Here is a 72089-nt window from a genome sequence, read left to right on the forward strand (position 1 = left end):
TATTATTATTATTATTATTATTTCAGTAGATGAAACCTATTCACATGGAACAAGGACGCAGGAGCCACTGACTTGAAATTCAAGCTTCCAAAGAATGATAAGGATCAGTTGTAATGTGATTTAAAAATAAATTCCATTCACGTTCACGAAAGTGTGCTTACTTTGAGTGGTTGCAAATGCTTTCTACGGCTCTAGACACTCAGAATGTTAATCTGAATATATGGGTATTTATAAAGTCTTACTTTACATTTCTATCTGTTGTCAGAATAATTTTGCTTTCAAACCCCCATCTGGCTAGACCTCCTCCACGTTTGATATATATTAATCATTACTCTGAAAATAAAAATGATGAAAATTACGGAATTCCGTAATAGAACGATCATAATGAAAGAGTGCACGAAACAAAATCTAATAACAGTACAGGAAAAATACATAAAATAATGACAACTGCTAAAAAAAATAAAACCAAGAATCTTGCGGAACTGCGACAGAGAATCGCGTAAAAGGCAGATGGCGTGGTGAAATCCCTAAAGTTATCACTTGAAGTATCCGAGGGACAACTGTAAACTTTATAACGACACTTATGACAATTCGTAATGCTCCTCTCTGGCGAAGATGACACCTTCAGATTTCAGTTAACGCTTAAAATGTCTGTGGTCTTCCTGTCAAGCAAAAATACAACTTATAGAGGATTTCTTACCACTTGATGTATCGAAGGAAAACCGACTAATTTTCCACGAAAATTTTCATTTCATAATATATTTCCATTGCGTAAAAACCCGAATTAAGTTATTGGGACATTTTAGCGCAAGATACGTGACGGTATAATGTATGTATCTGCTGCACTAGCGGATCAAGGGGAGGTGGGCGGGCACCTGGGCACGTGCCCCCCCTTTGAAAAATAACAAATTAAAAACTATTGAAGAATTAGATAACATGAAGGAGAAATATAAAAATGGGAAAAAATAATAAATCTATTATAGAAATATATATATATATATATATATATATATATATATATATATATATATATATATATACACATATATATATATATTATGTATATATATTATATAAATTGTATATATATATTAGTGATCTGCTGGAACAGAAAACGAACATTTTGGTAAAATCTGCAGTTAAAAGAACGACAGTAAGGTAAATTCAATAGTTTTCGCATCACCAAAACTCCCTTTACTACTTTGTCGAAATGTTCTCATCAACAATTTTATACAAAGTTGGGCGTTTCCTCAGAAATTGAAACAAGAAACAAAATATTCATCAAACCTAAAGTGTAACATCATATTAAAACAATAAACAGAAACAGAAAGCATGTATAATATGGTTCGCTAAAAAAAAAAAAAAGTATCCTATGAGTCAGGCTCCGTATGACTTAAGAGAAGCGTGGCTGGTAAGTGTTTGAGGCTTTACACAAACTTCTTTTCCTGAAATTGATGGCTCGGTTTTGAAGTGAATAAGGACAGAATATAACAGAATATAGAATTTAGGCCAAAGGCCAAGCGCTGGGACCTATGAAGTCATTCAGCGCTGAAAAGGAAATTTACGGTAAAAAAGTTTGAAAGTTGTAACAGGAGGAAAACCTCGCAGTTGCACAATGAAACCATATAATTGTTAGGAGAGGGTGGAAAGTAAGAGGGAAGAAAGAGAATATGAACAGAGGTACAGTAAAATGAATGAAAGGGGTGGCAGCAAAGAACCTCAAGTAATACCTACAGTACACCGCATGAGGTGCACTGACGGCGTTATCGCCCTACGGTGAATAAGAGACCTGGTGTGAACGCCTGGACGCCTGCAGCCAACCGAAACGTCCCTGTACAGTTCTGCTCTCTTAGGACTATATAGACAGGCTCTCCACAAAGCATTTTCCTTAACTTTTAAAATGGATGTGTCCCGTGGCATCTCCTAAGTCTCCGTTTTTAAAGACTGTGGCCTGTTAGTATCTCGAGAAGAAAAGCCAGGCTCGGTCTCTTAAATAGTATTTGCATTACACATATAATATATTTACTTGTTAACCGGCTCCCAGTTAACAACAAACACAACATCGATGATAATAATAATAATAATAATAATAATAATAATAATAATAATAATAATAATTGCAACAGGATTAAACGAGTGCTTCCGTAGGCAGGATAAAGTTGCCAAATTTTTATATTCCGTAATCTAGCCTTTTCAACAGATAAAAATACGTAAATTATTTTTTTTTATATTCAGCGGTTTAGTACCTACACTCTGCTTATTCATTTGTATGGAGAAGAGGAAAAAACTAACCAATGCTGGCGAATCAGTTTTTTTTATGATAGCCATGTGCATGAAATGTTTATATTTAAATGAGTTCTTTATATAAATGGATACATTTCTATTGACATCTAGCAAATGCCAAACGTAATTTATGAAACAATAAGACCAACAACCAACCTAAAAAAAAGCTGGCGACATAAAGTATTCGTTTAGTTTAACATGTATGTATATACTGCATGTATATATATATATATATATATATATATATATATATATATATATATATATATATATATGTGTGTGATACAATTAACGGATCGTTTAAGTTTAAAAGTATGCCTGTTTCCAATGGGGATGATGGATAATTTCCTAAAGCGATGTAGCGTTTTATTTTCACTAAGTATTTACAACTATTTACCCAGGCAATTAACAGCAACCTGCTTTGAGACAATCTAAGCGGAAATAGCAATATCATTGTAACCCATTATGGTTTTACAGGAGGTCACGGCCGTGCAAGTGTGAGTCACGAAGGGTTAATTTTACATTGTCACTTGAAATATCTTCACTCCAGTCACAAGTGTAAAAATATATATATATATATATATATATATATATATATATATATATATATATATATATATATATATATATATATATATATATATGTGTGTGTGTGTGTGTGTGTGTGTGTGTGTATGTAACTATAATATACAGTGCCTTCTTAACTTCTCAGATTCTTCGCTTTTTTTTGATACGCGTGTCACTACACAAAGCGTATCAAAAAAAACCGTGAAATTCGAGAAATTAGAAGAAGCATTGTGGCTATTACAATTACGTATGTATCTGGTAAAGGTGACCAGTAGATTCTACATATATATATGTGTGTGTGTGTGTATGTAATATACACACACACACCTATATATAATATATATATATATATATATATATATATATATATATATATATATTTATATATATACATATATATATATAGATATATAATATAATATATATATATATATATATATATATATATATATATATAATATATATATATATATATATATATATATATATATATATATATATATATATAATATAATAAATATATATATATATATATATATATATATATATATATATATAATATATAATATGCACATGAAATACTTTGAAAAAGCACGCAGCACTAAAAGAATCGAGTTATCTGCCATAACAGTACTGAATGTGATTCATGCAACTGAACTCCATATATACACGGTACTATGCATCGAGTTCTGTTCCACTGTATGGAAAGGTCGTCCTATAACATTCTTACTTATAGAGTTAAAGGGAAGTTTCCCTTCTAAACAATGACCCAAATCTTCCCCTCTTTTTGTTCGACGGTCCATAGGTCCGCCTTTGACTTCTTTCAAGCTATCACTAAAACCACTTATGGAGTTATGGGCTGCAGTCAGTCTCGGGACCGTCCTAACCCATACCAGCCAACCATTCAGGGTTATTTCAGCCCTGTCTTAACGTCTCTATAACCTGGCCATGTCACAAGATGGGCTTTACTCATGAAGCTTCTTGGTTTAAATTAACAATAATAATTAAATCATGTGAACTGTTAACTGCTTCGTGCCAGAAATAACTTGCCTACAGAATTACCAGAACTACTTTTTTCCCGTTTCATAACACCTAAGCTAAATAGCAGGTCAGTGTTATTAAGAGTATAAAATTTACATTTCACCAAATATCTAAAACAAATAAAGCAGCTACAAATTTAAAATAAAAATGTCAACCACACATCATGAACATATAACCTTACTTTTCATACTGTAAGGCTAGGTATACACGATCAGGTTTACCTGTCAGTTCTTCTGTCAGTTCATCGAATCTGCCATTAGAACTTGCGTGGAGACGACAGTTTATGGGGGGAGTCAGTCCATTCACGAGAAAGGATGAACTCACGGAATTACCTAAAGTTCTTCCGACCGACTGACAGTTGATTGCATGTGTGGACTCAAGGGCAAGCAACAATTTTGTGACTGCTGGATTCCGCCCGGGAGAGATCTCAGCCTCTCTAACCAGAATATGAATATACTATGTATTAGCTTAATCCAATTAATTGCTAGGCCCCGCAGCGGTATTTATAGGCCGTTTTGAGTCCAAATCATATAATAAAAATTTTTAAAAATATTTCCATGTGATACAGACAATTTGGTATGGGCCTAAGCACGTGTCCTGCCTTTTAATGGAAGGTGTCACGGTCCATTTCATAAATAATAACTAAACCAACCCCAAGGTTCTAATTTAATCTCATTCAAGAATATTGTATAACAGACAACGCTCTTTAATGAACAATATATTCATACCATACTTTTACGGCTTTTTGTTTCTATCTTATAATAAGTGAATTACCGTAGCAGCTAGTCTATATCTCTAACTCATTAGCCAGGGGAGTTTCCATCGCTGCGATATGTTATTGCCCCGATGAAGACAAGGCGAGAAATGAGGATGGTAACCTCAATTTGACGATCCGACTGACAGTTCTACGCTTTTCGTGTGGACGCTCATTTAACGGTGGCAGGTGAACTGACAGATAAATCTGAACGACCGTGAACAGCCGGTCTAACGGTGGCGTACAGGTCTAAGCATTCTCCAGTCGGTCTTCACTAAAACTGAACAGCAACAATTTTACAGTATGCTCATAACCAATTCAAACAGTGAATGCACTTGTTCAAATAACTTTATAAACTGATCAACAACACACTTATAACCATACATCATATTCTAGGTGACATACAGCCAGGTATGCACAACACAAGCCTACGCTTTCGCAACCCTGGTTTAATTAGACACACCTTCGTATCAAGTTATATACCTTCATTTCAAATACAGTGCTAGAGTCAAAACACTGGAAAATTTCGCTTGTTCGTAGCATACTACAGATAAAAGGAACAGAAAATAGGTTATGCTCGGACTAAAATTTGCTGCTGACGGTTGCCCAACAAAACAGCCAAAGCCCAATTGATCATAGTCACCAGGCCTACACCATACAAAGCTTAGGCCTAAACGTTCAAAATCTCCATGACAAATCAACAGAATACAAGCGAACAGGCCTCCCTTTTTAAAGATGTCTCATTGTCATAGGCCTATGGGGTTTGTTATGACCTCACACTTTGGTGTGTGTTACACGATATGACCAAAAAATAAATAAATAAATATTGGCTACGTTGCAACTCGTTGGACTTACTGGAACGGGGAAGCGTCATGAATCACCTGCATATTTCTCGCCTTCACCACCGAATGAAACCGAATTGACACGCTCGTTGTGATCTTGTAATATCACGTCACTGTTTAAAAAAACTACCGAAGGGCAAAATGGCGTTGTAGCGACTTGGGAAACACTTAAAACGGAAGCAGGTTAAATGGACAGCTTTTAAGCCTTCGCATCAACCACTGGATGTGAGTAAACAAATAGTAACAAGCGACTGTTCAGTATTCTCTATAACTTTAATAATTAATTGTAATCATCAAAATTAGAGGTTAATTAAAATATAATCAATATTAAATTATTCATTATAATGCTTTGCTTACGTAACTACATTTATTTTCTTGAATTATTTTGTCTTTAGTAGAGAGTTTGATTTGACGACGACCTAAGTGCTTAGAAATGAAGGGAAATGACTCTTGACATCAAACATGATGTAAAATCTGTGAAATAGTCATATCTCATAACAAACAGAATGTTGCACTGAATAAACATAGAGTCTGCATGACCCCTTTGGGCACGAAAACCATATCACATCATGGTTACCCTAGTCTTCGCTGAATTATAGGGAAAAAATTGCATCAATGACTAGAGTATAGATACGCTCAAACCATAAGTATCTGAAACTTATTTCATGTCATTTACAATCACAGTGACAGATGATTTAGTAGCTTATTCTGTGTTACCCTGTACAAATAGAAAAGGCATATATATATATATATATATATATATATATATATATATATATATATATATATATATATATATATATATATATATATGGCATGTGAGGTATATATATAACTTTATGAAATCATACTCGGCTATACGGACAGGAAATTCGACAATAATATAAAATGTTTTGGGAAGTATTTTGTTCAAGACATATGTTACAGTCGATTTTTTTATAGCAATATTAGATGAGAAAATTACCTATCAATGTTTTTTTCCGGCTAACTAAATTAGGTCAAACTCTTCATTTTATCTTGGCTTTAATGGTAGTAAAGGAAAATATCTCTATGGTATGAATTTAGAATTTCAGCGTATAGTCCTATGAAGAATTTATTTTCTCTATAGTCAGCCCTATAATTTCAAAGAAACTGAACTCACACAGTTAGTAAAGAAAATGTGTAATTTTAATATGAAGAACTTTAAGCAAACGAAAAAATATAATTCCTAGAAACATTAAATTCATTAACACAATAACACTAATCTGTGTGTGTATATATATATATATATATATATATATATATATATATATATATATATATATATATATATATATATATATATATATATATATATATATATACATACATATACTATAAGTATGTATAAGTATGCATACGGCCTGGGAAGCGACGGAAGCGATTTAGGACCGTTTTCCCTAAAATCCTAAACTGCACTATAGCTTTGGTGAAATTCTAAGATGGTAGCAGCATCTGGAATCAATCACTCACCCACCATCTTCTTAAAAACTTGACTTCTCTGATACCTTTCCATCCACTCATTTCTGAGCCGTCTTTATTTCGTTTCAAATATATACAGGAAATAGAATATATTTGGCGTTTGTTCCCAAAGCTGTTGCGACGCCAGTCTTGTAGAAGTTTCTACATAGTCATCCCTTTTACACCAGATATTTCTGTCTTCAGTTCTCAGACTGCTATCCACCCCAGTGATTAGATAGAAGCTCTGCTTCTATATGATCATTAAATCATCTACAGTCTACTGCATAGCATTCTCCTTTGACCATTCACTTCCCATCATTATTCGGTAACGAATACTTCCAAATACATACCTTCCTTGTCATTTCCTCTCGTTGTATAAGAAGGAATCAAAGATTTCTACAGGCCCTGTTTTGTACCTTTTGAATTTCTTGATCAAGTACACAAAGCCAGAATATTTTTACTTTCCTACTTCATCTACGATAATTATTGTATAGTGCAGAAATTATCAGGTCAAGCCCATTACATTTGAATTGTCTTTCAAACACAGAGAACACGTTTAAATCTGCGCTTATTAACACTTAAGCCTAAGGATAAACAATGAATACTCTAACCTATAATACAAATGAATACAACCTAATTAAATGGATAGAGAAATTCTCTATAGGGACTTGAAAATTATATAATTATCGTACATAAACTTACACATTTGAAATCAAATATTAACAAGTTTAAGCAATCACGAAAGGAGGGTGGACACAAGTGCTTTCAAAAGGATAGAATAATAATTTTCAACGTTACATATGACAGTTCATATCGTCCGAAAAATCATAAAAAATATTTTTTTTTTTACTAGAAACTAAATTATCTAGGTTAACGCCGTGCTTGGACTCTCTTATCAGACACGTAACAATAAAATTGGTTTTTAGTCTAGCCTTGGTCACAATGAAAGATTTTCGCCTTTTTGAAGGAATCTGAATAAGAATGCTTAATCTCAAGGTTGTTCTTATATAATCAGTTCTTATATAATCAGTGTTCTTGATTAGCTTTTTAAGTTTATTCACTTTTATTGATAAGGATATCGGGCAACAGAATCAGTGTACGCCGAGAGTCAATGTAAGAGTATCCTCATCCTAACTGCCAAAGCCTGATCAGCTTGGCAGTTAGTAGGGAAGGCTGTCTGTTAGGCCAATCTGTGGGGCTGGGAAAAGGGGATCCTCCTTCTAACAGCGGAATAATGTTCATCCTGGCTGTTAGTCGAGGGGGCTTTCTGCTAGGCCATTAGTACTTTCTTCCTCTTGTTTTTGTCTCCGGGCCTAAAGTCTTCGAAGAGAGCCTCCTCCTGTTGTCTCTTCTTCTCCTCCTCCATCACAGTGGCCTGCACCATAGCGTCCACGTCCTCTGCGTTGTACATGCTCCCCTGCGGAGTACGGAAGTTAATTTAGTAGCTCCTCAGACACTAACTTTACAATGGTGTCATATTCAATAAGAAAGTTTTTGCTAGAAAGTATTTATGTTTTTATCAGGCATTAGACTTTTATTCAGTTGTTAGATTACCGCAAGGCATTATACACACACACACACACACACACACACACACACACACATATATATATATATATATATATATATATATATATATATATATATATATATATATATATAATTAATATATATATATACATAACTTGGATACTTGAAGATGCTAGTGAAGGGAAACCTTGACCATTGTACTCTGGTGGTTTCAAGCTTCATAAGAAATTGTAGTAAAATTCACTAGCACTAAATGACAATGAGCCAAAAATTATTTACTTAATTATTCATTCATTCGCCTATCTATCTATCTATCTATTTATTTCCTATTTAACAGTGTTCAAAATAACCATATAGCTATATACATATTCACCTCTTCTACGAATTACGCTGACTTGACGCCAAGCCAAGTGAAATGTTTTAAAGCCTACTATAAACAGTTTTCTTTTCCTTATGAGAGAGAGAGAGGAGAGAGAGAGAGAGAAGAGAGAGAGAGAGAGAGTAGCTATGTAATAATTCATTTTTTAGTATAACTCGCTGAATTATTTGTAACAATCCAAATTCAAATCTGAGCTTCAACAGAGAGAGAGAGAGAGAGAGAGAGAGAGAGAGAGAGAGAGAGAGGAGAGAGCACATTTGACCATGCATTGTGTTGAAAGGGCTAAATGGAACCCACCGCATTACCGAGGAAAACAGGCTTCCTTCAGAAGATTCCGAGACCTGCTATTTTGCAGATTTTTAGACTAAAGAAACAAAGTATAAACTAGAACTTAATCAGAACCTTAACTAACCCACAGTTTGGTTATCGTTATAGTAATGGCAAGGAACAACTCTTACAGCTTCAGGAGATTACATCAGTCTAGATGTGCTTCAGCGTCAATGTATCAATACTTAGATCATCGGGATGTTTTATTGGTTTAGGCATGATTGTAAGATAAGTGCGTAGTTGCGAAGAACAACTTATTATACATCAACAGGATGTTGCATCGTTGTCGGGGTGTCATTGCCATAAACAAAATGTATCCTGAGGATACTGCAACATCAGGAAGAACAGTGAACATCCTCAGGTATGTGGTACCGGTCAAGGGTGAGTTTATGTGGTTAGGACTAACGGTATAAATATGTTGCCAGCGTATCTGACCGGCTATGAGGGCCGTTACAGCAGTGTTGTCTCGTCACTAAGCGGAGTATCGATCATCCTTGGAAAACATTACAAGCACTCGTTGGTTGCTCAGGATCATTGGTACAAATTTTGTCGTGTGAAGTATATGCTAACAACCCTGGCAAACACGCATGTAAAGGCGCGTATATCGTTTTTGTATAAACTGTATACTGTATACTATATATATATATATATATATATATATATATATATATATATATATATATATATGTATATATATATATATACAGTTCTTCGCTGGACTGGTCGATATCGTTCTCGGCTAGCACTCTGCAGGGCCGGCGTTCGAATCTCCGGCCGGCCAGTGAAGAATTAAAGGAATATATTTCTGGTGATAGAAATTCATTTCTCGCTATAATGTGTTTCGGATCCCTACAATAAGCTGCAGGTCCGTTGCTAGGTAACCAATTGGTTCTTAGCCACGTAAAATAAATCTAATCCTTCAGGCCATCCCTAGAGAGCTGTTAATCAGCTTAGTGGTCTGGTTAAAACTAAAATATACTTTCTTTATATATATATATATATATATATATATATATATATATATATATATGTATATGTATAACATATATAAGCCTATATATACTGTATATATATACGTGTGTGTGTTGTACTTCCGTTTCTTTGCCCTTCTCGGTGCCAAAGTGTTAAAACATCGTTGTAGAGTGACACTAACCTTAGACGTGATGCAAAGAAGGGTACCATATAAGGCCATGATCCCTCCAATGGCGATGAAACTGGCTCCCACTGCCAATCCTACGTCCGTCATGGCGACAAGCTGGATGGGTGACCTCGAATTATCCGACGATTTATCCTGTGAGCAAAAAGTTATTATGAATAAAAGGATACCTTTGTTTACATAAACAAAACGGGAAAATAAATCACTCCGTGTCAAGTGAAATAAATTAAATTTACTTAGTGAAGCATAACGCGCAAGTCAGTGAGTAAAAAGTTAAATAAACAAATTAAAGAGTAAACAAGAAACATGTGAGTAATTTAAAAAAAAAAAAAAACTCAACAGGAATGTAAGCATTCGCTCAACAAATGAGTCAAGTTGTGAACACAGGGAAAACGATAATCGATTTTTTTAATTTGTTTCTTATTTCCCTTTGCTTTTAGCTATTCTAAATGTCTTTAACCTCTTCCGCGTTATCACATTCTCTAACAGGTTAAGAAGCAGGTTGGCTATGGTGTACGGAAAGAGTAAAATGCTACAAAGTGGGGGTAGCTAGGGGTCGAAAGGACACTACAAACACCCTTTTGCACCAGATATTTCTCCCTACAGTTCTACAGTGCAAGGCATGATGGCAGATTTCTTTCGCAACCGGAATAATTTATGTTCGTGAAGTTTCTGAATTTGTAATACAAGACAGTTTTTTCCGAATGCAAGAGTTTCTGATATCAAAGACTGAGTGGGGGGGTGTATGTGTGTGTGTGTGTATTATTCCTCCTGCGTTGTTTTACTCTTTGATAAACGGAAATTAAGCAACGATATTTAACACTTGATCCTTCGCTAGGTCTACTAGTTTATTTCATTTCATAAAATTGCTTCGAGAGAAGGCAGTGCCTACCACATTCTGCCACAATGATACAACACGAGAGAAACATTAACTAGCTCATTAATTTCAAATTTCATTTGAATTTCACAATGAAAATATGATATTTTTCAAACTACTCGAGAAAATAGACGAAAATTTCACTAACTTGCAGTCAGGTGATATACCGAAGGCACCGGAAACTGGAACACTGGGACTACTGATTGGTGGTGTTAATACACACGCGAGTCATTTGTTTTGATCGTGTCACCGCAGTGACTAGATCGCTGCCAGATACCTCTAGCATGTTGTTTTTAGAGAGATTTAAATCTTGCATTGTTTTACATACTCCACGCGAATTTCGAGTCAACAAGTGTTTTAAAGCATATGGTTGAACAAAGAAGGACAGAAAAGCTTTCGTAGAATAAAAGAGAAAAAAGACTAAAAAGGAGATGAACAAGAAAAAAAATTGACCTTTAGCATATCGAATGTACGAATTCAGCAGTCGCTAGGTTATATGCATAAACACTCGCTCTGTGATTGTTGGAATGTTCAACGCTTTGCCAAGCACGTAAGTGATATAAATGAATTCGACTTGCATGTTCATTTGTAACACATAATTACACCTCACACCCACACACACACACACACACACACACACACACACACACACACACACACACATATATATATATATATATATATATATATATTAGAAAACATTAAACTTACGATTCTTGATACATGTAGCCCTCAGAACACAACATTCGGTTGCGTGCGACTGTTGCGCTGAATCAGATGATGAAATAAAAGGCTGGATAATGAAATAATTAGATAAATAAATCAGTATGAATAGCCGCAGTTTTTGAGCAACGCAGTCAGAAGAGCGACTCATGTCTGCGACTTGGCCGTTCGATTCATAGCTTCTACTGCCTGGCTTTGGCATTTTTTCCTGACTCTTATCACCTTCCGCACTCTCTCATCCGCTGTCTCTCGAACCTTGTTTAGATAAAGGTACCAGGTTGCCTAAATCGTCGGCTTTTGTGTCCATACAAAATGCTATGGCCCATTTAGTCTCACCGCTGAAAAATGTTTAGCTCTAAATAGATATTTCTCTCGGATGGCACATACCGGAGTCAGTGGCCACCTGAGTGAAAATGATGTGCAGTATGAACGTAAAGAGCGGGGTAGACCCACCTGATCATTTCACGGGAACCACCCACACCCCCACTTGTGATAAGGAAATTTGCTTTGTCGACTTTCAAAGATTTGTCTGTTATACCCTGTTAGTTCACTCTATGGCATCATTGTTACCAAATGCTGCTCAGACCAAACTCCTAAGAACTGTTTCCAGTTTCTAACAATAATTTTTTAGGATGCGATTGCTGTCTCATGACCCCGAAAATGGCTATTATTGTTATTATTATTATTATTATTATTATTATTATTATTATTATTATTATTATTATTATTATTATTAATAACAACAATAAATCATTGAAGGAAGCATATATCTAAAGTAAGTATATATATATATATATATATATATATATATATATATATATATATATATATATATATATATATGTATATATATACACACATGTGTGTGTTAATAAGTGTGTATATGTATATATATGTGTGTGTGTGTGTAGACGCACGCCCACACACACATACAGTACATACATACAGTATATATATATGTATATATGTGTGTATGTATATATATATATATATATATATATATATATATATAGAGAGAGAGAGAGAGAGAGAGAGAGAGAGAGAGAGAGAAATACCCACATTAAATACAACCCATAAGTTGAAAGAGCTGAAACTTTGTAGTATTCGGGCATACACCATTCACAGTCAATGAGAGCCAAGATATTTTCCTTGCTCTGAGATGTTTGGCCCCAGAGGGATAGATTCAGATATTACTAGAATTTGAGGATGAAATTAAACAGATCAAAAGTATCATAATGATTTATTTGCCTTAAAAAAACATAACTGCGTCTTAATCGTAAAAGTACATTGTGAGTACAACAAAAAACAATGAATCGTTTGTAATGTGAAATGCAAAACTAGAATGATTTTCAGCATTATTTTCATCATAGAAGCGCTGCCTGACTACTACTACTAAGCAATATTGCAGATGGAAGACTTCTATTATTTTTTGTAAAGTGGGAAATGTTCATGATAAGATTATGGTAAATACACATAAACAAGTGAAACCATTTCATTTACGTTTGTCAACATTTTATGCGATGAATGTTCAACAGGAAATTTGTATTGTTTAGATAACCACTGCCTAATTAAGGTATTAGAATTAAGGGAAACAAATTACAAAAGAAGGGTTGAATATATGTACATTCATGAATAATTACTTAAAGCAAAATTAGTATCAGTTTGTCCTTTCTTTCATCCCATTATCCTGTAATTTACACTTGTCCAAAAAATAAAAATCGCCACTCTAGACAAGACACAAAATACCTTGGCCTAAAGGAAGGCATTCAAGTATACAAATATGAAGAAAAACTACAATAGTTTTCATTATTATTTACAATGAGGTACCACCTAAATAGTGCACATAGGAACTAAAGTATGCTTTAATGTTGCATCTAAGAGCAAGTTTTGTCTGTAAATAGCAAGGGAAAACAAGCACGTGAAATAATAAAAGTCCTGATTTCAAAACATCCATTTACATCCAGGTAGTAATCGAGTCCAGGGTCGTGAATGACACAGCTTAATCAAACGTGCATAGCTCCTTCTCAGAACCCCTCTGACTTTCAGTGGCGTTTAAGTTCGCATTACTTGTTTACAAGCACACATGCTGTTATACATATGTTTAATTACATGCATATTGTACATGAAAATAAGAGCTGTTTCCCAAAAGCTTTCTTAAATCATTTACACACACAACTGACTTGATCACTCTCTTGGCAAAGACTGGAAAGAACTTGCTCTTGAAGACGAAGCAGATGTGCCACTGAGGCTGTCAGTATTCTCGTCTAATTGTTGTGAAATGTGTAACACAGTTTCAGCAGCTGGGGAAGAGGATGTGTACTTAGACTTCACAGAAGGTTCAGCTAACTGCTGATCAGGCGGAAGTTTCAACTTGGACAGTGCAGAGGCATCTGCAGTCTCTGAAGAAACAGATGGCCTACTGGAGGAGGGCAAGGTGGATAAGGCTGATGAGTAGCTCAAAGACTGATAGTCTCTGATAGTTATTCCAGGTGGTCTGCCTGGATGGGTGCAGTTAGAGGACCTTCTGCTGCTGCTATCTGAGGAGAAATCTCTTGACGTAATGCTTGATGCTGCTGATGAGGACCTTCTCAAGTCGTTTCTCTTTATTGAGGACGAATCTGCAGAGTGAAAGCTGCCGCCAGAAGCCGAGGAGGACCTCCTTGTTTGTCTAAAACTCAGATTATTTAAACGTCTGAGCGGTGCAGTTGGTTTGGAAGGTCGTCTGGATGGGTAGGTACTGGAAACGGAGAAACGACTGGAGGACTCTATGGAAGGCGGATTAGGAAAGTCACTCAAAGATGAGCTTTCCCCCTGCCCCTCTCTGGAACTATATTGACAAATGAGAAAATAAACACGTGAAAGTGATTAGGTGGAGAATTTTTTTTATAAAATTAGTCAGTATCCAATTTCGTTGAGCTTACATTTTGTAAACTCAACGAAATTGACTTACAAAATGCAAAACAAGACATTTCAGAGTGAAACACTGAAACATTTGACTTTAAAATGTTAAATTTCACTCAGAATGCTCAGGATATCGTTCATAATAATGGCCTGAAAAGAAAAATGTGTGACGACTGGATTTATGTCCGTCATAAATTTTGTTCAAAGTTGCTGATACTTTTTAAAAATTATTCATTGTCAAAATCAGATTTTCAAAAGGTTGTTATTTTCATGATGACTGAATAGCAGATTTAAGTAAAAACAAATCAAATATAAATCAGCTTCGGCCACAGTAACTGAAATGAACACAAATGATCTTGGAAGCTAAATAATTATACTTGATGTAAAAGTAATGAAACCAAGGGTGAAAATGTAAAACCATAGTCTGTTATGAGCATGGTAACACAAACGCTAAAACTAGTGTAGAAAAATAAGTTTTCTTTAATCAAAATTCCCTTAGTAACCTTAATTTAATCAATGTTAGCACAGATGTTTGTAGTATGGAGAAATCCCTGCTCTGAGAATGATTTTACAAGTTTCATTGATCAAATGACTGATTAATGAAACGGTGTCAAAGACCACAGTCGTTGCAACGATAAATTGCGTAAGCAAACCAATTGATGGAATTTTAACCAGTGTGTCAATTCTAAGACGTTGATGTTTTTATTGTCAAAAACTATTGTTGTGTGTTTGTGTATGCGTGACAGGAAGTTCTGTCAATTATGCAATTTTCCTTAATGAATTCTGTCTGCTATAGTCAAAACAGGATTTATCTCATCATCGAAATACAGTAAAAAAAAAAAGAAGACAAAAACCGGATTTAGTAGGCAGACTGCGAGTCCGTTGTCCTTGGCCAAGAAGACATCGAACAGAGTAAGGGTGTCAGTTGTTCGCGAACATTACCGAAAGCAATAGTGTTATCTGGGTGTGTGAAGTCGGTCGTAGGTTTCGGATCCTTGATTTTGTGATTATTGGTAAGTACTATTGTAGGATGTGAATTATTCGAGTATAGTCAATAATTAAGTGCAACTAGACAAAATACATAGTACTAGGAATATTTATATGTATGATAAATTCGTAGTGTCATGAAATGTCTGAGAAGGTATGCTTTTGAGGTGATTTGAGATGTACGGTTTCTAATAAGAACGTAACAATTTGCCCAAATAGACATCAAAGAAATTTTAGGGGTATAAAAGCTATTTCAGACTAGTTCTTCGCAGGTGTCTTTCTGGTAACTTGATGTATATATCATAGTAATCGGTAATAAAACCTTTTTTGTCTAGGGTATCACACTTATTAGTGTAGGGGACCATTGGACTTAAGGAAGGGATAAGTGGGTAGTGGCTTGTCTTAGGGTAACAAGGTCTAATAACTGGATATAAAGTCTGATTTACCATAAAATAGTTATAGTATACCAAGACTATTTTTATATATCTTCATAAGATTCAATTAGGGTACTGGCAGGTTTTAGTTATTAGGTTTCTTTATCAGTATAAAAACTGCTGTAAGGGCTGTAAGTATTGTACGACGTGGATATACTTAAGGTTCCTGGTCCTGTCTGGAATTAACACCCACCCCCACTTAACATGAACTTGAGCATCATTTGAAGGTGTTGGCCTTCTTTAGTTCGTTATTCCCATACAATCATTTCATGTATTTATTAAGTCTGGATAATCTACCTGGTATTGTGAAGATTAGGTATATTAGGCTACTTTTTTTTCCTGATAGCTTGCCACGGCCGACAAACAGCCTCAGGGAGGCCATTTCCTAACTTAAGGTTCCAAGTTCTACCTGGACCTTCAACCCACCACCTAACCTGAACTAGGGCACCATAAATGGGTGCTGGCATCATCCACTGGATTCAGAGGGCTTTAATTATTTACAGCTTTGGGTAAATCCTTGGTATAGTGAGTTATTCCTTCACTGGAAATGTCAAGGATTCAAGTTTAATTAAGACTGCCTACAGTCGCCAACCTACTTTAGCTGGTGTAATCGGTATAGGGAAGGGTTTTTCTGTAATTTCGGATAACGTTCTTTGTCGTCCTTCTACTATAGTATTGCCATTTGGTAATTGCTGTGCTCTTATTTAAAGTTTATGCTAATAAAATACCTTAAAAATCGTGCATCCAAAATTATCTTACAGGAACTGTGGTCATCATCAAAAGAGTTGGGTAGATAAGGCTTTTTTTTTTTTTTTAGCCAGAATTTCAAAGACTTGCTGGTCATGGTACTTGACACCTCAGTCCCCTCCAGACCCGAACTAGGGCACCGTAAGCAGGTGTTGGCACTGTCTACTAGTTAATGTGATGTAAGACAATTTTACTTGAGTCGTATTCTGGAAATCTGCCTAGTACAGTGCCTATTCCTTTGCTGGAGAATGTCAAGGGTTCAAGTGTAATTAAGACTCCTACAGTTAGCTTTTCATATCTGGTATAATTGTGTTAACCTATTTTGATGTTGAAGTCGCACTACTGTCGTATTGCTAGTGGGTATTTAGTTATTGCTTAGGTGTCTATACACGCAATAATAGTGCTGGTAATACAACAGAATTGGTCCTCGTGAAATCTTGTGTATTGCCTGGGGCTAAAAAATAACTCGTTATTCGTTTGGTGATTAAAATTAGCCTCTTAAAGGCTCGCTAACCCATTACACACACCTCTGTAAGTCACAGTAATGGTGGACCACAGTGGGAAACTGGCCTTATCGGCTAAGGAAATAGAAAAATTAGTGAAATACAGTTAAGTATCCAGACCTAACTACGTTTAACCTAGGTCACTAAGTCCTACATTAGTAAGGGTGGGTAGGGCTTACCTAACCCAGCTTGAGAGCCCTGGTCCTACCTTGACCCCAGAACCCTACACTTAACTGGACTAAGGCACCATCAGTTACAGACAAGACCTTGCGTACTTATGCTTATGTCCCTTTGTGCCACTTCTTAAAGTATCCTGACCCTATGTTTGTAATAGGTAATGCAATTGAAATTTCAGTTTCGTCATCAGACTTCATTTTCAGAACCTAACCAATATTAAGACATCGTATCTGTGTAAAAGTGGTCAAAATCACTCGAGAAGCAGATTTCAAATTAAGCTCCTAAGTTGGCTGATATCTTTCAGAACTTGCACATATTCAAACTTGTAAGAAGTGGAAAAGTTAATTTCTTTAACCTGAAATATGATTTTGGCCAAATTGAAGTCAAATGTAATAAAATATCCATCTTTCTATATAACTGTACAGAGTTGGATGTAACGATACCTAGCTTCCGAAAAAACAAAATTTTCAGGGTGTTCTTGTACCTAGAGCCTATGTTATAAGGCCGTTCTAGTAATTACTGGAACCACACAGCGATGGGTGATAACGGCTCAAATATATGATCACTAAATATACTAGACAGAGGTTTGGCAATAAGCTGGGTTTATGCTGAAGATGCAGTCAGCTTTGTAAGTTTTAGTGCTATATAGGACAAATCTTTCCTTAGCTACTAAAAGTCTGTTGTACGTACTAGCATAGTAATATAATCGAACTGATTTACGGATCAATTATATATTGAAATCTTGAGATATCGAATTTTCTAACTTCAATTAAAGTTTTGATTATAACTTCATAAATATCTAACACTGAAACATCCTTGGCAGGTAAAATGGACACTCGTAGTGAAGCAACATTAATTTTTGGAAGTAACCTTCAACTAGGTGCTATGATCCTGTGACAGGCCTGAAGAACTGTGCAAGTTGAACCTTGTTGATTTTTAAGTTTAATAATAGTCCTGTAAGAAGCAAGTTTATTTTTAAACAACCCCTCTCAAAAATGAAGTTTGTGAATTTGTGTCTAGGTATTAGAGTTCAGTGCAAATCTGACTTAAAATTGTCTAGGCACATCTGGCATTAAGAAGCTGGCCAAAAGGAACGTTTGAGTCTTTAGAACAGGCAGTTCAGGTAATTGAGTCGGGGGTAATTCTAAGTATTAGCTCCGCGCCTGTTTTTACCTTGGAAACTGGTTTTTTCTACACTTTTAGGGCTTCTGATACTGGCGGTGCATTTGTTTGTTATCGGCCAAATGGAATGGGCCCCTCCGGGGGTGGGGGGCGGTACCCCTACGTTAACAAGTTAATGCACTTGCCGGACGGGATATGAACCGTTCCAAACAGACGTGCCCGTGCTCTGTCTTGTGAAGATAGCGTATGGAAACCCCTTGTTGGGTGGACTTTAGGGGTTAATTACAGGTTAATTACATTCGACCCCCCAAAAATAACTTCAAATTGTAAATAAGCAACCAAAATACTATCAGAAACTGCCATTTCTCGCTAAATACCCGCCGTGTATCTATTGTTTAGATCTACCGAGTCGGGTACTGAAACTAATGAAGTCTTTTGACATTAATAACAAGGTAGAGAAATGGCTTGGTTAAGTATCTGCAATGTCGTCAGTTTCTCAGCATACTGAAGTACTGTAGCATAAACACAAGTGTTTGACTAAGTTTTGATCTGTAAGGCTATTTGCTAAACACAAAATCATGCAAGCACTGAACCTGAATGCTTTGGGGAGCGACTGGGTAATTAGGGTGCACAACAAGCTAAAGCAGATTTTAGAGAATGTATGAGAAATATGGCGTGATATGAAAATCCTAATATGCAAACTCGTGCCTGTGTACCTATGTCAAACCAAAGGAAAATTTTTAAAAGCCCAGGTTACATGGTCACCTCCCAACCCTAGGCGTTAGGGCCATGGCGCTCAATTTCATAAATCAGTCGATTAAATCATACGTGGCTTCAGGGACTACATACTAACATAGTGGCTCAGATACATTGTTTAGCAAAAACATGCTACTTGAATTGTTTGACTGGCACCATAGGTAAGAAATACTATTGAGGCCATCAAAATTTACGTTCGTGGATTTATCAGAAATTAATTATGGGTACTTGAAGTTTGCAAGTTTAAAAAATGCGAGTTTAATTTTAAGTCATTCACAGTAACTCATGAACTGAATATATTGAATACGGCAAATATTAAACTAAAGTAGTTTACGTTGGTAATAAAACTAGTTTAAAAGTATTTTTCAGTCTTGTGTTGGCCTGATCTTTAAACTGGGCTTGAATATAAATATGGTAGTATATATTTCTTGGGAAATAATGAAATGCACCAGCGTCTTTTTTGTTAAACTAAAATTATCTTCACTCAAATGAGGAACTGGTTACCGAAATTGAATGTGATAACTACTTATCAGTACCAGAGTATAAAGATAAATCCTAAACAACTGCAAGTGCTTGCTGTATGCTAGTATATTTTAAGATAAAAGGTAAATAAAAATCTTGAGTGGGTGTGGTAAGACAAAAATAGCCCTCAGTATTAGAGGCGGCTCGAGAGAAACCTTAAACTGTCGAGGGGCAGATTCTGGTGGTAGCCCTTGAAACACGGGCTACAGAAGGACGTGCTTGAAGAAAAGGGCTTTGCCAGTAAAGTCAGTCTCTAACAGGATGACCCGAAAGCTATCCGTACTATATGGAAGGACAGTTTTGCGGGATAAGGCTAATCTGCTCATAGGTCCACCCAGTCTGGCTCAACATCTTGGGCCAGTTAAATGTCCCGCTCTAGTCTCAAAGGTTTATGTGCTACATAATTGAGGATGGGTAAGACATTGCTGGGGACGAGTTAAGTGTGAAAATACGCATGAAATACTCACACAGATGGCCCAGGCTCCGATATAGTCTCCAGCGATATTCGTTGCTCATAGTATTGGTTTCTTCTCCTGGAGTTTAACGATGGCGACGACAACGTGAATGACCTCATTGACAGCCAGTCCTCCGTTGGACTGGCTAGTTGTCGAGAGAGCTCAAGTGCCCATTCGAAGTCAGAGTCCTAAGGAAAAATATGGTCCTTAGCGCGAGTGCAGGGTTTACATATTTCGTTTTTATTTATAATTGTAATCGAATAACTACTTATAATGAGTATTTTGAGTTTTAACTAATTGTAGTAAGCCCTTGAAGGGGGAAATTAGGTTTTCGATTTAACATTAGTGTATTGATGTTCACGCAATGTTTATTTTACATGGCAGATAAGATTTACAGTCGGTGTAGACTTCCAATTCGTATAACGGAATTTGTTCCTTGGCTTGAATTGTTCAAGTAGCACTCCTCGTAAGGGGTTAGTGCCGTCACTGCACCTCACATGGTGCACTGTAGGCATTACTTAAGATTCTTAGCAGCGTCCCCTCTGCCCCTAGATGCAACCCCTTTCATTCCTTTTACCGCACCTCCATTCATATTCTGTCTCTTCCATCTTATTATCTACCCTCTCTTAACACTTTTTTCATAGTGCAACTGCGAGGTTTTCCTCCCATTACACATTTAAAGCCTTTCTTCTCTTAATTTCCGTTTCAGTGCTGAATGACCTCATAGGGCCCAGTGCTTGGCCTTTAGCCTAAATTCTGTATTCCATTCCATTCAAGTAGCACTAGCTCCAAAAATTAAATCTGAGTAGTTAACCTTGACATAATGACGGCCTACTTGAGGATTTTATTCATTATTACTGTTATATTTTCCGTCACGAACGGGCCTGCCTTACATGGCACTAACAGCCAGTACCAAATGGATTTAGGGTCTATATTGATTACGTTAATTGGGTGATGCTCGAGACATCGAGCGCTGCTGGCTTTATGAGCATCTTATTAAGCTTAGAAAGTTCTTTGGCAGCATTTACACTAAAAATGTTATCCTTCAGCTCAAGGGCGGGGAGGGTGTAGGGGTAAGTTAAAACAAAATTGGGGTGTAGTACTCGAGTTAGATCACACTCCTTAAAAAGTAACCCTCGTCAGAGATCTTGGAAATATTTTATACTTACGTGAGATGTGACCATGAAGTCAGAGTTAGTGATGGTAAAGGCTGCACTTTTTTCACCGCTTCGTGGATTGATTCCAACCACAGTCTGAGAAATATATGATACTCAATGAAAAGACCACGTCGTTGAGTTAGCCTACGTTCACTAATATTAGTCCCTAATTAGTGCTGTCAAGTGTTATACTTACATCGATTTCCGTGTTAAATATGATATAAATGTCCAACAATTTTACACCTATTTTAATTACAAATTATTCGTAATATTAATATTTCAGAATTTCTACATTCATTTACTTACAGATTCCTCGGACTCACTCCCTCTGCATCTCCTGCACAATAAAGCTTTAATTTTCTTCCACCTGTGGAGTAAATTGGAAATGTTTAATGTACGAATGAATTCTGTACAAAATTGGCATGTGTAAATCTTACATTTTTCCGACAAAATCAAGAATGTTATCTGTAAGGGACGCACTATTAAAAATTTTATTTAAAAACGCTAACGTATAACGTTTGTATGAATTGGCATAGATAACAGTAACGTAGAAACCCCAACTGAACATTACATTGTGCTTTCTATGGGAACGTTTTTGACCAGTCAGAAGTTGAGGGAGGAGGAGGAAGGGTAAGGGAAGGGAAATGGAAAGAGAGAGAGAAAAACTTACGTGTTAATATCCCTGAATATGACGAGCAAAAAGATAGTTGAGGGGGAAAGAGAGGGAGGGAGGAAGGGTAAGGGAAGGGAACTGGAGAGAGAGAGAGAGAGAGAGAGAGAGAGAGAGAGAGAGAGAGAGAGAGAGAGAGAGATAATTACGATTTAATCATCCTGAGTATGACGAGCAAAAGATAATTGAGAAAGAGAAAGGGAGGGAGGAAGGGTAAGAAAGTTGAGAGATAGAGAAAGGGAGGGAGGAAGGGTAAGAAAGTTGAGAGAGAGAGAGAGAAAGGGAGGGAGGAAGGGTAAGAAAGTTGAGAGAGATAGAGAAAGGGAGGGAGGAAGGGTAAGGAAAGGGAAATGGAGAGAGAGAGAGAGAGAGAGAGAGAGAGAGAGAGAGAGAGAGAGAGAGAGAGAGAGAGAATTACGATTTGATCACCCTGAGTATGACGAGCAAAAGATAGTTGAGGGAGAAAGAAAGGGAGGGAGGAAGGGTAAGGGAAGGGAAATGAGAGAGAGAGAGAGAGAGACTGACTTACGATTTAATCATCCTGAGTATTACGAGCAAAAGATAGTTGGGAGAGAAAGAGAAAGGGAGGGAGAAAGGTAAGAAAGTTGAAAGAGAAAGGGAGGGAGGAAGGGTAAGGAAAGGGAAATAGAGAGAGAGAGAAGGAGAGGGAGAGATAATTACGATTTGATCACCCTGAGTATGGCGAGCAAAAGATAGTTGAGGGAGAAAGAGAAAGGGAGGGAGGAAGGGTAAGGAAAGGGGAATGGAGAGAGAGAGAGAGAGAGAGAGAGAGAGAGAGAGAGAGAGAGAGAGAGAGATACTTACGATTTAATCACCCTGAGTACGACGAGCAAAACCACGAGCGTTACGATGAGTACGTCGCTTTCGAACATTGTTTCTATTGGTTTGTATATGACGCTGTAACATAAAATCACTTATTATAAAACAAAAACTGAATTGAAATAATTGGGATCTTTCCTAGATAGTGGAAATAATTGGGATCTTTCCTAGATAGTGGAAATAATTGGGATCTTTCCTAGATAGTGGAAATAATTGGGATCTTTCCTAGATAGTGGAAATAATTGGGATCTTTCCTGGATAGTGGAAATAATTGGGATCTTTCCTAGATAGCGGAAATAATTGGGATCTTTCCTAAATAGTGGAAATAATTGGGATCTTTCCTAAATAGTGGAAATAATTTGGATCTTTGCTAGACAGTGACCCCCAGCAAAGTTAGGGGGGCGCTATCTAGGGCTGATATTTCTTGGGGGTCATTATCTTTGATATTCAGCATTTTGTTTATGATTTTTACTGTCATCCCCAACGGGTTTGTATTAAACACGCTGCAAAGGTATCCGGATACATACCGGGTTAAAACAAAACCCATGGGGGTCACTACCTAGGAAAAGATTAATAATTATATAGTCTGTTTTATTCGCTATGTAAATTTTTTTACAATGGACTATTTTGCGAAAATTCGTTCAGTAGTTCGCGGTCGTTTTCGCTTGCTCAGTGTGAATTTTTGTTCATTTTGGGTTTATTTTATAAATACTGTTTTAAAAATATAACCACCACATTTTTGTTCACCTAAGCACCGAAGGAAGCATCTTGCGGTGGTCTGCATCTGGTGTGGGGATACGATACTTGTAAATCAATGTATTCTTAAGAAAAGGTCGTTTTTCTGAAACTGAAATTGATTTTGTTCAATATTATAGGCTAATGGTTAATTCAAAGGAAAATTTTATTAAAATTTTATCCGAATGGTCAACCATTGAGATTTATTTCCTGTTTATGAATATACAGTTTCCCACTAAACCTGCAAGGGCCCACGCTAATAGGAGATAGCTTATTCTACCAACCACCAGCAATCCCGTAGTCGTGTAAAGCAGTTATGCTAACACCTTCAAGGAGTCTCCATAGAAAGGGTAGAAAAATGTATGTATGTATGTTAGGAGTGAGCGCGCATGCGCGTTTGGCTATACGTGAGTATCAACGCCATATTCTTCAGTGTTCATAATCCCCATCAAGGTTTAATTTTGGAGGCCTTCTAATAGGCCTCCATTCGGCCCCAGTTTGTTCCCTACTCGTGAATAGAATGTTTTTGAATTTCCACTTTTTGGGTAGACACCTGCCTACAGCCTACTCACCATAATTCCATGTAGACATCCCCTTGATTGCAGTGGCAGAAATTGTCCGTCTTGCATAACATTGGTATTTGGACACAAGGATTGGTTTCGTTGCACTCAGAGCCTATGACACCTGGAGAAAAAAAAATCATTTTAATCAAGCAGCATTGCCTTCATTAAACCACGTTGTAATTGAACTCTTGAGTTACGATCGAATAGCTGAGGAGATTCTGGCTGGAAATAAAATGACAACTGGTATATTAACTAGATTAATTTAAAGATGTGAATGAAGCTAACTGAAGCTGTACTTAATTACTTAAATACTCACCACATGTCCCGCAATAATATGCGACGCCACTACCATAAGCAGTGTAAATAAGACATTGGTCTTCAGTACAACGGCACTCGTTGTCTACGCAGGTCGGGTAGGGAGACGTCCATGGGTATTCTTGACATTCTGCTTGAGTACTGCAAGATCGATCTGGGCTGTAAATGCCTGGAAAATAGGTTGGTGTAGGTGAGAGGTCAGATATCAGGTTCGGGGGAGCTGAACAGCCCGACATGAACTTTTAGAAGTGAATTTCTTAGGATAGTTGATATTTCTTGGTTTAAAATGTTTTATTCTAATTATACAGAATATCATAGATTAAGTAATGAACAGTGAGTAAAAATTACAAAATTTACAAAAAATAAAAGTAAAAATGAAAAATGTTTAAAAAGAGCAATTAAAATAGAAACTGTCAGTCTGTTGGTCTCTTTTGACACTGAAGGAAGACCCCCAGGACTGAAGTTAAAATTCTAATAGCTCTTTTTCAAAAATGTTGTATTTTTACTTTTATTTCTTTGTAAACTTTGTAATTTTTACTCATTACAGCTGAAGAGGACCTTATTGAAGGTCGGAAGCTCCTGTTCTGTATTTTCTTAATTAAATTTGGTTGTATACAGTGGCTTTTTCTTAACCATTCAATGAACAGTGTATTGAAATTTTTTTTCCTTGGCCTCTGCACTTGGAGTTGGTAGTCTATTCTTATATGACTAGCGAATCCTCACTGTCAAAAAATGTTGTCTAAGAAGGGAGCGAGGCAGCATATCCCGACACTAAGGACACATAAGGTATCACTTGGAAACTCAAACCTAGAGACCCCTTTTTCTGGATATTTTTATAAGGGACATTGGTGAGCGAGACTTATCCCGGCAGGGAGACGCTAAATGTAGCTATATAGATATATAGTTACTCGTGGACTGTCTTTGATATTCAAATTATATCATTCCTCTTCTCCTAGAATTCGCCTTCATCTTGGCTTGAGGTTACAGTGCGGTCTGGTCTGCCGTGTCGTCTGAAGCGTATGCCTTTCCCCATAGGGGGTTAGTGCCGTCAATGAACTACACAACGGTGCGCTGTAGGCATTACTAAAGGTTTTTTGCAACGTTCCTTCGGGCCCCCCCGCCCCCTATGCTTCCACTTATTAGCCTTTATCTTTAATTTCATACCCCCCTTTTATTCCATCTTGCTGTCCGACCACTCCAACTCTCCCTCTTCCCTGTTTTGTGAGCTGAATGGCTGAAAGCTCCCCAATGCTTGGCTTTACAGACAAATTTTCATAACTCAGTGTATGCAAGCATCCTTTTAATGAGCAAATGAATCCGAGATCTCTTTTTATCCTTGGAGTAAATAAATTATATACTGTGGAATTACTTATGTTTCTTCGTATGCTTAATGTGGAAACAATCGAAACTATTCACCAGTCTGACTTTCTCAAATGGTTAGGCACTGTAATTGTTACTTATTCAAATGACCTCGCCCTACATAAACCCATTACCAAGCTGGAGTGAAAACTTCAAGCAAACCTTGAGTCTAGTGTAATCGACTGAGTTATGAAGAGGTACAAGAAGCCAAGATAAAAAAAAAAAACCATAGGCCTTGAGGCCTTGATAATTGATAAATCTGCCTGAGAGATTTGTCACCTAACAGGATATTCCGTGCACGCTCTGGTGCTTTTTTAACTTTTCTTTCAGATATGCTGTATGCTCCTTATACTGTACTATATTATAGCCCTGTCCTTGGAACAGTTTTGTTAATCAACAGATAACCTTGTATCCGTGTACACCAGTACCCCACCTTTGGCGGTTTCTGGTATCTTGATGAATTTGACAAATCATACGGGAAAAAAAACTCTTGCCCCATTTCTACAAGTTCCTCTGTTAAAACCTTGATGTTTGTATTTATCATTTTGACGATCGTAATCTTTGATGCGCGTCTGACAGCTTGTATAGATTAAGGTTGTTGTTGTTGTAATTCCCTTTTATTAAAGTCACTGGTACCTTTCGAAATATCTTCTTGGCCTCAGGATTTCATTGTGATGGACTGTAATCATTTGTAATGGCTTGTCTTTAAGCCCTTTATACTAGTGGTCCAACTCATTTTCACAAGAGACTCGTAAATTATAGAGTTCTGCGGTATCTATAATAGCTTTAAGCACTGAGGCTCTCAAAATACGAGACTATTTCGCTAGTTTTTAAAATTGCGCAAAGAACATTTGTAAATGTAATTTACGGATTTACGTATTGTCTCTGAAAACTTTTTACCCTTGGATCTGAAAGTTATGTAACGTCACGCGCGTTACAAATTTTCCTGGTGTATATTGACGTAGGCCAACCGTTAGCCAAAGTAAGCATACAATTCAAGTTTCAGCCATGCTGATAAGATATCTAAAACATAACTGTTAGTTTATCTGTATGACTAATCCAAATATTTTTTTTTCATATGTGCAGAGGTTTTGAAATGCTCACTTTTGTATATAAAAACATCACTTTTTTATATTCCATCACATAGATTCTTTCCTCTTTATTTGAATTTCGTTTGTAGGCATTACTAAAGGGTGTCTGCAGCGTCCCTTAGACCCCCAGCTGCACCCGCCTTTTAGTCTTTGTGACTCGACCTCCGCTCTCGCTTTCTTTTTCGCTTCTTTCCGTCCAACCACTGAACACTCTCTCTTTTCACTGTCTTGGGTACTGAATGGCTGAAAGTGCCCTTGTGCTTGGCTCTATAGCCTAATTTTCATAAATCAAATCAGTCTGAATATCGTTCTTTTGGTAAACGACGTTATTACGTAAACAATAAGGTCTCTTGAAGTAAGATTTCAATACTAAAAAGTGGAATAACTTAAATTTCATAAGAAATTATATCCAAGTGTTAGGATTACAAGCTTGCTTAGGTCTGAATTCAAGTATGCTGAATTTGGACACAGATTTTTTTAACTTTTATTAACCAAATTATGTCCTTACTGATTATATATTAACCAAATTATGTCCTTACCCAGTACCCCAGCCACTAGGCCACCAAATATAGAAAAATACAGCATAGACACCATTTTTCCCTGGGGTGATTTTAACTGCAAAGTCTCCGGAAGCTGTTTTCGTAGTTGATTTTGAATTCCATTTTATCAACCACAAGTTCTTCGACGACAACCATCTCCACGAATGTCGTGATCACTAAAGTACATTCTTTCTATGTAGCATCATTAACCTATCAGTTACTGAACTCCAAGTGTATTCGTTCTTTCAATTCTTGTCAACTCATCCACGTCATTAATTTATTCACTTCATTTATCTTGTATCTGAATTTTCTGTAGCTTAGGTTTCAGTAGGCACAGAAGTTGAAGTCAGCTTTCTGAGAGAATAAGTTGTTTACACAAGCACTGGTTTACACGTCTTCTGTAATCGCTTATTTTTGCCCGACTGACACCGAGGCTTAGCAAGTATGTAATATACCCCCGACATTTTTTTTTTATAAAAAACAGACTGTGTTCGCATCTTAAGGAAATTACAGTTAACCTTAAATTCTACAAGTATTCTGAGAAGCTTCATTTGATTTGTTACATTTTCATAATCTTTTTGTTAGAAAAATATTTATTACTGGAAAATTAATAATAGAATTTAATTGTATCATTGGCAATGCCCGACGACTTGCTTCATGCGGACTTTCTGATAAGATAATGACACGTAGATAAGAGTCATCGCATTCATGTATAGTAAAAATGGTAGTTTCAGGGTCTTGTATGACTATAACTTTTCAAGACCTTGTAAAACAAACGTTATATTTACCAACCCGAAGAATTAATAAGCACTAGTTAATCCCCAGCGAAGGCTAAACGGCCTTTCTCTGCTTTCACAGGCCTTGTGCTATATTATGCCTCTGTGCCATAGCCTTGGGAGCTATACCCTTGTTCCTTAGCCTTTGCGTTATAGCCTTGGTGCCTTAGCTTTGGCGCTATAGCATCTGTGCCATGGTCTTGTCGCTATAACCTTTGTTATAGCCTTGGTGCTAAAGCTAGTGTGCCATAGGTTTGGGTCCATAGCCTCTGTACCATAGCTTTCATGCTATAGCCCTTGCACCATGGCTTTGGTTCTATAGCCTTTGTTCCATAGCTTTAGTGCTATAAGCCTTTGTGCAATAGCTTTGGCGCTATAGCCTTTGTGCCATACTTTGGAGCTATAGCCTTTGTGTTATAGCTTTGGCATTATAGCCCCTGTGCCATAGTTTTGGCATTATAGCCCCTGTGCCATAGCCTTGTGCTAAAGTCTGTGTGCCACAGCTTTTACACTATTTCTGTGCCATAGCCTTTGTGTCATAGCCTTTGTCTGTAGACTACAACGGATCCTTTTTACATGCTCTTATTTAACTTGACTTCTGTGTGTCTGTCTCTCTCTGTCTATCCTCAAAATCTTGTAACTCAATTTCCGACCTGTTCCCTTCATCTGATCATCTTCTTCTTCTTTTAACGTGCTTTTTTCCCATTTTTGCTTTGGGATGTAAGGACCTGTAGTCTCGATCGGCTGCCCTGCCTGACATCGCTTCATTTGATAGACTTGAAATTTTGCATGGTTACTCATTCCCGGCGACAATACAACCTTAAATGATCAGTAGGTCAGCAGTGACCTCTAGTGACCCTACATTGACCTCTCCCAGTATCTGGGGATTTGTATGAGCTCTTCGGATTTTTCACAACTTTGACTCGTTAGAATCTATCTTCTATATAACCACTCCCCATTCCCTCTTCCATCCCCTCCCCCTTCCCTTTTCCCATCCCCTTCCACTTCCCTCCCTAGCACATGATCAAGTGTTAATTTAGCTGTGTCCTCTCCCTCCCCCTCCTCCCATTTCCTCTCCCCCTCCCTTCTCTCTCCCATCCCCTTCTCCAACCCATCCCCACTCCTCCCCATCCCCTATCCTTTCCAAACACACGATCATGTTAATTTAGCTGTGTCTTCTCCTTCCTTTTTCCATCCCCTCCCCGTCCAATCCCCTCCACTCCTTCCCTTCCAGGTTTATGATGAAGTGTTAGTTTAGCTGTGTCCTCCTCCTTTCCATCCCCCTTCCCCCTCTCCCTCCTCTCCCCCTTCCAAGCACACGGTGAAGTGTTAATTTACAGTTGTCCCTTCCCCTCCTTCCCACTTTCCTCCTCTCCCTTCCACCATCACTTCCCCCATCGCCTTCCACTTCCCATCGCTCCCTTTCCATCACCCCTTCTCCCTCCCTCTTTTCCCTCACTTCCCCTCTTCCATCCCCTTCCCTCCCTTCCCCGATCAGATTCTGTCATCCTCTTCCCCTTCCTTTTCCATCCCCTTCCCCTCCCCCTTCCGGAGCATGCGATCGAGTGTTAATTTAGCTGTCCTCCCTTCCTCTTCATCCTCTTTTCCATCCCCCTTCCTCCTACCCTCTGCTCCACTCCTCCTTCCTCCTGCCTCTGACCCTCCCTGCCTTCCATCCTTAGCTCCTCCCCTCTCCTCCCCCCCTTCCTCCTTCATCCCCCCTTCCTCCACCCCTTCCTCTCCCCTCCTCACTTCTTCCCCTCTTCCTCCTACTCTACCCTCTGCCTTCCCACTCCTGCTCCTCCCTCCCTTCCTCCTAATCTGCCTTTCCCCCCTTCCTCCTACTCTCTGCCTTCCTTCCCCTTCCCACTCCTGCCTTTCCTTCCCCTTCCTCCCCTCTGCTTCTCCCTCCTTCTCCCTCCTTCCTCCTCCCTCTGCCTTCCCACTCTCCCTCCTCCTCCTCCCCTCTCCTCCTTCCTCCTACTCCTTCCTCCCTTCCTCCTACCATCTGTCTTCCCACTCCTCCCTTCCTCCTACCATCTGCCTTCCCACCCTCCCCTTCCTCCTTCCTCTGCCTTCCCCACTCCTCCTTCCTCCTTCCTCTGCCTCCCTCCACCTCCCTTCCCTCCTCCTTCCTCCTTCCTCCTTCTCTGCCTTCCCACCTCCTTCCTTTCCTCTGCATTACTCCCTCCCCCCTTCCTCCCCTGCCCTCTGCCTTCCCACCTCCTTCCTCCTCCCCTCTGCCTTCCTCCTCCTTCCTCCTTCCCTCTGCCTTCCCACTCCCTCCCTTCCTCCCTTCCTCTGGCCTTCCCACTCCTCCTTCCTCCTCCCTCTGCCTTCCTCCCTCCTTCTCCCTTCCTCTGCTCCCCCCTCCTTCCTCTACCCTCTGCCTTCCCACTCCCTCCCCTTCCTCCTTCCCTCTGCCTTCCCACTCCCTCCCCTTCCTCCTTCCCTCTGCCTTCCCACTCCCTCCCCTTCCTCCTACCCTCTGCCTTCCCACTCCCTCCCCTTCCTCCCTCTTGTGCTCCCTCTGCCTCCTTCCCTGCCCTTACTTCCCCTTCCTCCCTTCCTCTGCTACTCCCTCCTTCCTCCTTCCCACTCTCCCCTTCCCTTCCTCCCAACTCCCTCCCTGCCTTCCCTCCCACCCTCCCCTTCCTCCTTCCCTCTGCTTCCCTTCCTCGCTACCTCCCTCTGCCTTCCCACTCCATCCTTCCTCCTACTCCCTCCTTCCTCCTTCCTCTGCCTTCCCACTCCCTCCCCTCCTTCCTCCTATACCTCCTCCTGTCCTTCCACCACTCCCTCCCTTCCTCCTTCCTCTGCCTTACCCTCCCTGCCTTCCCACCCTCCCTCCCCTTTCCTCCTTCCTCTGCCTTCCTCCCTCCCCTTCCTCCTACCATCTGCCTTCCCACTCCTCCCTTCTCCTTCCCTCTGCCTTCCCCACCCCTCTCTTCCTCCTACCCTCTGCTTCCACTCTCCACTTCCTCTCCCTCTGCCTTCCCACCCCTCCCTTCCTCCTTCCCACCTTCCCACTCCCTCCTTCCTCCTTCCCTCTGCCTTCCCTCCCTCCCACTCTGCCCTCTGCCTCCCTCCCTCCCCTCCTTTCCCTCTGCCCCTCCTCCCTGCTCCTTCCCACCTCCCTCCTCCTCCTTCCCTCTGCTACCATCCCTGCCCTTTATCTTCCTCCCACCCTCCCCTCCCTTCTCCTTCCCTGCCTTTCCTCCTCCCCTTCCTCCTTTCCTCTGCCCACTCCTCTTCCTCCCTTCCCCTTCCCACTCCTGCCCTCCTTCCCACTCCTCCTTTCCTCCTGCCATCTGTCTTCCTCCCTCCCTTCCTCCTTCCCTCCTACCCTCCCCCTTCCTCCTACCCACTGCCTCCCTTCCTTCCTCTTCCCTCTGCTTCTCCCACCTCTTCTCCCCACTTCCCCTCCTCCCCACCTCCTACCCTCTGCTTCTCCCTCCTTCCTCCTTCCTCTGCCTTCCCACTCCTCCCTTCCTCCTTCCTCTGGCCCTCCCTCCCCTTCCTCCTTCCCTCCCTTCCTCCTCCCCTTTCCCTTGCCTTCCACCCCTCCTGCCTCTTCCTCTGCTTCCTCTCCCCTTACTCCTTCCTCTGCCTTCCCACTCCCTCCTTCCTCCTTCCTCTGCCTTACCACTCCCTCCCTTCCTCCTTTGCTCTGTACCACTCCCTCCTTCCTCCTTCCTCTGCCTTACCACTCCCACCTTCCCCTTCCTCCCTTCCACTCCCTCCTTCCGCCCTTCCCTGCCTTCCACTCCTGCCTTCACCTCCCCCTCCTTCCACTCCCTCCCCCTTCCGCCTCCTCCTTCCTCCTACCCTCTGCCTCCCTCCCCCTTCCTCCTCCTCCCTTCCACCTCCCTTCCCCTCCCTCTCCCCCTACCCTCTGCCTTCCCACTCCTCTCCCCCCTTCCTTCCTCCTCCCTTTACACCTACCTTCCGCCTTCCTCCTACCCTCTGCCTTACCACTCCCTCCCCTTCCACCTACCCTCTGCCTTTGCTCCTACCTCTGCCTTCCTCCTTCCCTCTGCCTTACCACTCCCCTCCGCCTCCTTCCTTCCCCTATCTTCCCCCTTACCACTCCCCTCCGCCTCCTTCCCTTCCCCTATCTTCCCCCTTCCCCTCTCCACCTTCTCCCTTCCCTCGCCTAATCTTCCCCCGCCTCTTCCCCCCCCCTTCTGGAGCACACAAGTGTTAATTATGCGTCCCTCCTTCCTTCCCTGTTCCATCCCTTCCACTTTCCCCCTTCCCACACCCCTCCCACTTCCCCACCCTCCTTCCCCATTTCCCCATCCCCCTTCCCCCCCTACCCCTTCCTTCTCCATCCCCCTCCTCCTCTTCCTTCCATCCCATCATTTTCCTCCCTGTCCCTTCCCCACTCCTCCTTTCTCCTCCCCCCTCCCTTCACCGTCCATATTCCTTCCTCCCCCCTTCCCTCGTCTTTCATCTTCCTTCCCCTTTCCTCCTCTTCCATCCCTTCCCTTCCTCTAACCTTCCCTACTCCCCTCCCCTCCCCTTCTTCCTTCATCCCTTCCTCGCCCTCCCCAAAACGGATATCAGTTTAGCAATTACAATCATAAATCAGTTACAATTTGTCAAAACTAAAAGTATAAAATAAAAAAAATATAAGAAAAAACTTAGACATGCTTTTATTAAAATGCACTGAAGTAAAAATACTTTGAGACACCAGGATTTTCCTTGCAATTAATCATGTCTACAAAATAAAAGGTAATTTAACATAGGAAATGCTACAAGAAGTAAAAATTCATCTCCTTTTCTTGTAGCATTTCTTCCATGGTTAGCTCACGCTTTTATTTTATAGATATGATTGTCAGAAAAATCCTGGTGTCTCAAAATTATTTTTTTTTAGTGCGTTTAATAAAAGTCATGTTTGAACTTTTTTTTTTTTAATTTTTTTGTCATTCTAGATCTAACTGCATCCAAGAGAACCTCGACTGATGATTCAAATTCAAACTTGGTCAAATTCATTTTAGCACAGTCTCTGACCTCGTTAGCCATTGTTTCCTAGATACGAACTCCTTAACTTAGACAATGGTTTCCTTTCCAAGAGAGTCTATCTGCTGTCAAAATTCCCATGATCATGCTATAACGAAGCCAACCTGATGGCGAATTAGAGAGCTCTCTCTAACTAAATCTAGTATCTGAATGAAATTCTGGCCATACATGAGAAAGGAAAGTATTAACTATTTTGATTGCTAGATTTTGAGTCTTCCCAGAGTGCTTTAAAACTGCTTGTAATTTACAATGCTATGAAATTTTTTCTCACGGGAATTCATTACACAAAAGTCTCTACTTAAACAGGAGTTATAAATGCTTTGTTCCCTTTTTTGTATTACTCTTTGGCTGATCGATCAGAAGATTAAACTCCTTCTGTGACAATTGTTTCATCTGTGGTGGGGAGGAGGTGTGGAATCATATTTACAGTGCCTTAGGACACGGTTGACTGAAACACCACTGTCCCCAAATCTTTGCTTTACTGTAGCCTTTGTGCCGTAGCCTTTTCACCATAGACTCTGTGCCTTAGCCTTTTCCCCGTAGACTCTGTTCCGTTGACTTTTCACCATAGCTTATGTGTTAGTTATAGGGCCATTGCCCGTCACGTGGTCGTTGCGCTAAAGCCTCGTGTTGTAGCCATTTCACCATATTTTTGTGCCATAGCCTTTGAAGCATAGCCACTGTACCTTACCTTTTGCACTGTAACCACTGTTTCATACCCTCTGTGCTATAGTCTTTGCACTATAGCCACAATACCATAGCCTTTGTGCTAAAGCCCATGAGCATTTCCAGAGCATTCTGTTGCTGCAGTCTTTACCTTTGGGATTCTGTGCACTGTATTTGCAAGCCTCTGTTCATTTGGTTAGTCTACGGCTAGTTTATAGGCGTGAGGTTGAAGCATGATCTGTGATGTTCCAAAGGACCCAGATATAGTTTTATCATCCTGAAGGTGTTGCCGTCTGCATAACCCTTTTATTAGATGATTATCTCCGGGGATTTAGAAATGTATCATGAGGTGATCAAAGAGCTTGTATGTGATGTGATTAACAATGGCCGAAGATAACTTATTTTACGTGGCTATTGGTTGCCAGGGACTAGTTTATAGGCGTGAACAACTCATCATCAGTCGAACTCGGGCCTGGCGAGTTTATCACCGACTCGCCCAACGAAAGGCTTAGAGGCTGGAGCGACGTCAGATCAGTCAGTCAGCAGCTCGTGTTGCTGCTACATACACCAGTTTTATGTAATATTCTCCAGCTTTCTCTCCTCAGTTCTTAAAACAGGACGTTTTATTCAGGGTTTTTGGCATGAGTATTTTGTTATTAAGATAAAAACATCACTAATTTTAGTACCAATTTCAGATAAGAGTAGGAGTGGTTGTATATCGCGCACGTTGTATAAAAAAATCATGTCAAATGCAATATACGCAGCTGTCTTTGTATTTACGACAATGAACCAACAGGTGTTTTTATCAGAGTTCGATGATGGTCTTGAGCTTTTTCTTGTACACTCCTTCATCATACAATAGGCTTTTCAGTGCTCTGCTGCAATATGAAATGTCATGTTGCATGACGTTTCGTGAGCATCGTTTGAAAGAGCGATGTTTGAACAAACATACCAAGCATGTTGGAGTTTTACTCAGTTTTGTGCGACCTGACTGGTCGTCTAACTGGTTCACTTTTAGTTTTCTGTGAAAGAAAACTGTGAAATTTGTACTTTTTCATGTCGCACTTTTCTGTCGCCCTCACATCTCAAACGGCTATCGGCTGCATTTTGATCATCCTCCTCAAACATCAAACATGTCAGCCTCTGAATTTATTTTATTTATTAAAATAAAAATAAAGATTTAAATTATATAACCGTGGGTCTGGCAGCGATATGGACATCCACTACCGGGCATTGTTAAAGTTTCATGCTTGATTCCTACCGAACCGCCGAGTATGTTTCGGTGGCCTTGAAAGTAGCGCTGTATAGAAAACTCGGTGCGCCGACATTAATACTCTGGGGTCTTCGTTCTGATTACTTAAGACAGTATAACATTTAGATTGTTTTTAATATATTTCATAATATCGTTTTTCCTGCATTTTGATTTTTTATTCTGAATTTAGTTGATATTCTAATTAGTTACCACAGATTTTCGTTATATTTTCCCATGATGATGATGATGATGATGATGTAGTAAATTCGATGATGAATCAAAAACTCTGTAGGACTCGAGGAATTAATACATGCCATTTAATATTCGGAGACTGAACCAGTTTTTATAAACAAGGGCATACTTGGAGGGGGGAAACCCCACTTGTTATCAAACACTTGCAAATTTGCATAATTTTCCAGAAACGGAATGCTGATGGGAAATGTGCCACAACACTAAGCAGAATATGGAAAGAGGGATTATCTAGACTGTTAAGAAAAGCGACAAATGATCGGAGAAAGAATATAAAACACTTGCAGCTAAGATGCGTATCACTTATGAGGAAGAACTTAAAAATGAGAAAGGACAAATTCTACGTAAATGGTGCTTTGTTTTATGGTAAACACCGCATGATAGCGCGTTACGATAAAGATCTATTGGTATTCTGTGGCAATGACCGTAGTTGTTGCGACATTAAATCACGAAAATCTGTCAGGTGGTCATTGCAAAAAGAATGTCCTGGGAACTGAGTTATTCTTAAATGTGAAAGACCGATAAACAATTAACTGTAGAGCGCACAAAGCACTTCAGAATGAACTACAGATAAGGCAAAAGAGAACTAATTAATTTTCTTTGGAAGTGCTGTAAATGATTCGGTACCGGTAACCCTGATCTAATGGTACTTCATGCGATTTGTATTAGCTCTTTTAGAGTAACTCGTTTTTTACCATATGGAACCACTCGTTCAAACTATCCGTTTCTTCGCCTTTGCCGTATGGTTGTAGTAATAAGTGCAGCCGTTATTCCCAGCTGGTCCAACGGCTGCTACTCAAGACTTCTTATATCTACCATGAATCACTCTTATTTTTCGAACTTCTAAGGAACAGTAACTCAATACTGAAGGGACATAATACACTGATTTTGTCACCTGAAAGATTCTCTTTGTCAGCAAGTTTCTTGGCAGCTGTCAGACTTTAATTCTCTTTTATAAATCGCTGAACTGTTAAATTGCAGTTTATCTAAGCACACAGCTTGACCGGCCCGTATTTTCCCGAGATGTACCGAGTATTGCACCAGCCCGGGACCTTTCCCTGACAAAACTAACCATAGAATATTCTTGAAAATAATCTCATTACGTTTTCCACAACCAGTTACAGCTATTGAGCTGAACTAATTACATTTAACCTAACCCTACCTAACCTAACCTAACCTAACCTAACTCAATCTAGGGGTATGGCAAAAAAATTAGGCTGGTTTAATACTGTATACATCACGGGAATATACGACCGGCCCCACTGCGGCAGAAAACTACTTTTATTCCGTTTAGAAGTCAGTGCTGCATATCCATCCTAAAACGACCTAAGACCAGATCCCTTTGACTGTAAGCTATTTCCAGTGTAAATTGTACCCGATATTTATGGGTTACTTGTATCATAAATGGATATATATTTCATTTTACCCCCTCCATCTCATGAGACGCGGATCCATCCCTTCACCTCATGTTAATTGTTATGCTCTCGCTTCAACTTTTTGCTTTTCATATGCATCCAGCGTGTACATTTCACTTCCCTAAAGGGGAGTTAGCTCAGCATGGACATAGAAAACTTTTCCAGTCTTACTCACACAGCCTGTCCACCTGTCTACCTTTCTTGCTTCACCTGTGTGACACCTCCAACGCCCCCCACTAACAACTCTCTTCTCCTCCTCTATTATCACTAAATTTCGCCATACATGTTAACTTGACTGGTCATGTTTCCATGTATTCCGTAACTTTTCTCTTACTAACGCTGTCTCAGTTTATTCCTGTTAACGCTTCTGAATTCTGTGCAGGGGCTGTAACTTAGCACCAACCATTATATCCAAAGGAATTCTGTACGTGGAGCCGAAAAATTTTGATTTTAGGTTCATTGTTGTCTCTTCGATTTCAAGGTTCTGTGTAAATTAGGCCTACTCATTCATGCGGAAAGGTCATTTATGATATACATATTCCACCAGTTTTCTAATATTTTTCACGGTTCCGTGGAAAAGAGCGTTGTCATTAGGTAAAAGACAAGCGTTATGGTATCAGTCTTGTTACTTATCGTCCGTATCTTATCAGTTATTAGGGTTGGCAGGCGGTACTGAAATATCATTAACCAACGTGTTTACATTTAATTTGCTCCATTACCGAAGCGATTTATTTAGAAATTTAAAAGATCGTGATGCCAAAGTAATTGTATTTTGAATGTTGCTGACAAAATGTCAAAAAGTCATAACGCAACTTCTAGAGTGACTTACCCAATGAACCTTTCCCTCCCCGCCTCCCCTCTCCACCCCCATTATCACGACATCCCCAAGGGACCTCCTGTCCCCCGTATCTTAACTGTTATCTTGTTCTCGGGGAACAGTCATAGCAGAAGGCAGTCTGTCTACATTTCACAGAAGTTTAGGTTCTATTACCTTCGAAGATTAAAAAAAAATCCCTCTGGAATTTATCGCTGCCTTTTCCTGGAGGAAACTTTCAACATAAAAGTGAAGCGGGACATTGCGTTCAGCAGAAAACTAGTGTTTTTGGATAGGAGGATTCAAGTTATCTTCACAGTCCAGTACCAAACCACCGCCATGTTGATTAGCGCTAGCATAGACGGTGTCGGAGCATGAGTGATAGTTTTGCTACCCCGTTTTAAGAAAAAAGAGCAATGTGGCGCTCTTTTCAGTAAATCCGCACTCAGTTTACGATGAGATTGTCTGAAACAGGAAAATCGGGACAGATCGCAAGAGAAAAAGCCGAAATATGAAGGTGTCTTTCGTCACACTTGCCGTGCTTTCCTCTGTCCTGACAAAGTATGTCAAAGGCAAAGAATCGATATATCAGACACTTGATAAACCTGCCGTTCCATTGGCATTTATTATTCAGTTAGGCCTAAATGTCTCTTCTATAAAGGACAGTGACAAACCAAGGAATGATTCTTCGTCCACAGTGGGTGGTAAGTTTTGAATGTGGTTTGTTAAGCACTGAACTTGCTAATGGGGATAAGTGTTGTACTAACCATTCTCAAGTCTGTCTGTTCTCCATGTCTTTCTTAAAACCTACCAACAGTTTCAGAGCGGTTATCCAGTGGGGACGATATACGTACGGGTAAAACATGAGATTGAGTAAAAGTTGACTTTAAAATCGAGGACCAGTCAACAAAATTTTAAGAATCAGTGAATGGAATTATTTTAAACTGAGGAATGGCCACATCCTTAATCTAATACTTTGCTATGTTCTTTTCATTGTGCAGTTATGAGCGAGTTTCGTCCATTTGATTTTTTCCCGTTATTAATAAACTGAATTACAAAATCCATTGAAAGACTAACACCATCAGCATTACTGTTCTTCCATATTTAAAACATCATTCAAAGTACACGTAAAGAGTCATCCCCCTTTCAAGACTTTATTCAGTTCTATTCTAGGAGGTCCATTTGAATAAATAATACATCATATGAGCTACAACCGTGACGTATGAGCTTAAGTATTTCTTAAATCTCTAAGGAGGACATTTTCATTCTGTTATCCTGCGTCCTAATTATCATCACTCAAAAGCGTACGGCGCATTTCCTCATAACGCTTATCAACCATGTTTTCCTCATTGTACGTAAGCACTAGTCTGTCATTAGCGTTCGTTAAGGAATGGATGTAATTTTTAACGATATTTTGATGTTGCCAAATGGCAATATTTGTATTTCCCCGTATGTCATCATTGATGTCACAATGCAATGCCTGTAATGTCACAAAGCACGGATGTGGTCACGGCACGAATCTCTAATCTAATCTCTCTAATCAGCAGATTAAAACATATTTAACGTCATGTTCAACAGAGGTGGAAATGTATTCAAGCTTTTTTTTTCCTGTATGATTGCGATATGTCTTCGTTATTGAACAGTCTCAGAGCTAGGCAGTTTCACTTTACATTCTCCTTCCACGCGAAGTCCTTAACGTGAAAGGCATTGTGAAAAAGGACGAGCACCTTGAACAGAAAATACACCTACCACTTGAAAAGTACGACATGATTGACTGACATAGGTCTAAGATCCCGCTGCTCGATTTCTTTCAAATTACATCAATATTCATCTGATGGTAATTTCATGCTTTGTTGGATATGAAGTAAAAAAAAAGTATCAAATTATTAAGGTTTTTATTCCTTCAAAAAATATCAACGTAAGGTTATTGTTCCATCAATCATTACTTGCTCAGCTATCCTAGCCAAAGGCGTTCTACCATCGTACAGCTAAAGACCCGTATAAAAATGTATTATCGAAGATTCATTCAAAAATAGTTGAGATTTTAAAAGTTGTTAGCAATTTTCAAAGAGCATTGAAATTTATAATTTTTTATGGTAATCGCAGAATTCGAACTTTCGCAGAATTCGAACTTTCGCAGAATTCGAACTTTCGCAGAATTCGAACTTTCGCAGAATTCGAACTTTCGCAGAATTCGAACTTTCGCAGAATTCGAACTTTCGCAGAATTCGAACTTTCGCAGAATTCGAACTTTCGCAGAATTCGAACTTTCGCAGAATGTTTTCCTGTTTTTATGGTCATTGTCATCGACCATCTTAAGTTCCCTGATAACTACTTAATTTGTTTCTTAAATTCCCCAACCCAATTTTCTCTTAATCTACTTTATCTGACGAAGTTGAAGTGGATCTCTGCATCATCGCAAACAAGTGGCTTTTCAGATGCTTTGTCTGTTGTTTCGGATAACATGGCTCCTCGATATGGGTCAACATTTTGGCTAGAACATAGTATCATGTCTTTGATGAACTTCATCATAATTCTCGCAATGTGCGTCTTCAAAAGTTGGTTAATGTTGTATTATGCATAAGTCAATTGCTAGCAGCTTTTCAGAAAAATGATCCAGGAAAATTGTACCCACTGTTAACGTTAAAACGTCGGTTGTGAGTCTTAATTTTCAAATAAACCTTATCACCTGGATTTTCCTTATTGCCTAAAAGGTGACTCAAGATTTCGATGCTTTGTTAACACTAGCATGATCAATATTTTGTAGAAAATTACCGATGAATTTTGCGCTTCAGGCATTGTACTTGAACGGAGAGCACCGTAAGAGCCAATTACTGAAAGGTCATAAAGTCTGTTAATTTTAAGTCAGTAGTATTCCCTTACTCTGTAATCTTGAATAAGAAACGGCTGCTGTTTTTCAATGCCGATGGTTGCTGTTAAGTGTACCAACACCCCGTAATAGTTTTAAAATCGACTGTACGTTTTAATGATTAAAAAACCTACTAGTCAAAACAATAATTCAACAGTTACATGGAGTTAGATACTGGTGCATCAAAAGGTTTAATTTAACACAACGAGGATTTAATGTTGCATTTCTTAATCGACCTGGTTTTCTTAATTGTCTTTTATCAAACAACACTTGACCGGGCGTGTTTTCTTCGACACTGGGGCAAAAACTTTTGACAATGATAAAATTATTAGAGGTGGCGTTTTATCTATTTCTTTTTACTACATGCATTGGAAATTTGAAATTTCAGTATTTGAAAATTAAAATGCAAAATTTTTTACTTAGTAGATTTTAAATGTTCTAGATCACTTGAAATTATTATATCCTATTTTTTAGTGTACATTGTTTTACATTTTTTCATATTTTTTAACTTCGCCTAAACAAGCTTTGTTACAATAACCACGCCCTAACCAGGCTACTGGTGCGATTGATAGGATTACTTGTATAAAAGCTTAAATATGTAAATCAAAGGTAAGCTACGTTTTTTCTTGGTTCATATATTGAAACTAACTTGATAATTATTAGACTGTAGAGACGCTGATATGCAAATGGGCACCAGCCACTATAGTAGCAAAAGTAATAAAATTGAGTGGTCATTGACCTTTAGTGATTTTGTTGTGAATAGGCCTTTGGAATTTTATATTTAACATGCTATAAGTGTCAATGAATGAATGTACCTTTATTTGTGCTTAATTATTATCCGAACAGTGTGTGTGTGTGTGTGTGTGTGTGCGTGCGTGAGAGAGAGAGAGAGAGAGAGAGAGAGAGATCAAGTTAGAAGAAAGGTCCAGATATCAGCGTTGGTCAGAAACAAGATATAAACACCTGATGAGATCCGGCAGGGAGAGGTCGGCATATTATGTCTTGCAGTGTTGTGTACAACTCGTTTGATCTGACGGCTGTAGGAGATACAGCATCTCTGCATGCTATGTCTTACAGCATTTTATACCGAATTTATCTTTTAATACCTTATACAGTAGATTATATGTCTTTCAGAAGTTTATATAATACATTGCAGGTATTACTGCATTGCCAAAAGAATTTTACACTTTATCAGCTTTTCTATAGTTTATTGCAATCTCACCGAATTCTCTACTGTACTGTTCCAGTAACCCTCCCTGATCTGCCTTGCGATACCGAGAAAGACTGTACCGATCTAGAGGAAAATTTGACCTGCGTCGATAACCAGTGCACGTGCCAACCTCCACTCTGCTGGGTATACCATCGCGAGTCTTCTGCCTGGACTTCAAGGAATGTCTTCAACTGTGGTGAATGTGGTAGGTCACTCCTTTCATGTCAGTCTGTTTAGGTCACTCCTTTCAAGTCAGTCTGTTTAGGTCACTCCTTTCAAGTCAGTCTGTTTAAGTCGGTCTGTTTAGGCACTCCCTTTCAAGGCCGCTGTTTTAACTCCTTTCAAGTCGGTCTGTTTAGGCCGCTCCTTTCAAGTCGGTCTGTTTAGGCCGCTCCTTTCAAGTCGGTCTGTTAAGGCCGCGCCTTTCAAGTCGGTCTGTTAAGGCCGCTCCTTTCAAGTCGGTCTGTTAAGGCCGCGCCTTTCAAGTCGGTCTGTTAAGGCCGCGCCTTTCAAGTCGGTCTGTTAAGGCCGCGCCTTTCAAGTCGGTCTGTTAAGGCCGCGCCTTTCAAGTCGGTCTGTTAAGGCGCCGCTCCTTTCAAGTCGGTCTGTTAAGGCGCCGCTCCTTTCAAGTCGGTCTGTTAAGGCGCCGCGCCTTTCAAGTCGGTCTGTTAAGCCCGCTCCTTTCAGTGACCCATTTCCAGCCACAGAATCATTTAATGACTCATTTTCATGTGATCCGTTTTCTGCGATGTGTTCGAATGACCTGTATCTTATGGCATACTTTTCATTCATTCGGTGAACTATATACTCAGCAAATTCCTTTGTCACTCCTCTCAAAGTGGCCTATTTCCTATAGCAAATTCTTTTCAACCACTCTTCCCGAAGTAGCATGTTTTCTATGACAAACTCCTCCTAGGTTCCCTCCTCCAAGTAGCAGTTCTCTACGACGAACTCCTTTCAGTTGATCCTTTCGAAGTAGCCGTTTCCTACGAGACACTGTCATGATTTTTAGTGTCATGCCTCTTATGACATTGCTTTTAGTTAATGTTTTATCTGTTTCTTATGATATTTCTTTCACTCTCTCAAAGTGACCAGTTCCGTAGGAAAATTAGTTTGTTACCCCATATGGTGACACATTTCTTTTCCAGATAAAACTAACTACTGTCTAAACAGCTGCCATAACCACTGTAACGTGTCATTTTGCTATTCCGTAGTTTATTTTAAGCCTTGATATGTTTGTCACGACGTAGTTTTAGACAATACTAAATTTTCGTTTCAGATAATACTAAATTTTCAATATACCAGTAGTCTTACTCATTGTCTAGATTCTTAGCATTGTTGTACCATAGCAAGTTGCCAGAAAGCCTGAAAAATTCTCTCGGAAGATCAATGAAAATGGAATGCCAACGCACGGATCTTGGTGGAATGACTGGGTACTCAGTAAGGGTCATAGTTGCTCTGCTTAATACTCTTACTCTCGCTTTTCACAATGTTCTCTGCAACAAATCTCTAAGGCTTGTTGCAATTTCTACTAAGGACTAGTTTTTACATAAAAATAACATTAATTTAGGTACAACACTTTCCCGCGTCATGACTCTAGGCAGAGCTAATTGGTCGTACCGATCAACCTTTATCGCAATATTTTTATGAATGTTAAATTTCAAATACAGTAAATTCTTTTTACCCAAGTTTTTACCTCAAATATTAAAGGATATCAAAGGAGAATCTATTCGAACATGGTTCTAAGAACAGCTAAACAATAGATTGTAAAAGTAAGCCTTATGTTTTCTAATGATTTTAATTTTTTTTTTTTTTTTTTTGCAGGACAGCTTGGATCGTCATGCAATGATAGCAAGGCCTGTGATCCCCCGGGCGAATGCTGGGTAGACCACTACTGCCATTGTCCAGCTGGCGAAAATTACGACGGCATTTGGTTAGTTGATTGTCTTTGCCCTTTAAACAGTTATCAGGTACTATAGAATGCAATGGGAATTTAGTGCGAACTAAACATGCTTCTAATTTGCAGCAACACCTACCTTCCCCTGTGAGAATGGCAATCAAATACGTTATATTTACTTTCGAAATCTTCTGAATTGCAGAGGTTTTTTATTTGAATCTGTTGTCTTAAATCTTAACACAGTAATCTTAACACAATATATATTTTCGATTTTGCTTTAAATTCCCGAAGATAGATTTATCTTTATATTGACAGTATCTGCTGATTTTACATAATCAGCAAAATATGTAAAATCCCTGATGGTACTACCAAAATCCTAGTAAACTCTCAACATGAAATGCCCTATTACATTTCTGGCGAACCTGGACCTTCCCTTCAAACGTATGCTGAACTAAAGTAGGCCATCAGTCCCGCATATTGCTCTGCTGTAGTCCAGTTAGTTTTTTTTTTTTTATACACGTAAGAAACTCAAGAGTAGGCTTTTCCGGTGCTACTATACTGTAGTATGATATCAACCATCCATTTTCTACATTTGACGACTCAGGGACTAGTACCGCACACGGCGAAACAGTGTAGGTGAGTTACCGTTTCGCCGTGCTTAGTACTAGCCCCTGGGAGATCAAATAGTTTAGTATAGAGTTTGAGGAAGTAATTGCAATAGATCTTGATTGGGTTGTTTGGTAGGTATGGTAGGTAGCATCCCATTTTCTTGGTAGGTCGCGAATAGCTCGGTAGATATCATACCGTAGTAGCACCGGCTTTTCTTCTGTTCAAATGAAGACTCGAAAAATGAGCAAATTAATGCGACGAAACATACCTTTCAGCACAGTGATCGATGACAGCTGGGCGTACAAGTTCACACTTGCCGGCTTTGGGATAGTCTTCCTGGTTTCATTTCTTGTGATCCTGGTACACCTGTACAGAGCGTAAGTACTATATTTTTGAACTACGCATTTGCATTTTCTTCTTTCTAAATGGATAGCTATACTGCAGGTTATACAAAACTACTAGTAGTGTAAAAATGTTCAATTCTTGGACAACTGTACATCACGAAATTTAAACAGTTTGTGTAATTATGTTCTAGTTGTTAACGGAAAACTATGCAGTACAAAATGTATACGATATTTGCAATTATGTTTAATGCTCAATAAATAACTATACAATACAGATGTATAGATTTAGCTTACTTCTTAATGTACAATACAGATGTATAGATTTAGCTTACTTCTTAATGTACAATACAGATGTATAGATTTAGCTTACTTCTTAATGTACAGCAACATTTGCATAGATCGAGTAATACTTTCGAATAACTATAAAAAATAAATTCGAATATATAGACGTATAGTGTAAATACATTCTTCATAATGGATAACTGTATAGCACACATTGTACGTTATACATCCTCTGTACCTCAATACTTTCGAATAACTATAAAAAATAAATTCGAATATATAGACATATAGTGTAAATACATTCTTCTTCATAATGGATAACTGTATAACACAAATTGTACGTTATACATCCTTTGTACATTAACATTTGAAATTAGAGATCAAGAGCTAAGAACAATTCTTGTTTTCAGCCGCTCGTGGAATCAGGATGGACCGTGGTGTTGCAGTCTGTGCAAGAAGTCTGGAGGATCTCGGGTACGTGTGGATTTTGTTTTCAGTCCCGTTTCTCTTAGGTTTGAGATAAGATTTTCACTCAATTGTTCTAACTCTGATTTGCTAGTAATTTTGAAAAACTACTATTTAAAACTTTTATCTTTCATCACTTACCGTCAATTCACCCGAACGACTTGGTGGAAAATGCCTGGAAACGCTGTGTGTCACACAGGAAAATAAAGAGAAACAAGAACTTGTTAGAGAATAAATTCACTTATACAGTACTTGAGCCTAGTTTACTGGATTAAAGTTATATGAAAACTCGTTAAGCTTTTTGACTCGATTTTTTCATACCTTAATGGTAATAGCACACTAAACAGAATTTACCATAAGTTCAATTTAGTCGTGACTTTCGTATTTTGCTGTTAGTTCCAGTGATTTTCCCCCCTGTTTACTACAGTGTTGGCTTGACGTGACAACATTTCGCAAATAAAAAGTATTATTTGTCAGAAATATTTGACCACGTAGTATTTCTATTTGTCAAACAACTATTGTAGAAATTACGGTATACAGATTAAGGTTCTAGATTCTAGAGTAGAGATAAACCATGAGTTAAACATGATAATTTGTAAGACGTAAAATGCATTTTAGTCCTGACCAGCTGACATGATGTGCTTTGATTTCAGGACCAAGAAGCTTCGCAAGAGAAAACACCAGCGTACACAGTCCGAAATCATTATGCAAGTCAAGTACGTATTATTTTCCACTTTTCGTAGTACTAACCTAACTCCTCAACTCGGGAATTGTAAGTTTTGTTCTTACTACTCCTACTATAGCATAATCACATTAGCTGAAATTCCTATTCTTAAAACCTGTAGTGGTCAATATTGAAAGTCTGTAAGCAGATATTGGGAAAAATCAGAGAATTTAACTTCAAGTAACTAAATCTATATTAAACTGGGAAGAGGAAATAAAATGAATAGTAATACAAACGCTCATGGTAACTTAGTCTTAATTACCATTGGTTGTCAATATCATTGTTATGCTACGATGATTATTCCGGCTGCTGACTATGGCATAGGTATAAGTTCTGACCAACACATCATATATTGAATATACCAGTTTATGTCTAGTGTTCTTACGTACGCACTGCACCTGCCTGATGGCCAGATTTGGATTCCCGGTGTAGCAGGAAATTATTCCCCCCTGACTGAAATTCCCCCCGGGAAAATTAGCCTAGGATTGATTTCCCCCCGGGAATAACAGCCCAGGTTGCCCTTCCCCTGGGGGGAATTTTGGACCGAGGATATTTTTCCCCCTCTGGGGCATTTCTTCTCCCCTACATATATCCACCTTTGCGGCGTGCTTAGCACAAGCCCGTTGGTGATTTCCGTATAAACATAAACAAAAGACTGTAAATAACAAAGATAATGACCCCCAAGAGGTAGCTTAGTCGTAATGATAATTATCCTGTGTGGCAGGCTGCCGTTGCTACTCGTCGCCGCCATAGGCATACTTTCATAACAGTAGTGGGGTTGGGGGAATCTTGGCCCAGAGGGGGGAACATTATCTTGGGACGAAATTCCCGCAGAGGAAATATATCCTGGGCCATATTTCCTGCGGGGGGAATTTCGGACAGGGGGACACATACTGTTACACCGGGAAAGTTAGAGTGAGTGTGATGAGCATGGTCTGTTCAATCTCTTTGGGCCTCTGTTGCTCTTAACATTGAATTACATTTGAATTAGATTCTAAGTATTCCAGTAAGTTAACTTTTTTCTTGGATGACAAGTACTGAGGAAATACAACATTGCTCAGCTTCGCTGATATAATGTCCAGTCGTAAAAGTAACAGTGCTGATGTTAGAATACAAAGGAGAAACAGAACATCTTAAAAATACGGAAAAGCCCTCAGCTGCACATTGACACAAATTCCTAGTGACAAAGACATTATTTCTGGTGAATGGAAAGGGAATACCATCTCTTGTGTTAAGGCAGATTAACGTTAAAGTTGGTACTTTGGCTATATTGAACACTGGGTCTGTCACCCCGTGGTGTGCGTGATACTTTTGCCGTCTAAACGTACTAGGGGGTGAATATGACTCCTTTATTTTAAGGCAATATCATGAGATAAATTTTACGTGTAGGCTCAAAATTTCTTTTCAGTTATCCGATTTCAGTGACGAGCCAAGAGCTGGAACTTCAAGCACAAATTTCCAGTATCAATATTCGCAAACAAGATCAAGCAATGCCAGAGCTGGAAGTGGCAGCATAACATCAGCTGGGACAGAAAGCACCAGTATCAGTACCAGCAGTGGAGTCACAGAAAATGCAGATAATCCATTAGTTGAGGTCCACCAGACCACAAATGCATCTCAGGATATGCAGATAGTTGTTTCTACCTCTCTGACTTCTTCAGGTGATGACATGAGCAACGAGACTCCAAACGCTGCTGTAATCAGCAGTTGTCAACATGAAAGGTGTGATCTTTGTCTACCAAAGGGACTTTCAGCGCGTGAAAATAGCAATCCCTCTTCTACCGAATATGCTGATGGGTGCTCCGTGTCTGGTACATGCACAGACAATAGCCGAGAAAGCTCGGACGAGCACCCGATAGCATCCAGCAGTGTAGAACAAGAATGTACTTCATTATAGTTATGGTACATTGATGTAAACAGTTTTCGTATATCACTATATATAGATAGCAATAAGAGTTTAGTTTTACTGAATGGTGAATTGTACATAACCCAGAACATATGAAATTGCGTTAGTTTCCTTCCAATGTCTAGTTTTTATTATTCTTGCAAGTGTGCATTCAAATCTGCACTAAATTTTTATATATTAATTACATTATTTTGAGGTTTGTGAAGAAAGCTGAAAAACAAATACATGTCTACTTTACTCCATACCAAGCTTTAATTTTTTTTTTTTATATTAATGAATTTTCAAGATAGTAGCATTTAACAGTAGAACAGTGATAATTTGTACCCTAGTGGAACAGTCCCGTCGAAACTGCAATCCGTACTGTCCAGAGCTTAACTCTCTTGTTTTCACCAAGGAAAGCACTAGCTAGCAAAGCGGGTCCTTTTCACCATTAGGCTCAGTGCATTTACCTTCATGGGGGCAAGCATGGGCAGTTGGGTCTCTGTTTAACCTGAAAATTTTTTGCAGCGCAAAATTATGGCTTAAGCAGCCTAGCTTTTCTAAACTGCCATGGAAGTGACTGGTTTACGGGCTGCCCTAGGAGGAGCAAAACCCTGGCCACTACATGGCTGGGTTAATTTAACAAGACAACACTCCTGTGTTCCATTCGTGACATGCTGGAGGGATCTCTTAGCAGTGTGTGCGAAGACCTTAGAACCATGCAATAGTACGACCCACATTTGTTTTCAGCTCATTTCGTGTACAGTCACGCCCTTCCTTTCAATGCATGTTTGGGATTTCAGGAAACTAAATACACAGTACCCTTCATGATAAGCACAAATATCAAAATTGAGAGTGACTCTAGGTCGCTGAAAGAGGCCAGAGTGGGGCCATTTCGACCTGTCTTTAAGTTTGTGTTTATTGAAATAAGTGTTTGCGTACGTTCTTTAGTAAATAAAATTGAATAGGATGAAACCAGAAGCCAGGGTTTCGAAAGGAGCCTGTATATGTTTCCAAAATTAACTGAGAATGTAAAAGAATAGAGGAAACTGGAATATTAAAATTAATTTTTGTCAGGTATGGATTACACTTGTTTTTCAATTTCCTAAGTCGTTTAAGGTAACTTAAATTCGGCCAACGGTCTTCAATAGTAAACCCGGAGGTTTCGTGTTATTGACTTATTTTACTCTGATTATCAACCCATTCTGTATATCAAACGAATTCCTTTTAGTAGTAAATACCAACTTACAATAAATAATTCATTCATTAGCTAAGCTATGATGAAATGTCCCGTATGAAGTAATGGTCCTGCCGGTTTAAGAATGAAACTGTGAACGATCTGGTTTAAATATAATGCTGCTTCATAAACTTTTTTTCTCGGTTCTTTTCTCTTATCCCCTGTAAGGGTAACAGAACTAGTTCAGTAAGAGTGTATTGGTATATATGCCATCCTAACAGAATTCTACCAAGTGAAAAATTTAGGTTTGATTGTAGGTTAACTCCTTTAAAGATAATCTTCGCCAGAACTATATTAATCTTGTGCTTAAATAGGATGAAATTAATAGAAAATTTGTCAAAATTACTTCCCACATTTGTCAAAATTAATTCCCACGTCTTAAATAAGAACTGAACGGTTTCCAAGAATACCTTTGGATTAGTAACATGAGCAAAAGCCTGCTCTTGCATGAGGCCAGCTTATGTAACAATAACAATTGCAGCTAAATTCAACAATTGCAAGTGAATTCGATAAAAATGAAAACAGAAAAATTGCGTGACAATAATAACGATCAATCGTAAGTAGATATAGCAACATATCTTCGCATCCGAGATGTTTATGAAAATCTGAATTACTCTAAGGTAGCCTACTAATGAAAAGGACCTTGAAACTAACAAACTAGTTCCCATGAATGGTCAGCTTTGATTTTGATTCATAAGAATTTCAAGTTCTTATTGTTTCACATTCAAGTGCAGCGTTAGCCTAATCTCTTAGACCAAATGAGATGAATGTAGGCTACATCACCCAACTAGCTCAGAGACCATGGCTGTTTTATCATCAAAGCCTAATTTTACCGATATATATCCATAGGCTTTGATGATAAAAACGGCCATGATCTTTGAGCTAATTAGGTAACGTACTCCAGTTTCTGGTACTTGCCGCCTGTGTTATAAAGCAATTTAATATCTCAAAAGTTAAAATTTTAAGGAACTTTCGCCATGAAAATCAGTCATTTTAAAGTATGAGTCATTTGGCACTTTAGGAAATTTTTGCTTAAATATCGCAACCACTCCAGCGAGTGCTGTTTAGCACCATCCCCATGCTAGTGAATGTTAAAACATAAAAGACGATAAATATCTTGGTAAAATTAAATCTGTTTACCCTAGTTTAGTATGATTTATGTATTAAGCATAGGCTATTAAGGAGATTTGAGAGTGAGCATAAAAACTCCAAGTCATTATCGCAAGTAGTGGTATTGAAGTAAAATGATACTTCTAACTCAGCCTATAAATGTTACTACCTGAATCGTTAAGTAATTAAAATAATTATCGTCAATTTATTGCCATTGAGATAGTTAATGGTTTGAGGTTGGCGCGAAAGCGCATTTATAGCGAGGTCATCCCTTGACATAGTTCTTCTCCATTTTCTATACTCGATCGGGCTTTGAGAAAACGTCCTTAATTTTACCCGTATACTAACAACAATTTGTTACATGAAATTGATATCATACTTTTCACTGTTCCTTTCTTTTTTCTCAGGTCCCGCTCTTCATTAGGTACTTTGAGAGAGACAGGCTCACCTTTCAAATACAAATGAACGCGCAGACATTCTGAGAACTATAAGGAATATTCTATTTTAATTGTAAAATTAACACTGTCATAACTCTGAGATTGAGTCTAGTTTTTTTTCTTTTAGGACATTATATTCATTCCTAATTTCAAGCAAGATCTTATTGTATAGTCTTGACTCTGTAAATTTAAGGGCTGTAAAGTCAACTTTCGAAGTGCATCTCAGCTCAAATAACTTGAGACCATCTGTAGCTAGGCCTAATCTTATGTTGAACACCTGTTTTTGAAAGCTTGAGCTATTAGCCTACATATTTTAAGCACTGTTGTAGCTTTGATATGGAACCAGTGCATTAAAGTAAAGTAGCTAATTCTGTCCAGAGGAGCAACACACTATTATTTCCACTTTATCTTCACGATTCTGCAGCTTCCTAATTTTCATCTTTTAGTGGGCGCGGGTAACTACAAAAAAAAAAAAAAAAAAAAAAAAAAAAATAGGGGAAAAGTGCAAATGGTGATACAAGCATGAAACTTGACTCAATTATTCTTCATATCCCTTGGTCTTGTTATCAACCTCCGGCCACACACAATTTTGCCATTTTCCAAGATGGCCGACAGGTTTTCAAAATGGCGTCCTGTGGATATTTTAGAATATTGATATTTGATTAATCACATTCAAATCCCTAAGTCACTCCCAGTTTATATTAAAATATTAAAAACAAGCCTTTATATATGTAGATACATCATTTCTCTATATAGAAATATCCAAGATGGCTGTCACTATATCAAAAATGTCTGCCAAAATGCCAAAAGTTGGTACTTAAGTTCATATATGAGGCTAAAGGTCGGGTAATACATGGTTTGGGGTTACTTCAGACTGATCAGTTCATTTTTGTGATTAGAAATCAATTAATCCCCAGTTAAATCAATTTTTCATCCTCATTTTAGAAAAAAAAGATAGGTAATAAGCAATGTAAAAGTGTAATAGATGTATTGTCAGTGTACTACCAGGGCACACTGGTTTGACACTATAGCTGTGAAACTCAGCATGAGGTTCAATGCCCCAGCTAATGGCAGAGATTTGTTATTAGTTTCCCAAATGCTGTTTAGCTTCAGCCCACTTCAAAGATGGTGGCTGCACCTGAATTGACAGGATGTACCAGCGCGGGAGGACGATCAGAGGAAGGTGGGGCTGTAGTACTGGATTGGTGTACAGATCACACAGGAATTAAATAGCATTGGATGAATGGTCAGGCTGGGGTAGGATTATGACATATCTGAGCCTAGTTGTATCCCCTATCTGAGAGAGTGCATACATGTTATATAGGTGGTAAAAGGATAAACCCTCGGCCTATAGAACAAAAGCAATAACAGGACAATCTTGGAAGTCAACATCTTTCCTGAAGGGAGATAGTACGACTAACTGGAAGCTTTGTTGCTTGTGCCAAGAGGACACACGTGCAAGACTAGTCGATGCATCTGGTGCTGGCCATGTTACCCTTGCTACAAACATTCCTGAATTCTTTGTTAAATGCAATGGCTATACCATTTCATCCCAAAAGGCTTGATGAAGGTAATGGAATTCTGCAGACCTTTGAAAATAACAAAGCAACATATCATGAATCATGTATGCTGAAGTTCAAAACAACAAAACTAGAAAGGAAAAGGAAGTCACTGTTTAAGACAAAAGATGATGATGATGCCCCATCAGCAAAATTCATACGTAGTAACCAGAAGGCAGATGAAGAAGATGCAGAAGAAAGTAAGACTGAGAAAGAAGGAATATGCTTTATTTGTGACCAACCAGCACCAATCAAAGATTTATGATTGGCCATGACATTGCCCTTTACATGAAAAGCTGCAACGATGTGCCACCAACCTACTAGATGAGAAACTTCTGGCCAAGCTTAGTGCTGGAGATATTGTTTCTCAGGACCATATGTATCACCCATCTTGTCTGACAGGTGTGTACAACAGGGAAAGGGCCTGGTTAAATTCCCAGAAAATTGGAGATTATGTGCAGTACAGACAAGAGGCATGTGCCTTATGCTTTTTGCTGAGCTTGAGATGTACATAAGAGACAAACAGTTGACTACAGATGGGTGCTGCTGTTATTTTACAATGGTAGAACTTTATTTGTACAAACAAAGACGAACAGCTAAATGTTGATACTTCCTTTGTGCACTGAACACGGTTGAAAGAACAGATACTTGCCCGCATCCCAGAACTGGAGGACTTTAAAAAAGGAAGAGAAATTTGGTTTGCCTACAAAGGGAAAATGGGAGAAGCCCTAGCCACGGCATGTGACTACAATGATGCACTAATCGTGGCCAAAGCAGCTAAGATGTTGATGAAACAGGTGCTCGAACATGAGATAGAATTTGATGGAGCCTTAACAGCAGACACTAGAAGAGAATCTGTGCCACCAAGTTTGTTGGAATTTGTAAGTGTGCTACACAAAAGCGGTGATATGAAATCCCACCTTAAATATGGAACATCATCTACTGATCTAGCTTTAGCACAACTTTTGCACTTCATCTGTTGAAAGAATCCAGCATCTTCAACATTCTCCAGACATTCCAAGTCAATAGAACCTCCGTTTCCAATATATATTGGTCTCCTGGTCCTTGCAAAAATCAGGAAGCGTCAATTAATTGATACATTCCATCACCATTGAATCAGCATCAACTATGATAGGGTTCTGGAATTGACTAAAGGGTTAGGAGAAGCAGTTGTAACAAGGGCTGTGGAGGAAGAAGTTTGTCCCACTACGCTAAGAAAAGGGCTCTTTACAACTTGTGCTGTTGACATCTGGACCATAATCCAAGTGCCACAACTGCACAAACATCCTTCCATGGGTCAGGCTATCTTTGTTTCACCAAGCTAAGTTCAACACCAGCAGCTATAGAAGATGAAGATCTGAAAGTTATTGAAGAGTTCGTGGTGTTAATGTACGACAGAAGCAGTTCGTATAAAAATGATCTCTCTGCAAGAAAGCGAAGAGCTTATGATTGCCTTCCCCCTGCAAGGGCTGCTCTTAGAGAGCATTGCAAGAGAGCTGCCTTTCAAGCAGGGCACATTTGGTGCCAGTCTTCAGTATGTCATCCAGTTTTGCCCAGTCTAAGACACTGGGGATGACAACAGATTGATGACACCTGGTTTCTGTATTGGACAGATTTGCCAATAGTAGCAAAATCTTGCCAAGAACTGAATAAGTGTGGCTGCAAAAAGGAATGCCGTGGCAGGTGCAAGTGCTACAAATCTGGACTTGCTGCACAGCTCCCTGCAGCTGCACTTGCTAAAACTAACTGATAAACAAAACACATTGGTTTCTCTCAGGAGATACATACTTTTTTTTATCTTTGGCGGCCATTTTGGAAATATGGTGTTCATATGGTGGCCATATTGGAGAGATGGGTTCACTTTATCTCTTCATGACAGTAAGAATGCCAAAATACAAATTCTCAATCATTATATGGACAATATGCAACTTTTATAGGCTTATGAAATGAAAATATTTGAAATATACAGCAAATTTGCCGCCATTTTGGAAAAGTGTCGGCCATCTTGGAAATAGCCAAATATTGAGGTGGCCGGGAGTTGACTTTGATTTATAGGGGGAGTAAGAGTTCTCATGCCAAATCTGTTGCTTGTATCACCATTTGCACTTTTCCCATTATCCCACTCCACTATTAGGCTGGTTGATTGTTTCTATAGTCCACTGTATTTGATACAATTAAGTTTACGATTACACAAACACAATTAAATTGTCGTCACATAAGAATTAAAGCCATAAACTTCACCTTCACGTCCATTAATTAAAATAGACTGGAAACTTCTTGATCGCTAGGCGGGATCCTTGGGGTAAGAATTATAATTCATTATTTTGATTTTGGCCAATCATTCGTCCGACAGAAAATTTAGGTACATGGTCAGCCATAATGCAGTATATTGGCTTGGAAATCAGGTGAGATTTTTAAAGTAAAGTTTTGAAGCCGATGAGGTGCCTAAGTGCCTTTATTTCCTGTTTATTAAAATACTGTTGTATTGCTAGATAGATGCAATGCATGTAAATCTGCCTAGTGATTCAAAATCAACCAATTCGCCAGAATTTATTGCGGTTCTTCATGCAGAAGCAGATACTACCGCATAAATAAACCCTTCAAGACTCTGGGAAACAAACTACGTAGAAATGAAACAAACTTACGTATTTCTAGACATTTTTTTTTTCTTATTTCTCCATTGTTACTTAACTGAAATAGTAAAGCAGTTTTATGTGCAAATATTTTTTGAAATATCAAAAAATTTATGAGAGGATTTGATGGAGAAAATTGTAAGTTGAATGGAATGCAAGTTGCTACTTTGCAAGTATTTATTGGTTTTACGGTGCTTCCATTTACATTGTGGGCACTTGTTTTTCACTTCTGTTAGCGTGTGCAGTTTGTTTTATTCGGGGTTAGCCTGAAAACAAGGAAAAGGTAGGAACTGATGCCATGAGGTAGACAGTGCTATTTTTTTTTATGGATTTACTGAAGGTATTTCATATTAAGGAGTAATTTTTATTATAATTTTGCAGTACTGTACTTACAAAGTATATAAAGTAATACACAGCAAACATACTAGCAGAAAAAAAGTCCCTAAAACCCACGTAAAAAGCTTGTAAATCACAGTGAACATTGATCTCTAATATAAAAGTTTTTCACGTTGCAAGTAATTTGCAGTATCCATTCTCCTTTTTTTTGTAGTGGGCAACTAAATAAACTTAAGTGTACATATAAATTTAGTACAGACTTACACCCAGGCTTGTTTTTTAATCACATTGTGTAGTGGTGCCAGATTTATTGTTTAACAAGAACTTGACTGAATACAGCCGTTCTTTTTCAGAGTGCAGTTGTACTACGGCGGTTTTTATAGTCTGAGATGGGGGTGCTTTAAAACAACATCGACCTTTCCCGAAAGGTATGTGATTGTTTCAATTAGCAGTATTTTCTACTGTATTCTTTTTTTTATAACAAAATAACGCAGTTCCTCACGGAAGTTTGCAATGCATTTTCAAAATCTACACAATTAGAACTATTACTAGTGAATATCTCCGTACAGGAAACAATAATAAGATTACATGGTCAGTTGAAATCAAGCGGGACTTAAGGTTCGTCTTTTTGTTACGAACATGCTTCGTATTAGAGAACAACCCACCAGTATAAAGGTTAGTGCAAGTGAGTGTTTCAGATATTTTAGTAGCAGTGTTATCTTCAGTTGTGTTCATCTTAATGAGAGCTGTTTTTCTACTGGTTACAGGTAGAATTGTAGGCTATAGTGAACACTTTTTTTTTTTTTTTTTTTTTAAATTTCTCCTTCGCCCATGCAATAGCTTACTATTAGCGTACTTTAGTTTCATGGACTAAGTTGGTGCAATAAAAAAAAAAAAAAATATATATATATATATATATATATATGTATATATATATATATATATATATATATATATATATATATATATATATATATATATACATTCTAAGGGGAAACTTGTAATAAAACTACAAAGAACACTGTTCACAACAAAAGATATATATTGAGAACAATTTGAAAATACAAAACGGCACTGTACACTGTACAAAATCCTGTACTTACAATATTTTTTCCCTTTATCATACAATCTACTTGAGAAGATTTGAGAAAAGGGTCTTTATTGCCCAGACTTACAAAAGCTCATTTGTTCAATTACATGTCCAGGAATAATTATGTAAGTATAGGTTAACTGAGGTGAAATCCAAACTGCAGAAGAAAACTTATAAACTGAAAAGAATCGAGAGATTGTTTGAAGTAATAAGGTTTCTGTACTAATAGTTTTGAAATTATATAAAAAGTACACAGATAAAGCATGTGAAGTTTACTGTAGGAAAACAAAACTGTTCTATGTCCAAAGCTCAGTATGCACACAAATCATAATACACAAGCAATTTACAACTGTGTAAAGTGCATACCCCTTACAACTTTCTTTTAAGGTTAACTAAAGCTACAGTAGGCTATATGGTTCTACTGTCAAAATCTTGTAATATTGCTGGAAGCTGCAGAATCATTGCTTGTTGGTGACCTAACATTAAAAATTGCAGATAAAAAAGGCTAACATATCACATGCATTATCTGCTGTTAAAGTGCTGTAAGTTTTGGAGAAGAAAATAAATTTAAAACACATCAAAGTTGTCTTACTCATTTTTGTTAGGAAATTAATAAATACTGAAATGTAACAAATTAATTTTAAACTTTTTGAGAATACTGAGGCAGCTTTAAATTGATTACACTTTTATAATACATCTTACAAGTTACATTGCACACAATAACATTCATAACTACCTACATTCTGTAGACTGTATCAAACTGTTTGGGCTCTTAACACCCTATAGCAAATATATCTCACATTTAACAATTTAAAAAAAATCCTTGAAAGCAACAAATGCAAATATATATTACCTGGACATGTGTTAATAAACCTACTAATCACTACATTTGCTAATGTGACTCATTCTCAGTATCTTCCAAGTAAGTCTTTAGAGTGATTTTTTAATGGTGCACGTGCGCACACCAACACACACACACACAGGACAAAAATCATACCCCTACACTTCATTATTAAGAGGGATGATTAAAGTGAACTTCTAAATATTGACTTGTTTACCTCCATTTATCAGAGGTACAAATTTCTCCTATAGACCATCTTGTGACAAGAAAATGCTTCTATGCTTAAAGTATGATTATGCACAAAAGACAAAATTGTAGCTTCAAAATGCCATCACAGCAACATAATTATAGAAGAATCCATAATGAGGTTCAATAACCTGAATTAAGAAAAATGGAGTCTGTAATCGTGTGCATACCTGATTATCCTTGCTTTTGTTACTATCCTTCTACATTTTTTTACACTAGTTTTACATAAAAACCCACTGTCACTTAATCTCTTAAGTCTTTGACACATCAATCAAGATGTCTATTTACAGCAAACAAAAATACACTGCAAATGCTGTACAGTACTTCTAACTGCTGAAATCCATTAGTGCATCACCAACTTGTGGCGGATTCGATCTTACGGCGGTTTTTCAGCACCCTTAGTACACCAAGTTACGGCACCGTTGACAGCGCTAACTGCAAAAATAGCATCAAGTTAACGGCACTTACGGTGTCGTAACTTGATGCAACATCAAGTTATGGTGCTGTAAGTGCTGTTTAAGTGCCGATAACGATGAAACATCAACTTACTGTGGAAATCAACTTAACAGTGCGGAGCTGGAACAGATCCCCTGCCATAAGTCGAGGACCTACTAATGAAAATTTCAGCAAACTTTCATTTATCAGTTCAGTGTATCTCGTATCAGCAAATAACCCATCAAAACTGATTAAATATCTCCATGTGTTTGCTGACCTGCTTTACTGTTATGGTAAAATATAATAAAAAAAAAAAAAAAAAGTCCTGAACACATCTGCACCTGCACTGGGGTTAAAATGTTGTAACATTTGTATTGTTTTAAAATGCCCCTGAATCACTTATATTTGTTACTAGATGCAAAATAAATAAAAATTCAAAGGTGGTCATCTGTAATAAATAAATGTTCAATTTAAGAAAGGTTGGGTTCTACAACTCTTGGTCCCAAGATGACCTATAGTAATGGAAAAGATTTTACTAACATTATACAGGACCACATCTAAAGAAAGTCAGAAATAGTTAACTGATTCAAACCCTGAAGTTTTAAGTGATCTTTGCAGCCACTGTAACTTGAGCTTTCATAAGTTGTGTGGTACTTTCTCCCTTAATGACTGAAAATTTTCAGGTTTCAAATTGCAATGTGAAGCAGCTAGAGTTACCTGGCATTGCAGTTTGAAATATTTTTATATTTACAGAGAAGTTCTGTAAAAAGATAATGATGGTTTTCAAAGGCTTTGTAAAAGTTTGCAATAACCATCACTCAAAACTAGACTTGCTTAAGCTTTGGTCCTGATATCACATGCATCTCAATACTAGATCTTCCTCTGGTTACTCCTTTTTTAATATAATTAATGCTAACATACTATAAGTTATGTGAGCATGTAAACATAACATTAAGCTATACATGGCAGTGTAAAGAAGACGGACCCAACTCATACTTTTCTGAGTTCTAGTTCACTCCATTGTTTTGATTTCTGCTGAATAAGACATACTGTATATCCCGCATAGTTGGTTTTTTTATTGTACAGTACAACCACCTAATGACACTTTTCATGAATAACAAATTGGAAATTATTTTGAAAGACTTGTCTTCCAAAAGACTGTGTATAAAAAATTTAAAGTAGTATTCATGGAGTCATAGAGATCTAGAATTCAACCACAATTTTTTCTTCCTTGTAAGTGAACACTTCTGAAATCTGGAAATTCCATGAACCAAACCTTATCAATTCATGTCAGCAAACTGTTGACAAACTTGCATCTGTTTCTTGCTTGTGACAATATTTGTAGCAGTACATCTGAATGCCAGATGTGGCAGTGATGCTCAAAATACGTGCTTGTGTGCTACCATCTTCATCTGATGGGACACAGATTTCTGTCTACTAATATTTCTATCTATACAAGAGAAAAAATCCATATAACACTCTAGTCACGACTAAGTACGTAATTAATATAACTTTGCCATCACACATGTGAAAGGACACTAAAGAGGTATTGAGACTATTAACCATTGGTTACCTGCTTGGTTGTGATATATGAGAAACCTGAAATCTCCTTTAGCTGAAAATGATAAGGTCTATAAACTGAAGAGTACTTAGATGATAAAGCATTACAGTGCAAAACTTGCTGGAAGCTGTAACAAACTAACGTAGTTTGCGTGGTAGCTGGGCAAGATTTTCACAATGATACAACTTTTAAGAATGAAATTGTCTAAACTTTATTAAACTCACTAGGTTTAGATTCGGAGACAATGACTTATTGTTCTTAATTGTGCAGTGAAATCAAACCACTGGACTAACTGAACTGAAAGACTTCGTTAATATTATCTTTTGAATGCTATATGATGTTATTCAGTTGTTTGTGAACTTAAGAAAGGATTCTGTAGAATGTTTGCATGAAAACTTATATCTTTGTGCTATTAATCACCTGGTAGGAGTGGAGCTTTGAAACTCTTGTAGTCAGACATGCCTTGTACAACTAGAGCAAAGATTTTCCCTAAGCTCTATCATGATACTGCAAAAAAGACTACCTGTACCCTACATTTATGCTTTCAAAAATCATTTTTAGCGACAGTTACTGACCTGTTTAGGGGAAATCATGTGAGTGATGATTGGTACCATACATCTACCAAGTTCACATTAAAATTTACCAAGAGTATTTCGCTATTCTCCTTTGGCACTCATCTCTCACTTGTTATACAAACCCTGCCAACCTTTCTGAGAAAGTTGAGCTCCTACAGCTGCAGATGACAAGGATGTATTCACTTAAGGCATTATTTTAATGTTTGTCCAAAGTTAGGATTGTTTTCATCTTTGTTTACAACAGACTGATATTTTAGCATCCCCTTATACCTCAGATCTTATACAGTACTATACTATACTGTAGTCATATGTTTCGAGCAATTACAAGATAGTTATAGGATGCTGAATATTGAAGTTGAACTCTTCAAAAATTGATCTGATTAAAACTTTTGTAATAATGTAGGGTAAATATCTGTAATCAATAGTTCTTTCTGTAGGTAAGAAACATTCTAAGTAGGTATAATGCAAACACAGTAGGTAGCTGTACTTCCCACAACGTCATTACCAAAGCTTATTTTCTATTTTGATTGCCCATTGGAACATTCCACTTTACTCACTGACCAAATGCAGATGTTGCCAAGTTTAGGGCATGTTATCAGCTTTTAGTTACTTGTATGTTCCTAGTTAGATTTTTTACTCAACAGCTAATGCATAATTCAGTTGAAGTACTACTTATACTTACAATGACAAATCATTGTCAATGACAGCTTTTCAAGTGGAGAGTATTTGTAGTTTGTGAATAAGCCTGTTAAATATTTTTCATTTGTCATAATGAAAATGCGTATAGTTTGAAAATTACCTAAACTCAGCAAATGGGAGCTGTCAGTTCTTTTAATTTCATTAACCTGTTTTTCCCGTGTTCCTTATTACTATGATAATGCACTAGTGTTGTGCAGTGCAAATCAAAATTGTCAGAAGCAGTGAATCTTTTTTTTTTTTTTATAACACTGTACTCAGCTGGTCTCAAGACACACAACCCTGGCTGAAAAATAAGACTGTATCCTTAAGTTGTGTCTAATTTTCAAGTGTGTTTTATTATGAAACAGTTAAGTCTTCAGCATAGGTTTCTCATATACAGCCATGTACTGACAATGTTTAATCTCTTTAGAAAATTTTGTCTGGCTTTATGCCTATATTATCTACAACTCCAGTTACTGTAAAATGGGCTATGCATCCTTACATATGCATAAAGAAAACCAATCCAGGAAAATTCCCCTGGGATTGAAAAAATGCTTCTATTCTGTCAACTTTTCAGTTATAATTTAGACAGAGAGGAGGTTGCTAATTTAACTAAGAGAAAGGCAGAATGTATCATTTTTCACATTGTCAGATAAAAGACTAAAAAAGCTTCAATCCTTTATCCAGCTAGTGAAGGTCTTGGAAAAACAGGGGAAGACAAGCCCGCCATCACGTTCAAATATAAAATAAGTCCCCATAACTATAATAATGCTTTACGTATTCTTCTTTAGCAAAATAACTTGGGGACCAACTTTTCTTGAGGAAAAAATAGCGAAGAATGCATTTTTGGCATGAAATCCTGAAGGTGTTAAGAGATAATTCTGGCCATATAAAACAATGATAAAACTATATAAGGTCAAGAAAAATCAGCATGATTGCAATCTTGATCTAAAATAATCCTGGAAGTAAGGTTATTAGCCCTTTCTCTGCAGTTAACCCCCTAGGGGGTAGTGTTGTCAATGCACTTAAAGTAGTACCACCCCTTTTTAACCTTTTACTTTACCTCCACTGGCTTCCTTTCTTCAATCTTGCTGTCCAACCTCTCTGCTATTCCTTAGTGCAAATTTAGGGTTTTCTCCCAGTTTCATCTTTAGATCCTTTCTCATTCATTTTCTGGATCTCTTTAGCTTGCTGTCCAACCACTCTAACTTGGCTTGATAGCCTAAAATTTCATAAAATAAAAATCAACTGCAGTTGGGGGTTTCTGTCCCTAGAGCAGAAAACCTCTGTATGATACATGACTATTGCTTACCACTCATATGAATTATTATTATTAACTTGTTACATATATTTAAACTGGCAATTATCAAACCAAACCCAGGACTATTCAAGTTACATGACAAGATGGTTTTGTATTCACTGATCTCTGCCAATGATTACCCACATGAAACCCAATAATTTGAGTCCATGTGGTATCCATCTAATAATCAGGCATCAGTTTGTTAACTGATATGATAGGGCTATTACATAGCTTAAACAAACCACTGAACTACTGTACTAATGAAATCAATGAGCATCTCCTTGAATTGCTTATGTCAAGAGTGGCTGAGTATTAGTAGATGTCTGTATGCAGCAAAGTCGAAAACGTTTACATAGAGTATGAAGTTTTGCTTTTTTTTTTTTTTTTTTTTACAAATGTACAGTATATATATATCACAGCAACCTCTGGTGACTTGACAGTTGACTTTGCTCACTCTTATTGAATGTGCTTTGTTATTGTACATACATATCTCCAGGCAAACAAGAATTCCGTGGTTCACTTTAGCAAAGGATACAATTTCTTGTTATCAGATTTCACAAGTCGAATATAATATGAACATCACAATGTCAGACTAAAGAGCAAAATTATTATTCACATCACTGAGAAGTTGAAGGTTCTGAAAGATAAGCAAAATTCACAGAAAAGTAGAGTACATGTAAATCTCCAGCTGAGGATAAAATATAAGCATAGGCAGTTACAAATAACCCACATTCAATCAAATATAAAACTTTCTTTAAAAGACAACTGAAATTCTTACTTTGTAACTGATGAAGGTTGCAGAAGAACAGAAAAATTAAGTCTGAAACCTCTTAAGATCAAACAGGAGTCTGGAATAATTGTCTGACAGTACGCTTCCTAGCTGTACTTCAATGTTCATGGTCTTTGTAAACTGTTTAGGTAAAACAGGTCCATTGCAATATACAGTATATGCAAAAATCTGTGATGAGAGGCAAATATTGTGCATAAAGATATTGAGCAGCAATGCTCATGGTCCTATATATATACACAGATTTTCCATAATTTCCTATTTTAGTCAAGTCTGTTTTACTACTTCAAGTTTATAGCAACATGATCATTTTTAAAGAGAAGTTTCAACAAAATTTCAAAGTACAAAATTTCAAAGGTGAAAACAAAATTGCTTGATAGAAACCCAGCCACCACCAAAAACTACTTAGCTGCTGAACAAAACATTAGAAAAGAAAATGTTCATAGTACAGGTATCATAGATTAGTAAAAAAAAAAAAAAAAAAAAAAAAAGGCTAACAGTGCAAAGTACTTTCATCTTCAGTTTTAACAAGTCAAAATGTCTAATCTTAGAAATCAAATGAAATACATTTAAAATTTAACTGAACACAATGTGTCTGTGTAGTATAAGAATTTTTGATTTGAATATAAGTTTGCCATTATCTTCTTGCTAAACCTTAAAAAGCAAACACAACTAGTGTAAATTTGATACATATATATACATAGCATTCACAATTAGCACTGCAGGTATTCATATTAAAGTGTATATTGCATGTATGCTGTACCACAACCAGTTTAAGAGAACATACGTTCACTGTTATAGCCGGTGTTATTCTCATCTACATATTCTATATGACAAAATACAGCACTCAATTAGCATGTAACTCTGGATGAAATAATGATGACTAGACCAAAATAGAACTGCTTCAAAACTTTACAAAGCATGTACACTGCATGTTGGTACAAACATACTGAAAAAACATGTGAATGCTTATATTTTCACTTTAAATTACAAACCTTAAGAAATGCTTAGAAAATCTGTTTGTGACTAAGTCCTAAAACATGTGCAATGTTTGCTTCATTTTATTTAGTACTTGTTCACACGTCTTTTAACCTTTGTGCTTGCTACAGGAAATAAATAGCACCAGTTTACTTGGCATTTGTGGTCAGGGAAGAACTCTATAAATGTACAAGTTTATACAATTTTTGCAGCTGTTACACATTTAATATACTGCACTGTACACTGTTCACTATTATATAAAATGCCAAAGAATGGCAAAACCCGCAATTCATATACACACACTTGGAGAATAAAAATATGTAACCAACATACACTTCTTATATGTGACGTACCATGAAACAAAATTACAAATAGTACATTTTCATGCAATTTGTAATAAAGAATTTGATCATAAATCTATTCCTGTGATCAAAACTAAACCCTACTGAATAATGTACAAAATTTATAAGGGATTGATAACTTTTAGAGGAGCATTACACATCAAATCAACTAACCTTTTATACAAGCTTACATAGACATCAAGAGACATACTTTATTGACATAAAAGATGGAAATTTAACACGCTTTATTAATACAAATTGATATGCTTCTGAATTCAAATTTTCATCGATCTTCACTGGCTAATGCAGTACAGAGCAAAGTGAAAATGAACAGTAAAAATGTACTACATTATTTACAATTTCAAATTGAGAGGTGCAATCATTTTTTAGCATTTTGGATAAAATCGTAAACACATCATGATAAAAAGATATAAACTATACAGTATACTGTTGTATATTCACCCATCTATTCATATACAGAATACATATGGATGCTTAGATATACAGCTCAAAGATGTCCCAATTGTGTCTATTTGTGTGTTACTGTATATCAGGATGCACTGAATTATGTACTGTGATGAAAATATGCTACACTATACTTTAAATGAATTTCTATAAAAATAAATAGTACTCCTGCTCAGAAAGAGAAGGAACAGATGTAAAACAAAGCAAAAAAATTCACAGACTGACGTAAGGTAGCTGTTCCCAAACATTTTCCAAATACAAACATTTACTGTATGTATATATTCTAAATATTCAATAACTATTTACCACATATTTATTCTAAATATACAATTGTTTATACATCAATTTGTATCTTTGCATCTGGAATCTATTACAACTGCATACTGTATACCTTCCTAGTGCAACTGATTTGCATTGTCATATTATATTTAAAAAACTCTGCTCTACAATTCTTGCTGTATGCTTTTATTAATGAAATACAGTAAATTTTTACCTTTCACTGTTACCAATACTGCAAACAAAAATGCAAGGTGTGGATTATTAACATGTTTCCTTTATATGCATTTCATAGGATGCTTAAAAGGTGGCTATGATTTTATTATTTGTTTTAACAACACCACTGAGATAAAACACTTGACTCTCTCATAAGGCTGACATGAAGGTCTGTCTTTTCATCCTAAAATCCAAATCTTATTTAATAAATTGGAGTTATTAAAAAATTGGGTAATTGGTTATAACCATTTTTGACAAATACTTTGACAAAACTGAGCTCTAAGGATTGGCCTTAATGAACATATTGCATTTGATCTCATTTAATATATAGTACTGTAATGGGTAAAGTTGAAAATAAGTACTGTATGTGATAAAATCTGATACTTGACATTTACAGCATGTTGAAGTTAGGGGATTTACATAATGCAGTGTTGACTTTTATCCTCCCCCTACAGCATTTAATCAATAAAATATCCATGGTTTAACAAGTGTGACAAAATTGAGGGCAGGATAGAATTACTAAGACAAAAGACTGTTTTGAAGAAAACTATACTGTAATATGATGATGGGTTGAATCTTTAATAATTTACCAAATAGAGGGGTTTCATGCCCTCAGTGCCAAAAGCAAACTACAAAACATTAATTTTTGCATGTTCTCAACACTGTACAGAGGTATTGAGGAAATACAGAAAAAGTAAAAATTACTTACATCTCAGGATCAAATGACCTGGTTGATGATAGCAACAAAGCACATCTGCCTTTGCTGTTTCATTTACCTCCCCATTACATGTAAACATCCAATGATTTCTGATATTCTTCAGGTTTAGAAATTTTTGCTAATTATTTTTATAAATATCCTTTTATGGCCCATGTAGCATTTCTGAAAGATCACTAACATTTGGAACTCTGCACAGAATGTTTTCTAGGTTTCCTCCTATTTTATTTATATATCCTTAACTCACGAACAGCAACTAACAAATGTTTGAGTATTCTTTGAATGGTGGAGTGGAAATTGGCCTATTTCATAGCATAATAGTATGAATGCCAAAGATGTATATGTAAATGTTCATATGCTTGGGAATGTATATATAGAAAATGGCCTATTTTGTACAATGGCTGTATGTTGAGTTATATGTTGACTAATATATACAGACATTTACCTTTGAAAATGTGAAAAAATTTGGTCTATACTGTATAGATATTAAAGAATACTGGTACTTTAATGGAATGCTTGTTGCATACTGTACTCTATATATACACAAGTGAATGCATACAGCCACGCTTTGGTATATTAAATCATAGGCAGTACCTATATGTACATTAGTTTTGTGTGCAAGAATGTGTATGAGGTATGTACTATGTGGATGAACATATTTCTCATGTATATCATAGTTTATATACTGTATATGCAAATAAAATTCCTACTAATAACTTATCAATTTTATATGCATTGAAAGTTGATTATCTTAATACAAAAGTACATATTTAAAATTCTGACTGCATTAGCACCTCTCTCAACTGCACAATCGCACCCATTCCCAAAAAGTGTAGGGACCAAGACTAACTCTTGGTACAATGCTTTCTCCAGATGAGAAGGACAGGAAAAAAATGCAATGACATATGACATATTTTTACATAGCTTGGATAGGGGTACACATACTCTGTACAATAATACTGCACAATATCAATTATCTGAAAACATAACAATTATTTACAATGAACACACTTGACTAAAGTTTCATTCTTAGTTAATGCTGATTTTTTGAGTGAACTGCCATCTTTCAGTTGAGGTCACAACTGATAGTTTTATCACATTTCAATTGAATATTTGTGTTAAGGAACTGTCAGAAATGCAATACTTCAATCTCATGATTACAACATCTGTCATAACATTCTCAATTTTGAACTGGGCATCAGACACAAACACTATATGTACATCATTAGGCAAATCAATATTATTGTTTACATTAAATTTTTAAATACTATTCATGAAAAAATTAGATTAGAAATACCATGAGAAATAAGGATAAAAATCCTTGTGGCTTATTCAATTTACATAAAGAAAGATACAAAAAGACTAAGATTTTTTTTTTTTTGCCATTTTTAAAATCTATACATTATATACTATATATACTTCTTTAAGCCTCAACACATTTGTCAAGTTAACAATTCAAGGAAATTGTACTTAGATTTCTCTTCATTTTAAAAGTTCTTAATGCGTAAGCTTATGATACTGTTAAAACTGTATAAAATATAAAATGCAAAATGTGTTTCTAGAGGAAAAATTAAGGAAAAATATATAGTACTGTACTTGTAATTTGAGTCTAATTTCTGTATTAATTTTTTGTTAAAAATTATGAAATATTGTATATAAAGTATGTTGTTGCAATTACAACGCTACCTTGCCAATTCATATTACTGTATAAATTTTAACAGTAAAGTTAGGCATTTTACCTAAAGCAGTGAAAATAGGTAATTTATAGTGCCAACAGCAAGAGATCATCCTCAATATTTCTTTTATCACATTGCTTTTGAATACATTTTATAAAACTAAGGACATATCACCCAGGGCACGGAAATCCTTGGTTGTATAATGCAATGCTGTGCTTAAAATGCTTTGTAAACAAAAAGGGTAACTTAGTAGGTATTTTTGTTAGTAATATAACCTACCTTTTATTTGTCAAAGCATTTAGCATGATTTAAAGTAAAAATTCTTACGACAATGGTCTGCAGTGCCCTAAAGAACATGCCCCTGTTTATGCATACTGTGGTTTGTGCTTTCTGAAATTTGATTTGTGCATCAGAAAGAAATTTCTTTTACAGAATTTGGCAAAATGCTAAACTACAAGTCATGTAAATAATAAACTTTGATTTTTTTTTTCTTCTAATTTCAGCAATCACCTCTAAACAGTCTGTGGTGCAGTCTGTGTGATCATGACAAAATTCACATTAGATAAAAAAAGTCTGATTGCTATCTGAAAGCCTTTAAAACAATACAGAATTCTAGCATTAAATCAAACCATGTCAAACCTTGCCTACCTCATTAACTATTGGAGCCTATAATATCTTTACTTGAGCAGTTATTCACCATTTGAGACTGCATAATATGCTTAAAGTTAAGAGGCTGTGGCTTTTAGTGAACTTTTCGGTAGCAAAACAAATTCACAATGCATCATTATATACCACATACCCTTACCGCCCTTAACACACTAATACATTCCAAATTCAGTAGTGACAAAGTACTTTTAACGAGTGTAGAAGCTTTATTATGCAAGTTGAGCACTTAGAATGAAAGAGTATAGAGTCTTCATCGTTGTCATTTCCCTTTATCGTACAGTTTTTATGTCTGTTCAATATACTACGCAATCCTCTTTGTAAACAAGTGTCCATTTAACATAGCCTTTCTGTACATCTGTTACAATACGGGACTATACTATTTAAATCAGTTCATAGTTTTATCATGTGTATTCCTCATACATCACATAGCAACTCCTAATTCACTGGAAGTCCTGAAATGTCCTTTCCCGAGTCTTGGTGATGTTAAATAAACGGCTTTTTCACCAGATAACCTCACAAGCTGAATTATGTGTTTTCAAGGTAGTTCTATTAAAATATAAGACGTTCACACTCAAGAGATATGAAACGTTCACACAATAATTAATAATTTTCTAAGCTTAAAATATCTAGTATTTACTTTATCTTGCTTGATTATTCCAAATTCATCTCAAAGACTCAGGGAAGACTTGAGGATAGCCAGCAGAATCACTGCAATAATCATATACCAAGGAAATGCAGTCTTGGTTAAGATGTACAGTTCTTGAAGACACCATGGCACTTGACATATTACAGAAGACTCACTGTTTGTAATCACAATGTAGAGAAGAAATATGCTTTGATCGGCGAAGTCCTGCAATATGTACTCTAGCACCTCACATCTCCCAGCTCGTGGGAAGAGGATGAGGCACCGTTGGCTCTATAGAGCTGCGATAAAGAAAAAAGTTATTTCAAAGTAATGAGTTAAAAGTAACTTTTCATTAAATTTTCTAAAAAATTTAAATGTTATTAATATCTTAGTTTTAAGACATATTTTAGATTATTAGAAGTAACTGTTATGCAATTACTCAATTTCTTGCTAAAATTAGTTGAAAATTAAGCAATAACGCCCTTAGATTCTTTTTACCTAGCATGAATTTGTAGATAAGATGATTCCTACAGCAAGCAATTACAGAAAATATACAGGATGAAACAAACATGTTTTGAATGTTAACACTGCCCCAACAAACAGAAAAGTAAATTCAGGAGTGAAGGCGAAAGAGAAATTGGAGAAACTTTAACAGTACTGTACTGCAGTTAGGGAGTTTAATGAACAAATCTTCTACCTTCAAGCCTCTACCAAGCAAGCACTTACTTTTGGAATAAAGTACAGAAACATTTAAGAAATAAGAGTATAAACAATTTGTCTTCATGTGTTTTTGGTTAAAGTGGTAAAAAATGTTGTCATAGTGTCACAGCATTAGAAACGATGTCACACTTTCAAACACACACAGTTTTGGAGACATCAGAATCTCTCTAACTAAAAACAAGAATGCCTCTGGAGTAGCTACCCAAAAATACAACCATTAATAATTTCCTCTTAAACCTATTTAATATTTTTGTTTGCAAAATAACTGTACACAGTTACTGCAATGTCACTGACAATTAGCATACTCATCAGTGTTTCACCCTGCTTATTGCAAATATAGTTGGTTTAAGATCGTCTCTTTTGAAGAATAAATCCTCAAAAATACAACCATAAATAATTTCCTCTTAATCTCTTAACCCTATTTAGTATTTTTGTTTGCAAAATAATTATAGTCTCTGCAATGTCACTGACAATTAGCATACTATTTTCATCAGTGTTTCAGCCTGGTTATTAAAAGTATAGTTGGTTTAAGATCAAGATGTCTCCTTTGAAGGCTACAGTACATCCTCTAGCAGAAAAGAAATGGAAAGTCTTACATCAAAGCCTAGTCGTTAGCTATGGTCATCAGACAGTAACCATCCAAAGTACCTAAGCAACCAACTGACAACCTAACCTTCTGCAGACTATCAATGGTGATAGCCTAGAAACTAACACAAGAAACCTAACTACTGAATTTATAAGTAACCCGTTAAAAGTGCTCAATTTTTGTCATTTCTGCTAGTGTGAAATATCATAAAGAATCTTGCCTTGAGGGGTTTCTTTTATCTTTATATGGACTCATTAATTTTAATGAGACTCTGTACCTAGTTTCTGGTAATATTCTGTCTCTCTACAACTTAGGCCATACACATGACTTTCTGTGGCTACAGTCACTATCGATAAAACCTACTAAAGCCTAATCTGGCTATTCATTCTATACTGTGCTTGGTGTCTGGAGTATCTTGCTTTTTTGTCATACGCCAACTGCATAACCATAATTCTTTTGGAAAGCCCTGCATTGTATATGCTTTTTGGCATAGCTAATTGTACCCCATAGACCCATCTTTTCTCCTTTCACTAGAAAGTATGGTATGCACTGCACTGGATGCTCTAGACCCTGATTTTGGGTTGGTACTGCTTGGGGATAATTTGGCCTTCCCCTTTTTGTCATAGATGTGAATTTTAGTTTCTGTCTGATTATCTGGAATATCTTTGTTCAACCCTTAAGGTTATGAGTTAAGACTCACGCCAGTGATTATCTGCATATATCTCACCAAGGTGACAGTTTTTTTCCTTGATACAGTACCCCACAGTAGGATAGATAGTTAGTTATAAATGATTTGTTTAACCAGACCTCTGAACTCTTTGAGGGTTCTCCTCGGAGGGCATGAAGGTACTAATTAATTTTTCTGTCTTTTGTTAATTGCCTAGACACCAGTTTTTGTAGACATAATCAATCCATGTTAATTGCCACAAAAGCTAGAAGCCTATCTTCCTGACAGTTGGGTGAACTGTCATTACCAGCTTTCCCCCATAGCTTTTTCATTCACTATTGTGACAACAATCATCATCGTTTCTTTAATTTCCTTAGTACTCATAGTTCAGATCATTGACTCTCCACTGTATCTACGAAATGTAGTTCTAAATTCTTGTGCCTTCATTGCCCAACCAGTGACAATTCTCATTCGTTAGGCAGTACTGCGTGTTTAGTAGTGTACATCACTGTAACTTGGCAAAATTGTTTTTCTGTCAGCTTAAGACGTTGGTCATCCTATGTCTCCAGGACACTGGGCCTGGTAAGTAAGTTGTCTGTACATTTTGTGTTGAGGACCTTAAGGGATTAAAAAAAAATTAATAATAAAAAAATATATATATAAATATAAAGAGGCCATTGTATTCCTGGGAAATATGTCCTTTAAACTTCTTGGTTAAGACCACCAAGACAAAATGAGCCAGATCTATCAAAAACTTTTGGGAGCATAACTGGGTATGACCCTACTACAGTGAATGTATTCAGATTCTGACAGCTTTAAAAGCATTAAAAGACCAAAAAAGATACAATTAAGGCAAAGCCAAGGAATTTCTTGGAAGATTTACTTCCTGAAAATACTGTATTCAGGGAATCTCAAGTCTTTCCAGTTCTTTTAATACAGCAGGCAGCAGTAGCAAAGATAAATATCTCAAGAGAACGGTCATCTTTCTTGTTAATGGGTGAAGATGGCTTACCCTTAGAC

The 72089-nt window shown here is 37.4% G+C and overlaps 4 protein-coding genes and 1 long non-coding RNA gene across 11 annotated transcripts in view; 2 read left to right on the forward strand and 3 right to left on the reverse strand.

Moving 5' to 3' along the window:
• Positions 1-7627: 7627 nt before the first annotated feature.
• On the reverse strand, positions 7628-11473 carry LOC136833369 (uncharacterized). The gene is made up of 3 exons (XR_010851450.1): positions 11384-11473; positions 10356-10493; positions 7628-8383 (listed from the first exon to the last, which is right to left on the reverse strand). It is a non-coding gene; the product is annotated as an uncharacterized lncRNA (long non-coding RNA).
• Positions 11474-13182: 1709 nt separating this feature from the next.
• Positions 13183-28275, reverse strand: LOC136833370 (uncharacterized). Its single transcript, XM_067095418.1, has 8 exons — positions 27832-28275; positions 24844-25011; positions 24537-24648; positions 23215-23307; positions 22026-22086; positions 21732-21815; positions 20575-20750; positions 13183-14785 (listed from the first exon to the last, which is right to left on the reverse strand). Exons 1-8 carry the CDS (start codon positions 27884-27886, stop codon positions 14143-14145), a joined length of 1392 nt encoding a protein of 463 aa, XP_066951519.1. The 5' UTR covers positions 27887-28275; the 3' UTR covers positions 13183-14142.
• Positions 28276-30162: 1887 nt separating this feature from the next.
• Positions 30163-33107, forward strand: LOC136833037 (uncharacterized). The gene is made up of 3 exons (XM_067094684.1): positions 30163-31168; positions 31353-32279; positions 32362-33107. Exons 1-3 carry the CDS (start codon positions 30163-30165, stop codon positions 33105-33107), a joined length of 2679 nt encoding a protein of 892 aa, XP_066950785.1.
• A 4747-nt stretch (positions 33108-37854) lies between these two features.
• LOC136833371 (serine-rich adhesin for platelets-like) lies at positions 37855-49400 on the forward strand. 2 transcript variants are annotated; one of them, XM_067095419.1, is made up of 7 exons: positions 38122-38732; positions 42145-42312; positions 43932-44040; positions 44889-44990; positions 45650-45713; positions 46358-46420; positions 47837-49400. In XM_067095419.1, exons 1-7 carry the CDS (start codon positions 38540-38542, stop codon positions 48323-48325), a joined length of 1188 nt encoding a protein of 395 aa, XP_066951520.1. In that variant the 5' UTR covers positions 38122-38539; the 3' UTR covers positions 48326-49400. The 2 variants fall into 2 exon arrangements, with proteins under 2 accessions (XP_066951522.1, XP_066951520.1); XM_067095421.1 differs by lacking the exon at positions 42145-42312 and having other exon boundaries at positions 37855-38732.
• A 7242-nt stretch (positions 49401-56642) lies between these two features.
• Positions 56643-72089, reverse strand: part of LOC136833372 (solute carrier family 35 member F2-like) — a 368950-nt gene continuing 353503 nt past the window's right edge. For all 6 annotated transcript variants that reach the window (XM_067095422.1, XM_067095425.1, XM_067095428.1 and 3 more), the window contains one exon: positions 56643-69395. In XM_067095422.1, coding sequence (XP_066951523.1) covers positions 69344-69395 — 52 coding nt within the window. In that variant the 3' untranslated portion in view covers positions 56643-69343. The remainder of the gene's footprint in view (positions 69396-72089) is intronic.

This window comes from Macrobrachium rosenbergii, chromosome 51, assembly GCF_040412425.1.
Source record: "Macrobrachium rosenbergii isolate ZJJX-2024 chromosome 51, ASM4041242v1, whole genome shotgun sequence".
NCBI classification, from domain to species: domain Eukaryota; kingdom Metazoa; phylum Arthropoda; class Malacostraca; order Decapoda; family Palaemonidae; genus Macrobrachium; species Macrobrachium rosenbergii.

Bases quoted from the DNA above. Each gene is read 5' to 3' on its own strand.
- LOC136833037 (XM_067094684.1), top strand. From the start codon at position 30,163: ATGCGATCGAGTGTTAATTTAGCTGTCCTCCCTTCCTCTTCATCCTCT. The intron at 31,169-31,352 runs CTCCCTTCCTCT...CTTCCTCTGCCT, and splicing joins CCTGCCCTTACTTCCCCTTC to TCCCACTCCCTCCCCTCCTT. The intron at 32,280-32,361 runs GTACCACTCCCT...CCTTCCGCCCTT, and splicing joins CTCCCTTCCTCCTTTGCTCT to CCCTGCCTTCCACTCCTGCC.
- LOC136833371 (XM_067095419.1), top strand. From the start codon at position 38,540: ATGAAGGTGTCTTTCGTCACACTTGCCGTGCTTTCCTCTGTCCTGACA. The intron at 44,991-45,649 runs GTAAGTACTATA...TCTTGTTTTCAG, and splicing joins CTGGTACACCTGTACAGAGC to CCGCTCGTGGAATCAGGATG. The intron at 45,714-46,357 runs GTACGTGTGGAT...CTTTGATTTCAG, and splicing joins AGAAGTCTGGAGGATCTCGG to GACCAAGAAGCTTCGCAAGA.
- LOC136833370 (XM_067095418.1), bottom strand. From the start codon at position 27,886: ATGGTGTCTATGCTGTATTTTTCTATATTTGGTGGCCTAGTGGCTGGG. The intron at 21,816-22,025 runs GTAAGTAAATGA...TATATTTCTCAG, and splicing joins GGAGTGAGTCCGAGGAATCT to ACTGTGGTTGGAATCAATCC. The intron at 14,786-20,574 runs GTGAGTATTTCA...TTGTCAATATAG, and splicing joins TCGGAGCCTGGGCCATCTGT to TTCCAGAGAGGGGCAGGGGG.